The sequence below is a fragment of the Nuphar pumila genome, chromosome 10 (genome assembly GCF_984573655.1).
Source record: "Nuphar pumila chromosome 10, dmNupPumi1.hap1.1, whole genome shotgun sequence".
NCBI lineage: Eukaryota > Viridiplantae > Streptophyta > Magnoliopsida > Nymphaeales > Nymphaeaceae > Nuphar > Nuphar pumila.
In genome coordinates this window covers 107431293-107503381 of record NC_143258.1, presented here as the reverse complement: position 1 = coordinate 107503381, position 72089 = coordinate 107431293, and the positions used below count along the sequence as shown (strand labels likewise).

General features: G+C 37.2%; 2 protein-coding genes across 2 annotated transcripts; both read right to left on the bottom strand.

Moving 5' to 3' along the window:
- Positions 1 to 31893: 31893 nt before the first annotated feature.
- Positions 31894 to 36078, bottom strand: LOC149827825 (serine/threonine protein phosphatase 2A 57 kDa regulatory subunit B' beta isoform-like). The gene is made up of 3 exons (XM_090019666.1): positions 35844 to 36078; positions 34004 to 35370; positions 31894 to 32571 (listed from the first exon to the last, which is right to left on the bottom strand). The coding sequence occupies exons 2-3, from the start codon at positions 35198 to 35200 to the stop codon at positions 32242 to 32244; spliced, it is 1527 nt and encodes a 508-aa protein (XP_089875792.1). The 5' UTR covers positions 35201 to 35370; positions 35844 to 36078; the 3' UTR covers positions 31894 to 32241.
- A 31149-nt stretch (positions 36079 to 67227) lies between these two features.
- LOC149827824 (protein NUCLEAR FUSION DEFECTIVE 4-like) lies at positions 67228 to 69577 on the bottom strand. The gene is made up of 2 exons (XM_090019667.1): positions 68904 to 69577; positions 67228 to 68599 (listed from the first exon to the last, which is right to left on the bottom strand). Exons 1-2 carry the CDS (start codon positions 69510 to 69512, stop codon positions 67421 to 67423), a joined length of 1788 nt encoding a protein of 595 aa, XP_089875793.1. The 5' UTR covers positions 69513 to 69577; the 3' UTR covers positions 67228 to 67420.
- Between the last annotated feature and the right edge of the window lie 2512 nt (positions 69578 to 72089).

Sequence of the window (72089 nt, the reverse complement as noted above, 5' to 3'; positions counted from 1 at the left end):
CATCTGTTAGTTTCTCTCCTGTTTAGAACTCTCTGTTCTTACGTAACCAGTCTCTACTAGATCCCCAAAATCTTATAAGATGAAGAATATTCAAATTTTTATACTCCAAAATTTATAATTTTTTCCACTAAAAATAGAAACCACAGATTGTGAGAGGTTGAGTGTTTTCATATCATTCGACATCATGAATCACAAAAATGATTATCTCTTTGTACCAATTGATGATCTTCTGCTTCAGCTACGACCTTCACCACCACAGTGCCACACTCAACTTCACTGTCACTAAGCTCTAATACCAAAAATGTTAGAAGAATGATAGGAACACAAGCTCTACCATACACATACACACAAACATAAACACTAAAAATATTTCAATGCATTAACAAAAGAAGAGAACAAAAAAACAAAGAACACACACACACACACCTAACATTCACGACTAATGCCTTTTTATATAGGTATACAACCATTAAGACACCACCCACGTATTACACTAACCCACTAACACCACTAATATCACTAACACTACTAACAACACTAACATTTTATTGCAATAATTACACACTCACACGAGACACACTAACACATGCCCTTTCACCTTATATATAACACTCCAGAATTTCTAAATTATAAATTTTAGGAAAATTTTTAAATTTTGTACTTAATCCCTTTTCAGAGTGAAAACAATAGTTTAGTGGAATAGCAGTTTGAAAAATTCAAGTTAGCGAACCTTGAGTAGGTTACAGAAAAAATTTTCTGTAAATGGGTTGGGTCTCTAAATGTCTTAGATTTGGGCCCGCATTTTCATACAATCATTCAAAACTGAAGGTTTAAACCAAGGATTTATATAGAGATTGTTTTATACAAAAGTCTTTATACAAAATGTACTCAGAAGCAAACAATAGAGAGAAGGGACTTTTGATATTGTCGCATCATCATGTCATCGACTACAACAGCAGTCTACTCATAATTTAGATCCCATAAAATGGGTCAGACTCATGAAAGCCTAGTTGGTACAAAAATGTTACACAATTGTACAAGACTAATACACGTATTTATCATGGTTCAAAACATTGTATCAAATGCAATTGAACGAACCACGAATTTGTATAAGTAGATCATCATTTCTATTTTAATCAACAGTGTGAATATCAAGATTTTGTTTCGATATTTATCCTACATGCGGGTACTCACATGATAAAAATGTAAAGACAGACTGAGACCATTAAGGAGTTTATTATTCTATATATTTTGATACCCTGAATGACTAGATGAATCTGCTCCAAAGGAGATGGTGTAATAGCCAAGAGAAAATTTCCTAGAGGCTACTAGTTTGGATGTATCTTAACTTCTGCAGAAGTTATAAAATCTACCACTTAGGATATTTATTGGTAGCTCTGTCCCCTAACTTCGATGATTGGGGACGCCAAGTCATTGTCACTCAATAAGCATAGTTATTTGTCAACAATATCCATCAAAGTTTGTATCTCTTATCCTTTCCTGATAAGCCATAAATGTGAATAGGTTAATGAGTCCTCTGTTATTAAGGGGTTTTACTATATTTGCATATGTCTCACTTCTTTAGGCATCATCTACCCTTTTTGGGTAGGTTCTCATATTTATATTTTTATTTAACTCATTCACTATGCTCCGATCTTTTAGACTGATTGAGCATCTTGCCTGTGAAGGCGATCCCAAAATTTTGCATGTGTTTTTCCATCGTATGGTGCAATGTTGCACCCCGAGGTTTGCCATAAGCCTCCACTCATCCATAGCATAGTGCATTGTTGCACTGCAAAGTTTGCCATAAATGTAAGACCCATAATTTTTCAGTATAAGTTCTGAATGAAACTAAGAGATATTTTATGTAAAACTATCATATGAACCCGAAACACAAAATGAACAGATTTCAATGAACCAATTATACTTATGAAGTATATATCCTAAGAGATATATGCACAAATAGTCAGGGAGCTATAATTCTCTCCCTAAACAAAATTAGGAGATTTTAATAAGTCAACTCGCTTTGTTTTGTTGATACGAAGAAAATAGTGTATTCACATTTTTTATAAAAAATATCGATGAAACCCTTAAAATACGTCGGACCCACAAAAATATCCAGTAGACCCCACAAAAATATTTCACCAAAAATATTTTATGGACCCTACATAAATATCTCATGGAATCATGAGGTGGGCCTCATAGGGACATAGAAGTCTTTTTATTATTTCACCACTAAGTTTGGATCTTGAACCAAATGGGCATCTGGATTTGATCCAGACCCCATGGGGTCCAAGACCCAAATATTTGCCTATAAATAAGAGGTGACCCCCTCTTAGAAAATTGTCTAACCCACTCTCATTTTTCTCTCTCTAGCCACTCTCCCCTCTCTCCTCTCTCTTGGTTGTAGCCTAAACCAATCTCACTTGTAGTGAGCTTGGACCTGCCTAGCCTAGGTTAAGCCCAGTTGGTTAAGACCACTTAACCTACTAGGTTAGATTTTCTCTCTCTTTCCTTGTCTAGGTCTTAACCGAGGTCAAACCCACTTGACCTAGACTTAGCCTACTTGAGGTAAGCTTAGATTCACTTGACCTAGACCTAACTCAGTTGGGACAAATCTTTTTAGCCCTGACTACTTGACCTCCTCTACCGTTCCCTTGACTAGGTCCAACCCATCTGACCTAGCCTAGCCCAGTTGAGGTAGGTTTGAACCTAGGTGGACATAAACTAGGTCCAAACCAATATTTGATCTAGACCTTATCATATTGCTGCTTTGTTGAGATCTATGAGAGACACTCTTGGTTGTGACCGTACCAAACGTAAAGGACATGCCAACCATGACCTAGGAGTATTTCAACTACCTCGTTGGAACACCGCCGCCTAGCTTGGGTAGGTTTGCACACCAAACAGTGTCAAAGTTCTACTTTTCTCGATATATATGTATTTGCTTATGTTTTTGAGATTGTCATTGCGTAGAATGATGTCAAGACTCCTACTTTCTGTAATATATATATATATATATATATATATATATATATATATATATATTTGCTTATATTTTTGAGATGTTTATCGTGCCGAACGGTTTTATGGCTTCTGCTTTATGCAATATATATGTATTTGCTTATGCTTTTGAGTTTGTCGTCACGCTGAACGGTGCCAAGGCTCCTGCTTTCCACAAATATATGTATTTGCTTATTCACTTGAGATTGTCGTCATGTCAAACGGTGCTAAGGCTCTTACTTTCCAAAATATATATGTATTTGCTTATGCATTTGAGATTGTCGTTGCACCGAACAGTGCCAAGGTTCTTGCTTTTTGCAAATATATATGTATTTGCTTTCTGCAAGTTATTTAGTCTGGTTTCATCAACTGAACCTTACATATGCTTTACTTACGTCGTCACGCTATATCGTGTACAGGCTCTTACTTTTACTACATATAGTTGTGCATAAATAAGCATACAAATAGAAATCCACTCCTATAACCAAATGTGATTCCATATACTCATCCTCGATCAAGACTTTGTTTGGCGAAAGAAACCCCTATTGAAAAGGTTTTGCTCTTTGAGCAAAATTGTTTTTTCGTAAACATTTAAGTTACTTGCGTATAACCTAAACTAGGGTCTGGCTTTCAAATAAACCAAGGTAGATGCAAAGTACGTGCAACAATGCACATCTATCTTCGATTAAGTAGCGCTTTCTCCATCAAAGAGAGGAAGTGCTGCCAAATTTTTTGAAAAGATACTCACCGAGCTAAAAAGAGTGTAGCGATTTCTATGTCAAAGAGAGGAGGTGCTGCAAAATTTTCTGAAAGATGCTCACCGAGCTTAGAAAGAGCATAGCACTTTCTTCGTCAAATAAAGGAAGTGCTACCAAAATTTTGACAAAAAGATCGTCATACTTCTTCTATCAAACAGAGGAAGTGCTGACAAAATTTCTGACAAAATACTTGTCTGAGCTAGTTTGAATAGCACGATGATGCCTTTGTTGTCAAAACCTTGCCTGAATGGCTCGTTTCACTTCTGCCTGCAAGGGCACCATACTTGTAAGGGCTGATGCGACAGAGTAGTCATTGCGCCTTGACTAGGCCAGTGCTCGTTGTAGCTACATACGTCGAGCAGTCAATCCAAAGTGATCATTATCTATACATGCCCATGTGAAACACTGTTATATAATAAGACTCGTAAGGGCCATTGTGTCAGAGTTGGTTATCCACTCGAAAGGGGTGAAGTGCTCATGAAGGTCGTAGATGCCAAGAGCAGGGTCTTGCATGCATATAAATAAAAGATAACTGTAGTCTCTGAACCACACGGGCAGCTCGTGCTTCAAAATATTGAATGGGGTTATGGTACATATTTTCCTTAGTGTAGAATGCACTGGTTTGCCCAAGTGGCATTCAAAGTCCTATTAAGAAAGATTATGCCACTGAACCCCTTCAGGACTTATACTCATCATGGCAGACGGTGATGGTACAATTGTGAGTGACATGAATTACGTATGAACCAAAGATTTCAAGGGACCTCCCATCACTCGAGAGGTTCGGAGGTCGCGTTATTCTTAAAATATAGGGATTGAACTCCACTACTGCAGTAGAAGGATGCATTTGAATTGGCCTAGTGGGGTTATTTCGATATGAGCTCTAACTACCGCCCCACTATGGACGGGGTCATCAGGCCTCTAGGGTATATAAAATACATAGCATAATAAACCCTCAAAACATCGCGTTGAAGCCAAAGTTTATGCTTTTCCCGTGTACCAGGGGGTGAACGATTAATATCAAAATAATACATTAGTTATAGGTTCAACGATGAATGAATGAATGAATAAATATGCATTGTCCTTATGATTCATGCATAACCTAATGAAAGGTTTTGATATCGATACACTATTGGACCGATAGGGTAAAGTACCTATGTTGTACCCACACGGCTAAGCTAAAATTGAAGAGCTCTTGCTTTGATTTATGGGATACCGATATGCCAAGTCATGGAGACTTGAGCTATGATGTTCCAATTATGGCCTTGAAGAGACTTTTGTGTTATACGCTAAGTTGTGGAGACTTGAGCGACGCTGTTTTAAACTGGGTCCTTAAGTGGCTCCTTGTATTTTACAGTTTATACTTGCTTTAAATTCGAATGCTTTCCTACAAGACCAGTGATGATTCTGACCCTATTTTATGGAGAATACATGTAGTAAACCTAAGATGTGATGTGCGGAGCAGGGCAACATCAAGTTTCAGGGTTTCTCTAAACAATGTTGAATACTTTCATTTATAAAACCAAATTTATAGAATATTGATTTTCCAAGCAGCGATATTTTTAATAAACAATTCATTTTGATAAATAAAATACTTTGGTAGTCAATGAGTGCTTGGCCACATACATGTGACTTGCCCGACGTTTTCTAAAACTGACGACTCATTATCGTCTATTTCTGCTGCTAAAAAACTTTTCTATATTTCGCTGCAAAGAAAAAAAAAAGAAATTCATGAATTTTTGACCAAGTATTGTTTTGAAAATTCAGGGTGTTTCATTAAACCTCAACTCATTTATTAGTGTATGGGCATGTCTTGCATGTCTTATAGTATGACAATGATAATAAATCAACCCGATTTTCAGAAGAATCAATACTATTGTATTCTTGAAAACCAATTGGAGTATACGAGGAAATTATTGTTGTCAAAAGCAATTTCTCGAACCTCAAGTCGAGGTGAATCCAGGTTGCTCCCAGATGAAAAATCAGAGAACTTGATGTACGTGGGACCGAAGTCCACGTAATCGAAGTCTCACATATGTTTGATCACTATAGATTCATTTGCATATATCTAAATCGTTATTCATAATAGATTCAGTTACATATATCTGAATTATTGTTCACAATAGATTCAGTTGCATATATCTTAATTATATCAACCATTTATTCTTTAGAATAACTTTTTAAGTTCAAATCACATAGGGTTTATTGTTTCATAAAGTTTGATATTTAAAAAAATGTCAGATGCATGCAAATATAAATTATTGCACGCATGTGGATGTAAGTCCTTAGTTTATTTTGTGAAATATTAGATGCATGTGAACGTAAAAATTTACACACATCCATATCTAAAAACCATTTGATTATTTTGCAAAATATCATATGTGTGCAAGTGTAGGATCTCACACACATGCAAATGTAAATCTTTTGATTATTTTGCAAATTATCGAATGTGTGTAAGCATAGGATCTTGCACACATGTGAATGTAAATCTTTTAATGCATGAGAGCACAGGAGTCCTATTTTATTCATGGGATAGACATCACATGTGGATGTTAAATATCTCGTACATGTGAACGTAAAATATTTGTTTTATTCTGCCAAACATTGAAGACATGCAGACTTCAAAGTCTCGTATGTGAGTCTTTTTTAAAATTGAATCAAAGCAGAAGTACGTAAAACTATAAACTTTAAATAAATGCCCCTGTAATCTAAGGTAAGCAGAAGTACACAAAATTGCATAATCTAAATCAATCGTACATATATATGTATATATACATAACAAAGCAGCGTCTGTCAAAAAGGCCGTCATAAATAAAGCAAAAGTACGTAAAACTACATACTTTAAATAAATGCATGTGTAATGTAAATAGAGAAAAAATGCACAAAATTGTGTACTCTGAATAAATATATATGTATATATAATTACATGTATAACAAAGTATCATACACCAAAAGGCCATCGTAAATAAAGTAGCAGTATACAAAACTATATACTTGAAATAAATGCATAATTTAAATAAAGTCAAAGTACACAAAACTACATACATATGTATATATATATATATATATATATATAAATATAAAGTATAATAATAATACACTACAAGAAAAACTTTAATTAGCAATGGGCGTTTGCGACAGAAATAATTTGTTGCCAATTTGCAACAGATTAACTAGAGAAAATTATTCATCTCTAACATTTGCATAATTAGCGACGAAAAACTTCTATCGCTACTTTGTCGCTACTTAGCGATGAAGTAGCAACAGAAAAATTCGGTCTCATGTTCCGTCGCACTTTAGCGACGGATCATCGATAAAAAAATTTTGTGGCTACTCCATCGCCAAGTAGCAATGAAATTGTTTTGTTGCTAATTTCCCTCGTAAATCCCAAATGTGAGCCCCCTTTCTCTTTCTGTTTCATCTGTCGCCCGCCCGCCGCCCATCGACCTCCCATCTCCCGCTCGTCGCCCCCCTGTCGCCCGCCCGCCGACCGACGACCCTCTTCTCTTGTTGCTTTCCCTCTATTTTTTTTGGCGAGCCCCGTCCGATGACCTTCTCTTTTGTTCCCCTCTCGTTCCCTCTCTCATTTCTCCCCCTATGGTTGTCGGAGGGTCGGCGACCCCAGCCCGCCCGCAGGTAACCCTCCCTCTTTCCCCTATGCTGGAGCCTCCCCCTTCCCCCTATGGTTGTCAAAGGGCCAGCAGAGGCCCGACAGCCTCTACCGGGCCCTCCCCACCCGTTTGTAGTCGGTGGGGGCTGGCAAAGGCCCCGATCACCTCTGCCAGGCCCTCCCCTTGCCTCTATTTCCGGCAGGACAAGGGGCTTCACCTCTGTCCTTTCGAATGCCGACAGAGCCCCCCTTGTCCTCTTGACTTCTCCTGCAGTGGGGCTCCACTCCGCTGCCGAAGAATGATCGACAGGGGGAGAATCCCCCTGCCCTTTTGTTTTCTCTGGCAGGGGGTGGCTTTGCCCCCTTGTCCTCGATAATTTCGACAAGGGGCAAAGCCCCCATGCCCCTTGTTTGTTTTCCCGGCAGGGGGCAGATCCCCCTGCCGAGAAATTTTGCCTTGACAAGGGGCTAGACTCTCTTGCCTCATTTTTGATTCCCGACAGAGGGCTCAGTCCTTGCCTCCCGATGCTTCCCTTCGGGGGGGGGGGGGTCCCACCCTCTGCCTGCTATGAATGTTCTGGCAGGAGGTTTCGCTCCTTGCCTTGACCTTACTGCCGGTACGGGCAGCACCACTACCTGTCTCACTTTCAGCAGAGGGTTGCGTCTCTCTGTCCGGGCTTGTTTTCGATAGGGGCCTCATTATCCTTGTCATCAGGTAATAAACTTCATTTTAACACAGTGTCTCCTGCAGATTCCGCAACGGATCCCGCTTGTGCTCTGCGACACGTGGTAATTAAGTGACAAAAGCAATGCAAATCGGGTAAATACCCGTGGTGAGTAAGTGATACATGTGCATCACAGGTTATTTAATTTCTTGGATGCAACACTTTTCTGTTCACACACTCACTTAGTTGTGGATATCTAGAACTGCCTTGATGGAGTTTGAAGATCATGTTGAGCATGCTTTGAATGTATGAGAATAGAAGTGCTATTATTTTTTGTAGTTCGGATTCCATGCTAGTCATGGTAGTAGTTAGCGAGATATTAGAGTGTGTTCACTGCAGGTATATGTTTGACATTGTTATGATATGAATGATTGAATATATTGCAATATTTGACATGACTATCCATGCTTGCATGAAGTTATTTTTTATTTGATTATGCATTCCATGTAAAATTGTATCATGAAAACATACTTAAATTGAATGTATTATGTTATGAATGAGTTTGCACGTGAAAATGAATGATAAGTTATCAATGCTTCAAACATGCTTTAAATGAATGGTTTTGCACATGAAAATCTTAAGTTATCAATGCATGCATCATAGTTCTTATGATTGAATGACATTATATATATATATATATATACATATGTGTGTGTGTGTGATATATATCAAATCATTATATCTATCACGAATACATGATAAATTTGATATTTTCTTCATCATAGCATTCTGATGATTCTCTTTTAACTGGTTATGATAATATCTGTAACATCATAGGACAAAATGACTGCAAACCGTAAATGGATGTACCGTAGGATAGTTGACAATGAGGTATCGCTTAAATATATGGATGGTGTTGACAGTTTTATTGAATTTGCAACGACAAGTGTCAGTACAGTGAATCTCATCGGTCAGATTAGGTGTCTCTGCACGATGTGTAAGAATAATCGATTTGTAGAATCTCATCTCACTGATGCAGAAGTACAGAAAGAATGTGAAAATAAGTTTGTGGCATGGTTGAAAGAGTTGGTAAGGACGATGACATACATTCTTTCAGTGTAAACAATAATAAATTACTTAATTGGTCGTGATCACAGTCATTGTTTATGCTTGTAGGTCCGCCATGGTGATGTTAAAGATCAAGGAATATGTGATTTACAAAATGGTCCAACCAAAGTTGTGCAATGTTACAACGAGTATATCGTAAATGGTTATCGATTCCATACAAAAGACTACGGTGTAAATAAGTCAACAATGAATAGTAGTGTGTGTATCAAGGGTAGCAGCTACGGTGAAAATGAACATGACTACTACGGTGTTGTAGAAGAAATAATGGAGTTGACTTACTTAAGCATAAATAATATGATAACTTTATTCAAGTGTCATTGGTTTGATCCCAAAGCAACAAGAGTCGACAAAGTCTCAGGCATTGTAGAGGTGAATCATAAATCAAGGTTTGGAACATATGAACCATTCATATTAGCCTTGTAAGCTCAACAAGTTTACTATACTTCATATCCGAGTACAAGAAAGTAAGATAGAAATGAATGGTGGGCAGTTTGCAAGGTGAAGTCTAAACTATACTCCGAGTATGATCTATTACAGGAAGACAAGTTAACCAAAGAGAGTGATTACTATCAATCAGATGATATGTATGACTTCTCTTATGGTCACGATGTCGCACATAGTATGCATGTCATATCTCTATTGTCCGATGGCACATGCATGAAAGAATGTGATCCAAATGATATACCAAGTAGATGGGCGACCAATGAAGAAGAAGAAGAAGATGACGAAGAGGAGGAGACAAAAGAAGAAGAATATGAAAGTCAAACAAGTGATGAGGAAACATTCTCAAGCTAGTGAAATACATATTGTAATACATACCTGTATTTGATGTGAATGATTTGAATGTATACATCTAGTTAAATACATCTTATATTGCAAGTTAAGGATAAGTTATCCATGATTAGCAAGTGATGTCATATCTTATGTTTTAATGTATTACAATATTTGATGTGAATGATTTGAAAGTATTGCAATGTTTGAATGTATTGCATGAAGTTATTTTCGATTTGATTATGTATCTTTGATAGGTATAGAGTTATGATTTGAATATATTGCAATGATTTAAATGATTTGAATGTATTGCATGAAGTTATTTTCGATTTGATTATGTATCCATGATGAAGTTATTTTCGATTTGATTATGTATCCATGAAGATATAGAGTTGTGTAACTGATCTAATTGTATTGCAAGTTAAGGATAAGTTATCCATGATTAGCAAGTGATGTCATATCTTATATTTTAATATATTACAATATTTTATGTGAATGATTTGAATGTATTGAAATGTATTGCAATAATTTGAAGGTATTGCATTGTTTGAATGTATTGCATGATATTTTTTATTTATTAGAATATGGTACGTGGAGGTCACTGTGGTCGAGCACCTAGTGGTAGCCAGTCTCAACCTTTATTTTCACCGGCAACAGATGGTAGAGCAATATGGCAATGACTCCACTCGACATTTGACTTTTGATCCTGCAGCATAGGTGACTGCAACAGGTGAACCCAAAAAGGGTTGTGTGTTTGGGTTTGGGAGTAATATGAACACCTCACCATTCATTGCCTCCTTCAGTCACGACTCTCAGAGTTTTTCCGCCAGCATCAGCTGCAAGCATCTGACTGACCAGCCTAATTCTTGGGATGGTGTCCGCCAGCTTGTTAAGGACACAATGCGTGACTATTTACATGAAGTAATTTTTGACGTTGTCCATAATGAGTTGTGCCGCTTTTTTCGTGGCAGGGGAACTTCGTCTGCAGGTGCCTGTAAGGTATGAAAGTTTTATGTCGTTTGATTTCAAGCTAGTATATGCATGATTTCATCATTATGAAAGTTTTTGCCTGCCTTATAACACATATATGCATGATTTCATCACTATTAAAGTTTTTTTACTACATTAGAACACATATAAGCATGATTCCATCACTATGAAAGTTTTTTTCACTACCTTAGAACACATATATGCATGATTGAATCACTATGAGAGTGTTTTGACAACCTTAGAACACATATTTTCATGATTGAATCATTATGAATTTTTTCTATCAGCCTTAAAACACATCTAAATTCTGTTAATATTCTTGACTTTATTGCTAGTTAGACTATGTATAATTCACTCATGTTACTTTGATTGTCTTAGCTTAGGTACATTGCATATAATTTATTTCATTATATTTTGTTTATCAATACTAACCTTTCTTTTTTCTTGTAGGATGCTAAAGATAATCAGCATAGAAGAGCTGAAAGGGCAGATCGAGACAATGACAAAGATGATGCATAGAATCTTGGCGATGATTAGATTCATGTGTTGAATTTGTTGTACCTTCTTGTTGTTTCAAAAGAAACTATTTATAAATGTTCACTTATAAATAATTAGAACTTGCCGAGGATTATAGTGGAGTAATAAATTGTTTGTAATTGCTTTGTATATGTATTTTTTATGTGTACTTTATTTTTTATTCATAGGGTATATAAATTGTATCACGAGAATTTTTTCTCGATATTTATATTTTAAATAATTTTTTTAATTTTTTGCAATGGATTAGCGATGGATTTTATCCATTGCTAATTGGTATCGACCTCTAATTTAGCGACGGATCAGGGGTAGAGATTTAAACATCGCAAAACTGACTAGGCTAATGTTGTGCGATGAATTTTAATCCGTCACAAATTTGCTGCTATAATAGCAATAGAATTAGCAACAAATTCATATCTATCGCAAACCCAAATCTCTGCAGATTAACGACGATCTTGCGATGAATCATAGCATTCGCTACTTCGTCGCAATTTAGCGACGGAAGTAACAACATATATGTTCTGCGCTAATTAGCGACTAAAAATTTACGATGAAAGTTAGACATCGCTACTCCATCGCTAAACTCTACAGCGAGGGATTGCTGACAAATTACAGCCGTCGCTAATCCACAGATTTCTTGTCGTGATATACATACGGTTTTGCACCGTACTGCGCATCTATTAATCATGAAAACTGATCACACTGTGAAGGCGGTAGTGGTGCAGTTCCTTAAGCAGATGTGACTATGAGGCCCACCTGACCCGACGACTCGTGAAACAGTTGTGATCGCGAGGCCCACCTGACCCGGGGCAAGTTATATGTTCCCCCAGAAACACGCACTGTAGCTATAGTGCGTGTTCTTTGGTCCTCATTGAGCGCCGCGTGGTGCTCAGTGGGGTGTATGGGGCCATACACCGCCGTACATCCTACAGACTAATGTACGGCTCCCCCGTGCACCCCACTGAGTGCTACGCGGCGGTGACGACAATTTATGAGCTCTCCCTTCCTTTTTTTTCTTTCTCTGTTTCTTTCTTTCTCCCTTGCCTCTCACTGCAAGAGAATCCGAGTGAGGAGAAGTGAGGGTCGACCCCTCAGTGGTGCAGGGAACCATCACAATCCTTGTAGAAAAAGCAAAAAAGGGAAGAAGCAGAGGGAGTGACTCTTCCTCTTGGCCGAGAAAGAAGAAGAGGGATGAAGCTACGGGGGTGGTGGTCTGCGCACGATGGAAAAGGGAGAGAGGAAGGACAAGAGGGTTGTAGAGAGGAGTGGCCTTTAGTTGCCTCCAAACAGAGATGAAGAGAGAGTGGGAGGTGCAGAGGTGAGGCCGCAGGGGGACTCTGGCTGACAAGGAGGGCACACGAGGGTGGTGGCCCCATCGGGGTTGCCTCCGGTTGAGAGAGGAGGAGGCAACAAGCTAAAGGAGAAGAGGGTGAGAAACCACCGGTGGTGGTTTTCAGTGACCACCTAGAGAGAGAGAGAGAGAGGTAATGTTTTTAATAAAAAACCATGGAGGAGAGAGGTTTTAAATAGATGGTGAGGCAGTGGTGTCACGGTGGGTTGGTTTAAGGGGTTGGGTTGGGTTGGATCCAGGTGGATCCAACCCCAAACCCAAAGAATATAAGGGGGGTTTGTATATGGTGTTGGATTGGGTTGGGTCCATTTAGATCCAACTCTATTAATTATATATATACCATATATATAGTATGTGTGTGTGGTTTGGATTTGGATTTTTAAAAATCTAAATCCATTCCAAATCTTCTTTAAAGGTTAAATGCATTGGATCCGATTTGGATTCAATTCCAATTCAATGCAATAGTGTTGTATCCTAGATTTGGTTGGGTTCGAATAGACCCAAACCTAAAGTTATCCTATGTTAGACCCACTTTGGGTCTTGTTCGGATCTTGGATCCAACATAACCATTCATATATATATATATATATATATATATATATATATATAGGTCTTTACAAGTTTTGAGAATTGGTCCATATTTTTGGATCCAATTCTAGACCCATAGTGTTTATCAATATGGATCTCATTTGGATCCAACTTGTTTTGAGAGTGGATTCCTTCTAATCCAGTCTTATGTCTTAAGGGTTTTGAGTGATTGAAATCTCTTTCTAGATCTGGTTCTAAATTATTCTAAACCTGGATCATTGAATGGATTTGAGTCCTTGTTACGATGTTTCATATATTTGGATCATGCATTGGATCCAAACCCATTTAATTAGGAGATTCACTGTATGCTACACGTGTCAAATGTATGATTTGAACTAGGTTTCGTTGGGGGTTGATCCTCATGGATCTTTCATGGAGACCCAGATCCAAAGGTATTTAAAAAAGTTCATATAAGTTAAATAACTTGATAAACATCAAAAGTTCATCGATTATTAACTATCAATAAATTTCTCATTAAAATATCGAGAATAATCCCTTATTATTTATGAAAAATCCAAAAAAATTGTGGCCTTTACATTATATGACTTTTCAACTCGCCCACTATTTAACACACGATCTGTCCTCATAAAAAAAAGTTACAAAACCTATTAATTCTCATCAGTTAACAACATTAACTCTCTCATCAAGAGGACCTGATGGCAGTGAAAAATGAGAAGGAGAAAGAGTGTTTTTAAAAAATTAATTTGTTTGGGGCTGTCATTCTGGATGAAAGCTAGTCAACCCTAACAAACAGGGTCTGCCACCTTCACTCAGGAGGAGAACACATCTTCAATGGATATGGATCTGAACAATGCTCCCTCGCAAAGCTTTGAGTTCAAAGAGACTAATATAAGGGAAAGTGATTCAAATGGAAAGAGTTGGGCTAAGGAGAACAGAAAAAGAGGTGGTCGATTAGGGTGGAGGCAATGAGAGGGCTACAGGCAAGGACGGGGGGTGTAAGAAAGAATATCAGAGGAATAGGAGGATTCATAAGTGAATACTGATGAGGTTAACATTTCATGATATCTCCAATGGTCGTGAGCAAAAAAAAGGGAATCAAGGATAGTTAAGAAGAGATCCTTTAAGTGTGAAAATGCAACGGGGACCATAATAGGAAATATAAGAAGCTGCAGGGAGAAGGGGAACATCCTGCAGAGAACAGGGGCAAGGATTCAAATAATTCCCAATGAGGTGTCTCTCATGGAATGTGAGGGGGTTGGGGCGCAGGTGGGCTCAACGTAGGATTGCGGTGGAGCTGCGTAAATGGGCGGTGGATATAGCATTTTTGCTAGAAACCAAAGTAACAAACGATTATCTTCCCCAATTAGCTAAGGAATTTGCTGGCTTTTCTATGGCAGAAAACTTTGAGGCATCCGAACACAGTTATGAAATCTGATTATTGAATGAGAGTTCAGTGAAGGCAATCGATGCAGAGTATAATTGTTGATAGCGACAAGTCAAGAAATTTTGGTGGTTTCAGGAGTTTATTATGATCATAATCAATATATTGACAGAAGGGAGTTATGGAATATAATGAGGGGGCCATAATCTAGATGTGCCATGGCTGGTATTAGGTGATTGGAACGATCTGAGAAATATAAAGAATATGTGGGACGCAAGCTCAACTATGAACGCAGGTTATATGCCCCCCCCTCCCGCGCCGAACATGCAAGTGCATTTTCGGGGGTCCAAATGAGTGCCACGTATGTAAGCACGTGGGGCGTGTATCCCCGTGTGTGTTAGCATCAATTAGTATAAGAGTCTGGTGCGGTTGCAAAGACTTAAGTACCCTTTCTCGCCATTTCCGTCATGAAACAATGATTTTAGGAAAGAACAAAAATATCTTTCATCCAAAAAAGGGAGAATGATCATAACTCTTTAAAGTCAAAACGTTTTGTTTTCACCCTAAGCAGTAAACTCCTCTATTGTAACATGAGCTTCTCACAATATTTTACCCTAAACGTTCTGGATCACCCTTTGACAATGCATCATCTGCTGTAACAGGAGCTCTCTTTGACGACACACCATTTGCCGTCATCTGTTGCCGCCGGAGCACCCATTGCCGTCGTCTGCTGCTGAGAAATAGTTTAACTATCAGAGGAATCAACATTATGTCTATTTTTTATCATGATACTAAGGTGCAAGCGTCGAACTGAGTAGACAAAGAATATCGATTTACAAAAGAGATAATGATGGCAACGTTGAACTAAGTAGATAAAGAGCAACGATTTACAATAAAGATCAGATCAGAGAGTAACGATTTACAGTAGAAATCAGATCAGAGAGTAACGATTTATAATAGAAATGAGATCAAAGAGTAGCGATTTACAGTAGAAATCAGACCAGAGAGTGACGATTTACAGTAGAAATCGTTACTCTCTGATATGATTTATATTGTAAATCGCTACTCTCTGATATGATTTCCACTGTAAATTGTTATTCTCTGATCTGATCTCTACTGTAAATCGCTAGTCTTTGATCTGATTTTTACTGTAAATCGCAACTCTATGATCTCATTTCTACTGTAAATCGCTACTATCTGATCTGATTTTCACTGTAAATAACTACTCTTTGATTTGATTTTCACTGTAAATCACTACTCTCTGATTTGATTTTTACTGTAAATCGTCACTCTTTGATTTAATCTCTATTGTAAATCGCTACTTTTTTATCTGATTTTTACTATAAATTTCTACTCTCTGATCTGATTTCTACTGTAAATCGCTACTCTTTGATTTGATTTTTACTATAAATCGCTATTCTTTTATATAATCTCTGTTATAAATCGCTGCTCTTTATCTGCTCAGTTTGATGCTGCCACCATTATCTCTTCTGTAAATCGCTATTCTCTGTCTACTTAGTTCGACGCTTGCACTCTGGTATCATGATGAATAATAGACAGAATACAGATTTCTTTGATAGTTCAACTATTTTTCATGAGCAGACAACGATAAAAGGGTGCTCCGACGATAATAGACGACATCAAAAGGTGCCCCAATGGTAGCAAACGACGACAAAAGGTGCTCCGACGACAACAGACGATGACAAAGGGTGTCATCAAAGAGAGCTCCTATTATAGCAGATGGTGCGTTGTTAAAGGGTGATCCTGAATATTCATTGTTGAGTTCATTTCTTGCTGCAAAGCAATTCTATATGCAGCTGATGATACATTCTCTCCAAGCAAATGAGCTCATTAGTAATGGCAGCCCACTGCACCATTTTCTTCGAATTGAGGTGAATTCTTAGAGACTCTAGCAATGATGCACTCTTGAGAATATGCTTCACAAACTTCAGCTTGGGCATTGTCCCCTTGAAGGAGTTGATGGAGTCCGACTCAGGCAATGATAAGAGTCGCGGGAATGTGCAAAGCTATTTACGAAAGGATATTTCTATCAAACAGATATCTATTTTATGAAAGGACATTTTTGTCAAACGCATATCTACCTTTTTATATGTTATTTTATTATAAAATCGTCATGGGTAACATTGGCATATGAATTATTTCGGGTCCCAAGATATTCTTCCGCACACACCGGAACACACAAATTTATCTTCAGGGGAGAACACACAACACCCTTCCCTCAACTACAGTAGGAATGCAGGAATTTAACTAGATGTTGGATGACCGTGGGTTGATGGAGTTGATGAACGACAACCTTCGGTTTACTTGGAACAATAAGCAAATTGTTGAAGCTTTCAGAGCTAGTAAAATAGACTAGGCTTTTACAAATCATCACTGGTTATCCCGTTTTCCTCTTACGCGGCTGGACTACACCTCAAGGTTACTGTCTGACCATGTGGCACAGACTGTTAGCACTAAAAAAAAGACTCAAAGGCAGACATCATTCAGATACTTCTAGTTTTGGAAGATGAGAGAAGATTATGATGAGATGGTGCATCATGCGTGGAACTCCTCGGTGGAAGGGTGCCCTGTGATTCAGTTAATTCAGAGACTTCAAGCCGTAAAGAGGAGTCTACAACATTGGAATAAACATGTGGTGGGGAACCTTCCAAACCAAATTAGAGAGGTCACCATGCAACCAGAAGAGTTGCAAAAACATGGAAGGCATGATCACCACACCGTCATAGAAAGGGGAGAATGCCTTATCAGATGAGTTGTAACTATTATCATAAATGGTAAAGAAGTACTAGAGGCAAAAGTCTTGTTCCAGGTGGCTTAAAGAAGGTAATGAAAATACACAGTTTTTCCATGCTTTGGTGAACCAAAACATTTATAAAAGGCAACTCTTAACCCACCTGAATTCTTGAAGAGGGTTTTCTTGTAGTGGGCAAGGAAAGTTGAAAGCTTTTCACTTGTCTTTGTCTCCCTCTCCACGGTGATGAGAGGACAATGATTGCCCTTAGAGCATTTGATCAAGGCAATACTTCCCTCTCTTGTGTGCTAGATTGCATATTGTTAATAATCTCGTTATTTCTTTTGGGTTTTAAACATTTTTCGTGTATTTAATTTCATTTTCTCTTTTTGGTATTTGTTTATATTGTTGTTGTTTTTTACTTTTTGGAAATATTTACTCATGTTTTTTTTCTTCTCAATTTTAGATTCTTCTCTTTTGCCATTGAAATTGGCGCTTTATTCTTATTCTTCTCTCCTTCATTCTTAGCGTTTTTTTGCGGATGTGGGTTTCACGTATTATGGATCATTTTGTTTTGTTTTCTTTTTTTTGGATTTTTTTTGTTGTACCTTTGGAAATCTTCAGTGTCATTTTATTGCCTCCTAGAACTCTAATTTGTATGGTCCTAGCTACTTTCTTCACTTGATGTTACTCTCACGAGCTTGGTGGTTGCAGCTGTATTCGGTTTCCTGATGTGCCTTAACTATTTGAATAGAAACTAATGGATGAAGACATGCTAATGGTCAAGAGGACACCTTAGTGGATGAAACCAAGCATCCGTCTACACCTATTCATCATCATTGATGTTAGTTGAAGGGGCACATTAGGTTTTCTCCATTTTGCTTCGTGGAAATTTCTTTTCTCCCATAGTATTATTCTATCATCCCTTATTTTTCTTTGATTCTGTTTTTTAAATTACAGATATAGTTTTGAAAAGTGCTTGAAGGCCATAGCCAACACAGTCTTTATATGGTCTGCAAGGGAGGGGCACATTAGATTTTCTCTTATTGCTCCCCTTTGAACTTGAATCATTGCACCAAGGAGTGACATGTGTTCAATGAATGCCTATAGTAACCAATAACCTCTGAGAAAGAGAGAGAGAGAGTGAATACCATTGCCGATCTGATACTATATTTTTTTACCTAACTCACGAAAAGTGACAACCCAACCAACTAAATGCAAGCATTTTTTGTGGTGAACTAAAATTGGGTTATGTTCGTGATAATCAAGTGAGGTTCATAGGTTATATTTGCAAAGGTCGTAATGTATTTACAGATATTCGTAGAATCTACTTTTTAGTGAAGGGTTGCGAACTTACTACAACATACCTATATATCGCATGAACCAGGTTCGCATGTGTGAAGGATAAACATTTCTTTAAAAGTTGGGCTTCAATGATTTTGGACATGTGAGGGATTTTATCAATTGGGTAGATATTTCGGGAAGTGTGCCATTTTGCAAGGACAATATGATCATTTTTAGGTTATCCGTAGGGGTGGCAATCGGGTCGGGTTGGCGGGTTGGCGTGTCAGCATACCTCAACCCGAACCCGACCCGTTTATTAAACGGGTCGGCTGTGGCAAACACGAACCCGACCCGTTTAATAAACGGGTAACCCAACATGACCCGCCAACCCATTTAATAAATGGGTTGGGTCGGGTAAACGGGTTTTCAGGTTCACGGGTCAGGTTGGCGGGTTGACGGATCGGGTTGGCAGGTAGGCAGGTTGGCGGGTCGGGTTGACGGGTCGGGTTGGCGGGTTGACGGGTCGGGCAGACGGGTTGGCGGGTTGACCCACCCGCCTAACCCGTTTATTAAACGGGTCAGCCGGGTTGGCGGGTTGGCATACCCCCAACCCGAACCCGACCTGTTTAATAAACGGGTTACACGGCTCGACCCGTTTATTAAACGGGTTGGCTTAAGCCCAACCCGAACCCGCCTAAGAGGCGGGTTGGCGGGTCATGTCAGAAATTGCCACCCCTAGTTATCCGAACGCATTGTGATACACATGTGGTATTTGAACATTTGGAAGTGTGGACAAATTTCATAGGGAAAGTCTTGTTTGCATGAATGGGAAATTCAATTTGAAAATTTTGAGAAAATTACTTGTTTGAAAATCATGAGCAATTTTTTTCATGAAAAATATACATTTGTATAAAAATAAATAAGAAAACTTGATTGGATATTTCGTTATGCTTTATAATACAATATCTTTTTTTAGGTAAACTTTATAATATAATATCGTGTTGGATCTAGATAATCAATCCAGTGTCGACATAGGACCTCACACCGGAATATGACGAGCCACACAATGGTAGGCTAGTAACTCACGTAACGTGTGAGTTAAATATCGTATTGAATGAGATTAAAAACCTCATTCAATGCTGAAATAATGGCTACCCAGGGAAGGGTTATATATTCCCAGCCCTTGCACACTAAAGGTATAAACAGTGAAGGAACCACCCTGAAGCAGGTTGTTAATTAAAACCCTAATTCCTTTCTGCTCTGTCAACGGGGTGCTCACCTGCACTGCACACACCTCGATTCGAATCCCAATAGTGGTATTAGAGCAAGGTAGGTGCACGCAGAAGGAGGAGTCAACACATGGACTCGTTGTGCCAAGGCAGGGTCGTGCATTATGCAACAACAACATAGGGGTTCGGCCACAACCAGCAAAAAAGAAAAGAAAAAAAAAATCAAAGAAGAAAAAGGGCAGTTAAGGTTAGGGAAGAATCTAGAATCACCTCTCGATTTCTTTAGTTAAACATTTTTGAAGTGTTTTTACAAATCTGCCTCATATCTTTATAGTTTATTTTGCATGTGCCCCACTATTTTACAGAACAGAGACTTGTTCTTGAGAAATTCTAGGAACGAGCTTGCTCTCTAAAAAATATCAGTGATAGGGTTATAGTTTAAGAATTTCCTCAGGACTGGTTCTCAAATTGTTTTGAAATTATAAAAAAACACCTAGATTTTTCTGTTTAACTAAAAAAAATTTATATATTCTGTTTCAGGATTCACGTTTGTTGTTTTTACCTAGAACTACCTTCTGACTTTTCTGATTTTTGTAGAAAAGTGTCTCTGGCTTGCATAATGCCTCCCAGAGCTTTATCTAGACTGGTTTGGATAGATCAAGTTGATAAAGGTAGTTTTTTATAAGTTGGATCCGATAAAAATCTTTTGGACACAGTTATGATTTGCTCTTGATCTCTACCCTGATATGGAAGAGAAATTTTTAGCTTGGATATATTTTTGGATCCTGAAATATTGTATGTAATTGCATAGTGTTTTTAATATGCTATATATTTTATTCATTTTTGGATCTTATTAAATGTGGATCTGGATTTGGTATGACTTAGTATTTATTAAGTTTAATCGGACTAGGATCTATTAGATCTGACATTTAGATCAATATTGGATCAAATGTTTGGTTCTAGTAAGGCGACATAGACCTTTGTTTGATCCAATAAAATATTTTGGATCAGGTTAAACTAGTATGGATCTGGATAGATCCAATTGAATGAGTTTAGATTCAGTTGAATTAGTTTGGACCTAAGCAATGCTATTGAATTTTGTTGAACTAGAATGAATCTAAATATATCCAGTTAATAAGTTTTGGATCTAGAAAACACCATTGAATATAACTGAGCTATTATTATATCAGAATGGGTCATTTTATGAGTGTTTTAAACTTATTTGGATGTTAAGCAAATAACTCAACATGGATCAAGTATTCAAATCCAGTTTGGAATTTGTTTTTTACTCAAAGCTCACAGTATGATGCGAACCCAATTATGGTTTGATGCATGGATAGTCTCTTATTGAATGGATCTAGATTTGATCTAGGTTTTGTGATGGATCCGAAAAAGTATAATGCCCGGATATGGGATATGGATCCAGATTTGATTCAAAGTTTATGGTGGATCTGGATAGAACAAGCAAGATATTTGGACCTAATAATAACATATTCTGTATGGGTCCTAGGTTGATTGAATAGATCTAGATAAGTATAATGTTGGATGTATGGTGTGAATCCATTTAAATCTTAATATAGATCGTGTTGGACGTAATAAATAATATCTTAAGTCAGATTTAGATATGGACTCAAACAAATTCAAATAGATTGGGATCTAGATTTTTTGAGTGAATTCAATATAGCTTATCATGTTTGGCATATCCAAATGGCAATGGCATAATTTCAATTGGATATGGATCTGGTGAATATTCAACTTATATTTGGATATGAGAACTTAAGTTTATGATGCCTTAATGCACATATTGATTAAATGCAATGCATTAAAAAAGTGAGAGCTGAATCATAATTTTACACATGCATGTGTGGATATTTATTTGTATATAATAATAAATAATCATCATAAATAATTATGTCTCTGGTATGCATGTATGGATGCATGAAGGGATATTTTTTATGCATTTGAAACTTATGCATGGTATGCAACATTGTGATATTCATATGATATGATTATTTGGTTCTGGATATACTGATCCAAAATTATCATGTGGTGATTAACCTAATGAGAATTTAAGCATGTCTTAACCTTTGAAAATTATCATAATGTACCAAGCAACTCCGCCTGTGTATAACTGTTTAGTTATACACTGCCGGTCCCAAGCCCGGATAAAGGTGGAGGGTTGCGGCCAGTGACAGCCAACATAAAAACTTAGTCATACCCTATGAATATGAACCAATATGAGAATTTCGTTGGGGCGTTCCCTACTGAGCGACACACTGTACTCTATAGGCCCGGAGGCAGTGATAAATGGGCAAGGGTTGCTAGGTCGTCGCCCAGAAGCGACGTGTCATACTGACGCTCGGGTGTGGTGTCAAATAGGCAAGGGTTCCCTCACTTTGTTGGACGAGTGGGGGTAAAGAAGTTAGTCCAAGACCATAAAATTAGGTTAGCCACTTGGAACATAGGGTCTTTAACTGGTAAGTTGGTAAAGTTAATAGATGTCATGTGTAGGAGAAAGATTGATATTTTATGTCTACAAGAGACCAAATGGGTAGGTGAGAAAGCAAAAGTGATAGAACCTTGGGGATATAAGATTTGGTATACAGGAATAAATAGGAGTAGGAATGGAGTAGGGATTGTTATGAGTCGTGAGTTTATAGATAATGTAGTTGAGGTCCGTAGGAAGGGTGATAGGATTTTACTTATTAAATTAGTATTAGGTACATATATTATTAATATTATTAGTGTTTATGCACCTCAAGTAGGTTTAGATGATTCCATTAAGCATCAATTTTGGGAAGATTTAGATGGAGTAGTACAAGGGATATCTTATGGAGAAAAACTTTTCATCGGCGGTGACCTTAATGGACATGTAGGCATTAGTAGGGATGGATTTGAAAGTATCCATGGAGGCTATGGTATAGGAGAAAGAAACGAAAGTGGAGAAAGGATTTTAGATTTTGGTTTGTCCTATGATATGATCTTAGCAAACATGGTTTAGGAAGAGGGAGTCTCACCTAGTAACATTTAAAAGTGGGGTTTATATGAGTCAGATAGATTTTTTCCTACTTAGAAAGAGAGATAGGGGTTGTTGCATCGATTGTAAGGTTATACCGGGAGAAAGTGTAGCTACACAACATAGAGTCTTAATTTTAGATCTTAGAATTAGACAATGCCGCAAAAGGGATAGACATATGATAGATCCTAGAATTAAGTGGTGGGCACTGAAAGGAGCTAAACAAGGAATGTTTGTAGAGCAGGTAGTTAAGGAAGGTGATTGGTGTCTCAAGGATGATTCAGAATCAATGTGGAATAAGATAGCGGGTGACATGAGAAAGGTGGCTAAGGAGGTATTGGGTGAGTCTAAAGGTGGTGCACCGCTAGGTAAGGATACATCATAGTGGAACGAGGATGTCAAATTAGCTATTAAGGTTAAAAGAGAGTGTTATAAAAATCTAAGTAAGAGTCGTGATAATGAGAATTTGGAGAAGTATATGATAACAAAGAAGGAAGCTAAAAAAGTAGTTCGAAATGCGAGGGATAAGGTATATAAGGAGGTTTATGACAAGTTGGATACCAAAGAGGGCGAGAAGGATATTTATAGGCTTGCAAAGATGAGAGATAGTAAATCGAGGGATCTGGGTATGGTTAGATGTATCAAAAATAAATCACAAAGGGTTTTAGTCAAAGATGAGGAGATTAAGGAGAGATGAAAAGATTATTTCGATAAGCTATTTAATGGAAGTCATGCTCAGGATCTTGGAGACTTCTCCATTCCTTTTCATGAGATGAATCGTGACTTCATGCGTAAGATTCAAAAGAAAGAAATTGCAGAGGCTTTGAAGAAAATGAAATCAAGAAGGGCAGTTGGCCCAGATGGTATACCTATCGAGGCTTGAAAATGCTTGGGAGAGAAAGGTTTAGAATGATTGACAAATCTTTTTAACAAGATTTGACAGACAAATAAGATGCCTAATGAGTGGAGGAAGAGTACTTTGGTGCCTCTATATAAGAATAAGGGTGATATACAAGATTGCACAAACTATCATGGTATAAAACTCATGAGTCATACTATGAAACTTTGGGAGAGGGTGATTGAGTGTAGGTTGAAGAAGGTTGTCATGATATCGAAGAATCAATTTGGTTTTATGCCTGAAAGATCAACTATGAAAGCTATACATCTTCTTAGACAACTTATTGAGAGATATAGAGAGAAGAACAAAGATTTGCATATGTTTTTTATTGATTTGGAGAAGACATATGATAGAGTACCTAGGGATGTTCTCTGGTGGACAATGATGAAGAAAGGTGTTTCTCTCAAGTACATTAGTATAATTAAAGATATGTATGAAGGAGTAGTAACCAATGTCCGCACTTGTGGAGGGGTGACAACCAATTTTCCTATAACGGTTGGGTTACATCAAAGATCTGCTTTAAGCCCTTTCCTATTTGCTATAGTGATGGATGAGCTTACGAGATCAATTCAAGAAAATGTGTCATGGTGTATGTTGTTTGCTGATGATATTGTTTTAATTGATGAGTCTAGAGCTGAGGTTAATGCTAAGTTAGAATTATGGAGACAGACATTGGAAGCAAGAGGTTTTAAGTTGAGTAAGAGTAAGACAGAATATATGGAATGTCGGTTTAGTAAGCAACAAAGTAGTGATGGGAGTGTAGTAAAGCTTGGTGAGCAAGAAATACCGGTGTATGATTATTTCAAATATTTGGGATCTATCATTCAAAAGTATGGAGAAATTGATGGAGATGTAAATCATAAGATAAAGGTTGGGTGGATGAAATGGAAAAGTGCAACTGGAGTGTTGTGCGATCGTAGAATGCCATTGCGGTTGAAGGAAAAGTTTTATAGGACGACTATTAGACCCGCTTTACTATATGGTACGGAATGTTGGGCTGACAAGAGACATCATATTAAAAAAATGAGTGTAGCTGAGATGCGTATGCTTAGATGGATGTGTGGAAATACAATAAAAGATAAGATTCGGAACGAGAAGATACGTAAGAAGGTAGGCGTTGCACCCATTGAAAATAAGATGAGAGAGAATCGTTTACGGTGGTTTGGACATATTCGGCGAAGGCCTAATGATGCTCCAGTTAGAAGGATGGAGAAATGAAAAAATATATTAGTTAAAAGAGGTCGGGGTAGGCCTAGGAAGACTTGGATGAAGATGATAGGAAAGGATATGAATGCTTTGAACCTCACCGAGGACATGACATTGGATAGAAATGATTGGAGGAGAAGGATTCATGTGGAAGACCCAGAATGATTTTCTTTTTTGGTTCATATCGCTGACCCTAATTGTTTTGGGATGAAGGCGTAGTTGTTGTTGTTGTATCCTAATGTACCAAGCATATCTGGCATTGTGTCCTGATCCTACATCCATATCCATGTGACATGGTTTCTCCTTACATGTTTCTCTATATGGAATTATTCGAGAGATATGTCCCATCAGAATAAATATTAGATCAAAGTTACAGTCATCCTACTCTTTAAATACAATAGCAAATTAAATGGTGTACATAGAAACATAGTCACAGATATCAGCAATATTTTCAAAATGTCATGATATTATTGCGGTATTTTTAGCGAAAGATATTAAAGGTACAATATGTCAGTATTTTGAAAATATCGCCAATTTAACTATATTGTGATATTACAACGAGAATCTCATGATATTCTCGTGATAATTCATGATAGTATTACTTGTTTTTAACTTTTTATTTATTTTCTACATCTTTTTACTTATTTCATTTATTATATATGTATTTTATTGCCTGAACATGATATTTTCTTATTTTTGTTATTTTTATATGTTTTTTAAAAATTTTGTAAGCCTCGAGATTTTTCTAAGATTTATCAACCTAAACTATAATCTCGCAAGAAATTGCCTCACCGAGATATAGCGCCGAGACTGATATTTGTGGCTATGCATAGAAACAAAGGCGAAACAGTAGTGAATAAAAAGGATACCATTTGGGAGTGAAAAAGGAGGATCTATGTGACAGAAAAGATGAATAGCCACTTTCTAGTGGAGAGAGAGAGAGAGAGAGGGAGACATCAGTTTTCCACATTTGCATAAACGAGCTCCTTCATGCATTTCAGCATCACAGGTCTCAAAATCTAAAAGATTTGCAAAGTCAATTAAAGCTAAACCAGCACCATGCTGTTCATAGAAATTATAAAGTGCATAAAAAAGTTTGGGTCAAGGTTTTAGGCCTGGGTTCGTTAGTTTACCAGGCTGAAACCCGGCCCGTTATATACGTGAGTTGGGTTGGGATCCACCCTCGAGCTATCGGGCCAGCCCGATAGTTTTGAGCTATTATTATTTACCTAATTAGTTGCATTACTTTTATGAAAACTAAAAAGATAATTAGTTGGGTACATGAGAACTTGTTAATTATTTATTATTTATCTAATTAGTTGGGTTTGGGCCCAGCCCGACTTCACATTGGGCCAATGGGCTGGGTCATGGGCTGCTCTTTAAACCCAAGCTCGTTAAGAACCGGGCCTAAACCTGAGCTCGTTAAGAACCGGGCCAAAACCCAACTCATTAGTAAAGGGTTGGGCCATCTCTGGTCTGGACTGCATTTAAAGCCTGGTGGACCAAGCTCTAAATGGGCCCAGGCCAGCCCGATGCCCACCTCTACACACAAGTGCTCTGCACACTTGGCTGCATGTACTTTTCTAAGATAGAGAACTATGATAGACAACACATTAGGGTTATGACAAAAATTAAGATGCAGCCAATTTATTTGATCAATCTCTTAAAGGACTGGATAGATCTAGTTCCATGCTGATACCATGTCAAGTATGGGAAGAATGAAAGAATCGTGACGTTCGGAGAGAGAGAAAAAAAACAGACGGGTGCGGTAACGAAGGCTCACACTTTCTTATTATTAACACGGTTAAGGCAAGGAGGGGTTAGTCCGACCCCTACCAGTTATACAACTATACCATTGGGTTTTGAACCTGCAAAGCCCCCAACACAAGGCGACATTACTAGCTGCTCTTACCAGAAAAGAGGAGCCCCCGTCGGTGGTGCGCTACATATGGAAGTACAAAGACGGGAAATTACTGCCCTAAAAGGGAATCGTGTTGATTTTGGTAATCACATATTAGTGGTGTCTAACGGATTGGATTGTATCTTATATCTGAACAAATCCGACTCAGTTGAGTCGTAAGCCAAAAACCACATCAAATTATGATCAAACACAAATATGGTTTTGAACTTTTGCTATCAAACTGATGGATATCTGGATTCAATGGATATCCGAATATGATTACATGTAAAAAAACAGATTTGGTGCGAGCTTTTCCATATTCCAATCTGAATCTGAATCGAATCCATTTCGCAAATTTTCGATAAGTCAAATGACTCAGTTCTGGTATTGACCACATCTGACCTGAATTCAAATCCAAACGGTTTTTGGATCCATGTCTAGAACCTTATTATCAAATATAGACCTTAAACCCACATTTGGAAGTGGGAGAAAATAAGAAAATTTCATTAGGAGTGAAAAATTGAATCTCTCCATGCCATTCTAAACAAAAGGAACTTTTATATATGAAAGTTTTTCTAAATGACCCATTTTTCATATGAAAAAATTTCCACTTGAGGAGGTAGAAAGATACTTTCACATGAAAAAATTTCATACCACAACATTTTACCAATCTCCAACTCCCTGCCACCTCCCTCTTCACAGCTGCTCTTAGATTCACTCCACCAATTAGGATCTATTTTGAAGTGGGTGTTGGGAGGGAGATGGAAAGGGTTCTGGGAGGAGATTTGTCAACTACATTATCACAAGGATGTAGTTGAAATGGGGAGATGGGAGGCCAAATCTCCTCCCATAAAATTCGGTTCCCAAACAGAACCTTATTGCACCATCTTGGCAGGTTTATATTTAACCTTGTGAGCTTGGACCTCACTCGGTTGAGCCTCAAGTTGAGTGAGCTCAGTCATTTTATGTTTGGACTGAAATTTGGGCTAGACTGGGACAATATATTTCAAATGGTTTAGCAAGTTGGTCCTTGAAAAAACCAAAGTTTTCATGGTTCAAATGACTCGTCCAGGTTTATGTACAGGTTGATGCTGTCCATGCATAGGGCTCTACTATGTCATACATTGGTTGAAGTAGATCTAGTCAAGCATCACATGAACCAAAAGGTTATGAACACCTTGAGATGGATTCATGGTCAATTCTGTCTGGTTAAGGGCCACCCTAATGAGGCCAAAGATTTTGTGTTCTTGTAATGGTGATCTTTTGGAGGCATTCACTCATTTTTGATAAGTGGGTGAGGAGTGATATGTTGGGTTTCGGATTGGGGTGTGTGCAGATTGAAGTTTTAATTAACGACCTACTTTAAGGGAGTTCCTTCTCCTGCAATGCGCAGTGGTTGAAAATATATAATCTTCTCCTAGGTAGCCGTTATCTCAGCCTTTAATGGGGTTTTTTAATCGCATTTAATATGATATTTAACTCACATTATGTGAGTTACCATCCTTCCATTGTGTGGCTATTCGGATTTTAGTGTGAGACCCAACATCTCCCACTTGGTTATATAGGGTGGACACTCACATTGTATCATATTTGATGCATTATGTATCACATATAGTACTTCATGCATCAAATAATATAATTTATTCAGTTATATCAATAATATTTTTCTCACATAATCATGTAAATTTTTTCATCATATACGAGGTTTTTACACATGCTATGATAGTCACGTGGATTTTCTTCATCATTATATTTAAGTACGAAGTTTTTTACATATGCTATGAGTTATTTTTCATAGTCATATGGTTTTTTTCAATGTTATGGGTTATCTATCTCTCACATAGTCATGTAGTTTTTCATCATATGAACCATGATACTTTTCATGTATAGTATGGATTTTAACCATAAAATCATCCTTTCGTACAACTACATGAGTTTCTTATCATATTAAAATTTTCATCATAACCCTTAATGTCCATGTAATCTACACTTCTAGAAGAAAATATATACATCATAATGTGGTCTCACAGTCATGGAGTTTCAAAATTATTCTTTCGTTACCATACCATAGGACATTCTAATGTGCTAATAACCTTTCACAAAGTCCACATGCACAATAGTGGAATCTCTACTTTTGTCATCTAAATGTGTACAATTTATGATAATATATGCTTCACATCTTGTTTTTCAATTTAGTTTGTGAATTTGTTCTATGCTTCATGGCTGCATCTGATGAACTTTTTTCTGCCTTGAAGTAGTTCCAGGTGATATATATATATTCTTTTTCAGTTCATGGATTCAGAATTCGACCTTATGAAAGCTTCGTTTTCAGACCATTAAGTACTTTCTTTCTGTTTTCTTCAGTGGTGTATATACAGATATGTGCATAGGTTGCATGGGTAGAAAATTAAGCTCCAGTGCAAGCATAGTCTGTAAAGCAGAGTTCTGACTTTTACTTTGTGATTAACATTTTGGAGAAACCAAAAGTGAATGATTTGCTATAACCAATAGATGCGCACGTGCAGGCATTTTTATTAAAAAACTCTCTTATCTGGACAGTGAACCTTCTTAGGGACGTGGGTCACTTGATGGGCCAAACTGTTTGGTGAAAACGATGAGTTACATCCTTGCAGCAGTGAGGTTCTATTCGCCATCTAAAAAAAATAAACCTTTTTTTTTTATCATATCCAAGTCCATACAAGGAATAGCTAGAGGTTATCTAGCTAGAATTGCTGACAGGTTGATCTTCGTCGACAGGGGATTTTTAGGTTTTTCTTTTGTTTGTTTTTTGTGTGGCTAGGCTAAGGGAAAACTGGCTGGCCTCTGGTTGGTGAAACTCTTGAGGTCATCCCTGCCCACTTGGAAATACACCCGGCTTCGACCTTGCAGTGCATGCGGGATGCCTTCTGTGGGTTTCCAACTCGCGACATTTCACTAACTTGGTGTTCACATAGTTGTCCCTAGCATATGAGTGTAGTCTGTGTGGGCTTTTTCCCTTTTTCTTTTTTTATAGAAACATTAAGACAACCCAAAACTTGCTAGGCTCGAGAGAACTGAAAATAAACCAATTACTGAGATCACCCAACCTGCATTCCAGCATGTTCGAACCCACAGAGACATATCTTCTAGAAAATATAGTACAAGGATACAAACTAAACCAAATTTGTCATATTGGAAAAGATAGTGCATGTAATGATGCAAACTAAAAAAACATATGATTCTTTATAACAAGTATCTTTTTATGAGCATTTCACATTAAAATCACAAAATGCATAACAAAAAACAACAGGTATGTGGATCGGTGGTCCTGAATCGATGATCCCAGTTGAGGTCCGATCCGGGTTGACTCAGGCGATTCCCGAGTTGACTCGCCCGGTTTGCTAACTATGACTTTAGGGCTGCAAATGTGGGATCTTGATAGCCAATTCACATTTTCCAAATTTATATTCGCTTAGCAGCTCATCTTTTTTTTTTATGCTTTTTGAGACAATTCTTTTAAAAATGTTTCCACGGAGAGCAAAAGGAGAATACTGCAAGAGACACTAGTGAATGGTGACTCATAAGTATCTAGTTCATTCCATAGATACCTGTGTGGTGCTTTCATCTTCGGTGAAGCACCTAGTTGCCTAGATGGAGGGAGGTGCCCCAACTTGCACCGCTATAACAGCTATCACTGCTTTGTCCACTTCAGCCTTACTTCCTTTCCATTTTGCAACTAGCATCAAGGTGTCGAGTCCTTGACACTGCCAGGCATCACTAGATGAGTGTGAGTAGACTAGTATGGTATGAATCAAATCAACTTAGACGGTTAGACCTAATCTGGCTTGGACTATATCGGGCATGACTTGAGTGGTCAATCTGAGTCAAACCACCCAAACAAGGCTTCTGTTATCCTTTTCTAAGGAGAACCAAAGGCTCAATAATGAGTGATAGGATATCTGCCCATACAAAATTGATAGCAGCTTTCAAGAATATTATAAACGGTCAAAGCTAATCAACAGAAAGTTAGCAAATCCTTTAAAATTTGAGGTTTACGATGCTAAAATATTTAGAACTCAATTCATGACAATGTAGGAAAATGCACGGTTTGTGCTGCAAATTCCTCATTCCCAAAAGTCCAGAATGACAATTTTTCTTAAATACCAAGAAAATGGAGAAGAAAAAGGCAAAAAATGAAATTACCTCTTCAGCACAAGAAACCACTTGCATGGGCAGTCCTTTGGAATGTGTTCTGTCAATGTTGGATCTGCATCAATACTATCAGATCAAGACTACATCTCAGGCCAAAAAACCCCGTAAAATCCAAAAGATGTAAGTAGAAGAAAAAGAAACTGATACCTTCATGCATGGCAGCAAACAGTTGGTGAGGCCTACTTTTCAAACTTAAAACCACTTACCAAGATAACTTTTCACAGAGCAATAGTAGCAGTGGAACAGTAGTAGTGGGTGGGAGGAAACAAAGTGAGAACCCTATATTATATAAATAAGGACAAATATCAAGGATAAAGCTTAATCATCTTGAAATAACAGAAACAAGGAAGCAAAGCATCGTCTTAAGGAAGATGCAGCACTCCAAAATGACTGTGGTCAGTGTCTGAAGCCTTTTTTGTCAGTTTGTGGCAAACCTCATTGGGGTTGGCCTACAGTACAAAGGTTTCTGCACGTTTAATCACACAAGGTTTATACATTTTTGCCATGTAACCAATTCACTTTTTATTTTCTAAAATTTGTTTCCTATTCAGGTTGGAGTTGCAGCATCCATATTTACAATATGTAATTTAGTATTCTACATGTTATTTGCTTCAACTCCTATGAAAAATATGAAATCTGATTTAAACCTCCCTCCACTTCATGTGGACTCTACTAGTGTATTTCTTTCTGTTCAAGAAATAACCAAAATGTATTTAAAGGCATGATGTTACAAAGAGAGAAAAAGGGAAAACACTCTACAGCTCCCATGAGGAACAGATTGGTTGCATCCATTGGGCCTTCCCAATCAATAACTAACATTAGCGTTGTCAGGCATTGCATTTGGTTTGCATGTAAAAGCCTTCAGGTAGAAGACAAGAAAAAAGGAAAAATCCATAATCTGCAGACCATCACCGACCCGTGAAACAATTAAAACCACACTCTCAAACTTTCAATAGCTACCAGTCCATACATTAATCTGTCCTTCCAATAATCCAGGAGCAACATGGTAGTCAAGAAACTTAAGTTCCTTAAGTTACCAGCACCATTTCCTCATTCCTCGCCTTGGCAGCCACCTCAGCTTCCAGTCTCTTCCATATCAATTGACGATGTTCTTCCAACTCCTTTGCATTGACCTCTTTCTCCTGATACTGATGTTGGCATTCAAGGAATAGGTCGTTATCCATCTCCAGGAACATCTTCCGAACATTCATGGTCAGACCATGAACTGCTTGATTCCAGTGAGACTGTATGTTCTTCTCTAGTGACTCGAAAATGATCGGGAAAATCACATTACGATTCTGAGCTATCAAACTGACAATGTGATCATTGTTCCACAGGAAAAGGGCACGTTCTGCTACCTGCACAAATGGTATCAACACAAGAGTATACAAGTTATAAAACATCTATATAAAAAATACAAATTAATATTCACAATAAGACAAATGATAAGCATCAGAAATCTTTTAATGCTCAAATGTACATTTGCCTTTGTAATTAAAAGCTCCAACTGTCCATATCCCCTTGAATACAAATTATAAATTTCAAGAGCATATCTATTGGATAAACTTGGCATAGGAATCTAGAAAGTTGGCATAGTATCCTCTGAGAATTCAAGAAAATACTGAAAAGTTGAATGTTTGGTGTCACATTCCACTGACTAGGTAATTTCAGGTGCTTCATCATTGTCAACCTAGGTATTCCAGGTGTCACTCCCACACAAGCTCATGCCACCAAAATGTGGGCATGCCTACTCTAACCATCTTAATGCTGCTAATAGGAGAAATGTTTGCACTCATCAAGAAAGATCAGGGGTTCTTTAAATAAGGAAAATAATAGAAAGAAGAAAGATACCACCTGGCTTCGCATGGCATTGCCTACAAGGCAGATCTCTCCTGTCCATCTTGGACACTGATGCAAGATAGATCAAAGATAGATCAATGGCCACAAAGTGTTATGTCAACTGACCTACTTGCCATCTGGACAATATCTTGGATACAAGTGAAGACAATCTTAATAAACTTTGAGGCATCAAAATGCATCTTCTTAATTGGATCGCACTGTATAGTTGAACCAATGTATCTTAAATATTTAACATTTGCCAGCCGAAAATCATCACACTTTTGCTTGCAAAGAGACCCAAGAACTATGTCACATAGGTGCGGGTGCGGGTGCGGATGCGGCGATGCAGCACTTTAAAAAAAACTTGGGTGTGGGGGTGCGAAGAGGGTATATATATATATATAATATATATATATATATATATAATTTTTAACAGTTTCAAGTTAACATTAGGTGTATGTGTGTGCATTTATGTATTTATATATATAATATAGATAAAAATAGACTTGATTAGGGTTAACTGAATCTACTTTTGGATAGAAATGGACCTCAGTGTGGTTGACTTCACCTAACACAAAGGAAGTTGTGTCCAAGTGTCGCACCCGCCTGGGTGCGACACGGGTGCGGTGCCCTGTTAGAAAAGTCTGTATTACATAGCCCAAGAATCATGTTACCTGGCCCATATCTCAACCATCTTTACAATATTATACAAACATCTATTTTTATGATAAATTAAAAAGAAAAACTATTTTGAAATAAAAAGGGCATCAACTTATCACAATCAATTGAAGACATGAAATTTCTCCTTTTCTTTTGTTCTATCATGCAGTCAGTCATCCAAATGCTACAATTCCATGAAAAAATAGGGAAGAGAATACATGTAGATATAATATGTAAATGCGGAAACAAATGCCATCAACTATAAAACCAGAATATAAATAATAAATATACCTGGAAATGTGAACTATTCAAGCAGCGGCCTATTTGTCTAAAGAGTGGGACCATACAACGTTGGAATTCTGCTGACTGTGTTGCCTCAAGAACTTCCTCCAACTCGTTCAGAAAAAGGACCTCCTTCTGACAGTTAGTAACAGGCCAATACTTTAACAGTCCTCTTATCACTACATCTGCAAGCTTATAATCTTTCTCGACGAATTGGGTTATGCAATAAGATAGTTGTTGATGATACACTGAAACAGATTTTGGCTTGTGAAGTGGGATAAGAGCACGAACAAGGAACAACTTATGTTCCTCTTTCATTGGCAATGCAAACCCATTTATTATGCTTCCCAAAATCTCCAAGAGCTCACCAATGCCACTGTGTCTCTCTGTCTCGAGTATGAATCTATAAAAGATATTGTTGATTGCTTTCCTTATGAAGGGGCGGTGGACCATGAACTTTCCATATATGCGGTGAAGAATGGTTTTCAAATAGTCCCTTTCACGAAGATCCTCTGAATCAAACAACTCAAGCAATTTCAGAACGAAAGAGTGATCAATATACCTCTTAGCGATCTTAGTATCAGTATCTGAAGAAACAACATATCGTAAAAGAAGCTCATAAACAATCTGTAAATGTAACCATGCTGGTTCAAGAAAAGATTCTTCATCCTCATCCGCACCCTCTGACCCAGTGCTCTCAGAAGAAGGAGGCAAGCAGCGGAAGATGTTGACAGAAATCATCCTTATCAGCTCTTCCTGCACGGGTTCTGTGAGCTTCCCTGAACCAGATTGAATGAAATCGACGAGCTCAAGCAATGTCTGCCTTTTAGTCTCCTTCTCTCTAGCGAATTTGAAACTATCCGAGAAGTCAAAAACTATAGAACAAATCTTAAGTTTTCTAATGAACAGGTTCTGCCGTTCAGAGACGGGAACATCTCTGAAGAGTGGAAGCAATTCGATGGCTCCTGCAGTGGAAGGCGTGGTGGCCAGAGATCTATCTGCAACCGGTTGCGGAACGCCATTGTTTCTAATCACATTGTTATTCACAGTGACATTAGATGTCGAAATACTGGTTGGATTGGAAACAGAAGCTGAATTGACAAGGCCGGACGAAGAATTCGCAGACAGATGAAACACCGCCGGCTCGTTTACATCAGATTTGGAAGACCTGCGGCTTCCCCGCTTGCCAATGATCTTGGTGAACATCCCGATCGAGCCCTAGAAAAGGCTAAAAGGTGCCAATTTTAGCTTCGATGGAAGCTGCAATGGATCGATCACGAAATTCAAATAAAACCCATCAAATCTGATTAACTCTAGGGCTCATGAATCGGTCTCGGAAGGCGCGAACAATTGCTGGACGCACGTTCTTGCGAGCCCTAATGCAGAAAACCAAAAAAACAAACATAAAGCACCAAATCCTCAGAAATTCTAATCAATCCAAATCCGCGAACAAGAACACAGTTCATAATAAAATCTATGACAGTCAGCAGAAAAAACAACGAAATGGAAACCAAATCACCCATATTCCGAAACCCCAAAGCACAAAAGATGCCCTGATAAGAGGCAAGAAACCCTCAAAACGACCGGAATCGTGATTTAATGAGAACAGAATCACGAACCAAACAAAACCCACAAATTTAAACACATGATGAGTCCATCTGACCACCACCCACAAGCCCTAACGGGTGCAAAATCGAGAACCAGAAAACCCTAGAGAAAAAAAAGGGAAAAGAGACCCTAATTTTTACGCAAGAATTAGGGTATGGATGTCAACAGCGCCCACCAACAAGCCTGATCCTGATGGATCTATCAGGAATACAGAGGAAGAGGAGAAAGAAGGAGAAAATACCGTTTTCAAATCGGCTCATGGCCGGTTAGATGCAAGGCTGGAACCACCTTGCGGTAATTCCAGAAACTCGGATTCGGATGTTGGCAATTAATGAGAAATTTTCACAGCAGAATCCTTTTGTAGGTTTGATGAATATAGGAAATCTTTTTACAGGAGGGAGGCGTGAAAATCAAATTTTAAATTTTTTTTTGTGGCGTTCTCGGTGGATTATATGCACGAAAGAGAGAGAGAGAGAACACCGAAACCGAAGCACGGAGATACGCACTTTTAAATGCAAAAGGACTTTTCTTATGCAAATAGCAAAGTAATAAATTAATAAATAATATATAAAGATAATTTAGGGATGTAAACGGTTTAACTAGGGGTGTCAACGGGTCACGTTTGGTTAGGACCTAGGTGAGACCAAACTCAGATCTGACTTAAAATGCTTGTAGCGGGTCTGAAGCCGGATTCAATCGGATCTATCATAAAAAAATCATATCCGAATCCTATGAGGATTACGTTAACTAGACTCGAACCATACCCAGCAAAAAATCATATCCGAAAATTTTAGGATCTTAGTCGGAACTAGAGTCGAGCCCATGTCTGGCATGAATTTTATGTGAAAATTGAGGGCTTCACACCTTGTAATTTTCAAACTATGGAAATAATCACCTTGTATTTCATATCCAAGGAATCATAATGTGAGCTAATCCAAACACTCTCGAGATACATTGTAAACGTATATTCACTAGGGGGTGTCAACGGGGGTAGGGTTTAGCCGGACCCAACCTGTACCAAACCTTATAGGATCCGGGTTTTGCGATAAATATGAAGACCCAGGTTCAGACCCAAAGGATCCGATTAATATATAGAGTTGGGTATAGTTTGTAAAATTTTATACCAGACCCGGGTCTGACTGAAGTTCCGATTAAGACCCATAATTTTTCAATGTAAAATGATAAAAAAATATTATTTTATCGGGAATGGTTCATGTAGATTTTATCGGGTCCGGATATAGTTTCTCTTATTGTGGGTCTGACTAGAACCGGGTCTGGACCTGATATCATACCCAAAAATTAGATCCAGGTCTGGTTCCACCTGGGCCCGAACCAAACCCAACCCGTTGACACCCCTAATGTTCATGGACCTCTTGCCCGACCTAGGTGGGTCAGGCTAGATCAGGTACATGAATATTTTTTTTTTTGAGATAACAGAGATACATCAATCTTAAATACATGGTTCTCAAATCTAGTTCAATTCATTGGATTTGAGAGCTGAGACTTTCAAGAACACAAATATATTAAAATATGCCAACTAATTTTTTATGATAAAGACAAATGTGGCCTTGTTTCGATATCCACAGTTAGGGATGGCAGTGGACCGGGGGAAAGCGGGGCCCCGACCCACCTCGCCCCGTTTGGACCGGGGATGAAGGGTATGAAACGGGGATGGAGGCGGGGGTGGGGGATAAAATCCATCCCCGCCGCGGAGGCGGGGTGGGGGTGGACGTGCACTTTTCCCCGCCCCGCCCCGTCCCCGCCACGATCCCCGCCCCAACCCCGCCCCGACCACTTTTCCCCGCAATATCCCCGCCCTGCCTCATCCCCGTTTGGACCGGGGATGAAGGGTATGAAACGGGGGTGGAGGATAAAATCCATCCCCTACGCGGGGGTGGAGGATAAAATTTTGAGGCGGGGCGGGGGTGGAAACCTTGTCCCCCGCCCCGCCCCGCCTCATCCCCGTTTGGATCGGGGATGAAACAGGGGTGGAGGATAAAATCCATCCCCACCGCGGAGGCGGGGCGGGGGTGGAGGATAAAATTTTGAGGCGGGGCGGGGGTGGAAACCTTGTCCCCCGCCCCGCCCCGCCCCACTGCCATCCCTATCCACAGTATAAAACTCCAAAGTGTTTCTGCCCATCAATGATAGTTTCTTGTTGGCTGACTTTGAATAAAGGCACACACTCCATGTATCAAACTTGCAACTATAGTGACCAAACATTTTTTTATTTAAATATCAACAGCTAAATTCTGATGATATTTAAAAAAAATATATGTAGGAAATGTATTTGGTACACTCGTTGGTAAGGAAAAGTATTTAAATATCAACATTTTTTTATATATCTTATAATTCTAGCTGATATTTATATTTTTATTGGTTGGGCAGTATCTCACTTTTGTTACATGTTTCTTTAGAAAAAGACGCCAATATTTTGTCAGTATGCTTATGAAATCCATCAACTTGAATGCCCTTTTAGCCAAATGGGTCATGAAGCCTCTTTGAGTGATGAAATATGCCAACATATATGCTAGAATCTGAAAAATCCTATCCTTTTTCAATGGTGGCCCAATCCAAAACAAACCAAAATAAGATCATTTTGAACCACCCAATCTTCAACGCATCAAAATCATCTAAATAGACCCATGATTAATATGCAAGAGATGCATTTTCTGACAATCTTGTTCTCACAACAATGAATTTACAATTTCCAATTTCCAATTTCTGACCTTATATATGCTTGAGAGAGAGAGAGTTTGGGTGTATCCTAGTAAGGCCATCAATGGGGATGGTGGATGGGCACTGGGTCAGGCTGAATCGAACCCATTAGGACCATGTAGGCCTGACTATAGATGGCCGTTCAACCTAACTGTTAGCCACACTAATATATGCCGCTAAACTGTTGGTAAAAGCCACTGTCTGTCAATGCCATAGCGTATAGGCCACTGTGCTCAGCATTAATATCTGATAATCTTTTGCCACTAAAGACGACAAATAACGGTGGTAATATTTTAATGCTGCTATTGATTGCTTACTTTTCAGACCCTATGTCAGTCATTCAAAAGTTAAGTTTTAGTGACAGTAGTCAGTTTTTGCTTGTAAAAATCATGATTGGTAGCGACAAATCCAGTAATGACACTCTACCAGGCCGATTTGCTAGCTTTTTTTGTTGCATTCAATGTAGAATTAACACTAAAATGAATACTGATAGTGCATTCTGCCACAAAAGAGGTTGAACACTTTCACCTATACCAGCAGTTCCTATTGCTGGTATCTTAAATAACTTTTTTTTTTAAAGTGGCACAACATCGAAACAAAATACCAATTCTGTAACGCCCCGAATTTTTAAAACAAAGCTAAGTTAAAATTTTCATGATTTTTTTTCTTTGCAGCGAAACTTAGAAAAGCTTTTAGCAGCGGAAACAGACGATAATGAGTCGTCAGTTTTAGAAAACTTCTGGCACATTACAGGTATGTGACCAAACAACTCATTGACCACCAAAGTGTTCCATTTTATCGAAAACCACAAGTTTATTACAACATTACTGCTTGAAAAAACAGTATAGGTTCAATAAAATGAAGCAAAACAACTTTGTCTAGAAAAACCCTTGAACTCGATGTCGCCTTGCTTCGCATATCGCAACGTAGGTTCGCCACCTGAAATCTCCATTAAACGAGATCAGAACCACTGATGTTCAGGTAAGCAAACAATCACACATCCATTCAACTCAAGTACATACGATGACCACTCAGGGTCACAGTTCGCAATAACGACGCTCAAACCTTCAAGACTTAGTGTATATCGGAAGAGTCTCCTCAGGGCTATGAGTTGAACATCCGCTCAAGTCTTCATGACCTAGCGCAAGCCTCTTCAGGGTTCTGATTTGAATAACCGCTCAAGTCTCCATGACTTAGCCTTGACCTCTTCTGGGTCGAATATTGTGCTCAAGTCTTCATACTTGACACATCTGTATCCCACACATCTAAGAACAACTCCTCAAGCTTCGCTTAGTCGTGCAGCTACAACAGGGGTCTTTGCCCAGTCGGTCCAATCGTATACTGATCATGACACCTTTACAAAGGTTATGCAGGACTGACTCAACAACGTTCATCCACTTATACATTCAAGCATCGCTGAACCTAAGCTAATGCTTTATTTCGATAATTAACCCATCTCTCTGAGCTTAAGGGAGGTATATCTAAGTACCAACACGACGATCTGAGGGTTGATTATTCTATGTATTTTTAGATACCCCAGAGGCCTGTTGACCTCATCCCTCTAGTAGGATGATACAATCATACCGGAAGAAGTCTCTACTAGGTATTCGAATGCATTCTGCTACTGCAGTAGTTGGGTTCAATCCTTAGAATTTAAGGATAATCACGACCTCCATACCTCGAAGTGACGGAGGCTATCATGAACTCTATCAGGTTCAAAGGTAATATAAGTCACTCAAGGCTGCACCATCACCGTCTTTCTCGGTGAGAAATTCTGAAGGGGTCTGCTGGTCTGACAAGCTAATTAATGCATGCCTATAGGGCAGCCGTTAAAGAGTGTGTACCTGACTCCGTTCAGTGTGCCCTTAACACGATCATCAACCGCGGGGTCTTTTCATTTTATTCATATGCATGCTTGACTCTTCTCTTGACATTACGACCATCATGAGCATCTCACCTCTTTTAGGTGGACAACGTACTCTAGCTCTGCGACCCTTACGAGTCTAGTTGTGTATCAGTTTCTCGATGAGCATGCATATGACACGATCATAATGAAACGGTTGCTCAGTGCATTTTTACGCAATAAGCCCAAACCTAGACAAGGTGCAACCTCTACTCTGGCTCAGCGACCCTTACGAGCAAGGTGCCCTTACAAGTATTTGGGAGATGAGTCATTCTGGCATCGTTCCAACAACGAACATCATTATGTCGTTCAATCGGTTTCGACAGCTCTTCTGCCAACCATTTTGCCAGAAACTCCTCTGCTCCAAAGGTAGGAGTGTGACGATCCTTTCTACATCGTAGAAAGTGTTCCATGGACTGGGTAGCACTCTGTCATATGACAGAGTATCTTGCTACGTTCTTTCTGAGCTATTTCTAGCTTTTTTCAGAAATTTCTGCAGCACTTCCTTTCTTTGATGGAGAAAGCATGTGTTTCTTTTATCTATTTCAGCGACATCTCCCCTTTTTGGCGGAAAATCGCTACGCTTAACTTAGGAAATGGATGTGCACCGTTGTGCGTACCTTGCATCCATCAAGGTCGTTTGGAACCTTGGACTATAGCCAGGTCACACGTAAATGACTTAGTATTTACGAAAAAAGTATTTTGCCGAAAAGCGAAGTCTTTCCAATAGGGGCTTCATTCGTCAAGCAGAATCTTGAACGAGAAGCGGTAAGGGAATTACATTGGCGATTTGCAGTTAATCTCCATTTGAACGCTCATTTATGCGCCATATATGTAATATAAGCAGAAGCATGTGCTTTTATATGACGGCGGCGTAAATAAAATGCATATACATATTGTTCAGGGTGTGTAACTGAACGAAATATTCTACATATATATTTGCAGAAAGTAGGAGCCTTGACGTCTTTCAACGAGACGACGTAATGTAAATGCATAATTAGAAGTGCATAATCGAAAATTATAGAAAGCAGGGAGCCTTGGCATCATACGACGCGACGACAAAGGTAAATTACAAAGCCTTGGCGATATATGATGCGATGGTAGTCACCAGACGATATACATAAAGTTTGGTATCCAACGAGAGTTACGAAGCGACGGGTGAACATCGAAGTGTCTCGAAGGGCTCAACCAAGAACTAGGATAAGATACCATTTTTAAGAACGCATATACTGCGTATTCAATATATATATCCGATGATAGTTACGAGGCGAGCGGTTGAACACCGAAGTGTTCCAAAGGGCTCAACCAATAACTAGGGTCAGATACTACTTCAGAAAGTATATGCTGTATACAAACAAGTAAATACATGAAAGAGATAGATCAACGAAGCGAGCTTACTTGTTGATTTGCGAAGAACGACTCTGAACTGCGTCTTCTACTTCAAACCTTCCTTTGATAGGTTAGATGAGGTCGACCTAGTTGAGAAAGAGGTAAAGCAGGTCAAGCTGCTCAACCCAAGGGGTTTGAACCAAACTGGGTTCGGTCCAAGTCAACTGGGTTCAACAGTTTCGAACTTAGCCTAAGTAGGTTGAGTCTGGTTCAGAAAACCAAACCAGAATCTGGGATAAAAAGGAACCTTGACTTTGACTTTAAACCAAACCAGGTTCAAGTCAAGTCAACTAGGTTTGAACCAGGTCAAGTGATTTCAGACCAGGTCAAGCAGGCTAGGTCCAGATCAGGTAGGCTCAAGCCAGGTCAGGCAGACTCAGACTAAGTGGGCTAGGTAGGAGAGATTTTAGGAAGGAGGAGAGAGAGAGAAGGCTAGAAAGGGGGGGACAATTTTTCTAAAGGGGGGTACACCTCTATTTATAGAAAATATTACTTGGCCCTCAAGTAATCCCCTTTACTACTATGCCCTTGGCTTCTTTTTAATTCCAAGAGGTTCATTGGTGTGGGCCCCACATGGAAATTCCATGGGATATTTTTGTGGGTCCCATCGGATATTTTCTGAGGAATATTTCTGTGGGTCCTGCAAAAATTTTGGGTTTTCGGCGATTTTTTTCTGAAAAATTCTGAGTACGTCATTCCCTTCATATTGACGTAACTAAGAAAGTTGGCTCGAGGAAATCTCTTGATTTCGTCTATGTAGGAAGTTATGACTTCCAGAGTGTTTGAGCATATATACGCAAAGTGATAAATATCATAAGCATAACTGACTCACAGGAATCGATTAGATTCACTTTACAGTGAAAATGATATTTTTCACTTGAAAATGCCTCAAGAATTTATTCAGAGTTTGAACTGAAAAATTGAGGGTCTTACAATATCTGAAACCAAATGGCGTTGAAACAATATGTTGCTAAGAAACGAACACATAATTATGTTATTAACAAAAATTATACTCAAGTTTATTAACAAAAAATACACTAAAGTTTAGTACATCATATTAATTTGTTTAAAAGCATTGATCTTTCAATAAGAATGGTTTGCTTTAGCACACTTTGTAGTCTCCATCCAACAACAACTATAGTTTAACATTTCTAGAACTCATACCAGCGTGTTTTTTATTCATCTTTGGAGTAACTTAACTTGCCCCCCCATGCCCACATCTTTGGAGTAACCTTTGAGATACCTCTCTATACTTATCAACAAGGATAATTTTCATCATAAGATAAGACATGAATAATGACGTGTGGCTGGGTCTAGGTTAAGGATTTGAGGGCTTAGGTAGGCTCGATTAGGTCTAGGGTTAGGTCAAAGTCAAAGTTAGGTGACATGGTTTTGTTTTTTCTTGACAGGTTCTGGTAAAAAATTCACTACAAATTTTGGTTCTTTTTCACCCCCAATCACTCATCCAAATGGCATCACAAAAAATCTTGAATTTTAGAAAAAGTTTTCATACACTTGGGACTAGCTCACGATAAAGTTTTAGGGCCAGAGGGTTTATATTATGGGAGATATGATTGGGTCAAGTTACAGGTTTTTCAGGGTTTTCTGCAGGCTGGACTGGGTTTAGTGCAAAGAGACCTGGTTTGAAAAATTAATATCTCAGAATTGAGATATGACAAAATTAAGATTTTTTAAGGGTTTAAACTAGATATATCCTAAGGAAGACTGGGTCAAAATTTCAGACCCAAAGGCTCTATGGTTTAGGTTCGGCAACTTTGCGAAGTCTGATGAAAAGCTAGTTACGTCATAAATCTGGTTTTAGGTAAAATTAGGTTTAGGAGTTTATAAACTTGGTTTGGGGTTAAGGCATGGTCTGGAACAACTTATTGAGGTCGGGTAGACTAGTTGAGGGTCTGATACAATCTTGGTTCAGCTAGGAAAGGTTAGGGTTATTAAGTGTCGTGATAATGGGTTGGATCAGTTTGGTTCTGATCCAGACCCAAATCATGTATTGCGTGATTGACATGTTTATTGGGGTATACTTGTAATATTGTTTTTGTTATAGGACTGTTATATCCATGAAAATCATTGTACCTTATGTATAAATGAGAAAAGATAGGTCACACATGTATTGAGAAAGACATAACCTATTCAGCCCCAACAACTCTGTGACTTCTTCTTCCTCTTGCAGATCATTTCTGGTGATATCTTTAGATCTAACATGGTATCAGAGCAAGGTTGGATATAAAGTTTTGGTATTGTCTCCAAAAGGTATGACCATAGAGATTAATATCTGATTCCAGTCAGGAAATATTCCCTTCTCTAAATCCGTTTTCTCGGTTCTTCTTCTCTTTCTTGAAATTTATTTTCTTTTATTCTCATATGAAATACGATTCTTAATCATTTCTCGGTATCTTGATCGTATTCGCATCTTAAATACGATTCTCTTAACATCTATTTTCTCGCATTCCATCGTATTTTTTAAAATTTGTTCTCTTGTATTTCTATCATATCTCTTAAAATCAGTTTTCTCGTATTTCATCTGAAATACAATTTCTAATCGTTTCTTGGTATTGAAATCATGATCATATTCATGTCCAAAATATGATTCTCTTAAAGTCTGTTTTCTCATATTCTCATATGAAATTCGATCCTTGATTCATCCAAAATACGATTCTTGTAGTAATTTGGTATAAATATTCATTTTCTTTAAGTTTATTAACGTCGATCAAACGCTACATATTGAAGTGATTTAATTTATACATATTGAAGTGATAACCTGCATAGTCACGTGATTTGATTTTTGTCTCTTAAAAAAAAGGACCGACTGACTACAGTTGCAGATCTGAATCCAGTTGTGATAGGTTAACTATCTTCTTGGACTAAATCTAAACAATCATATTAAGCCAACGTTTGATCAACCACTTACTTGCTTTTCTTCTTCGCCTTTCTTCTTTGAGTATTTTTATTTTATATTTTCTTACTTTGTGACCATAGACTCTTCTTCAACTCAATCCGGACTGTCATCAAACTTCCTTAGTCAGCTTGTTTCTAAAAAAATGATTAATTCAAATTTCCTAACTTGGAAAGGACAAATAGTTCATTTTATTAGGAACCAAGATCTCTTTGGTCATCTGAATGGATCAATTCCAGCCCCACCAGAATTTATTGCAAAGGAGGAAACAAACGCACAAGGGGCTGCATCTTCCAAGATTATTCAAAATTCAGAATATGTTTCTTGGATGAAGAAAGATCAAGCACTGATTGCCTACATTACTTCTACCTTATCACATGATGTGTTGATTGTCATTCCTGTAGTTAAAAGCTTAAGACTAAGTAATAATGATTGTCTAAAAGATGAATAAGAGATATTAGATATTTTTTTATGCTCAGGCAATTAAAAGTCTGATTTATTATATGCTTTGCACTAGACTTGATCTAAGTTTTGTTGTGAGTCTAGTAACTAGATACCAAAGTAATTTTGAACTCCCTCATTAAAAAGCAGTAAAAAGAATATTTTAGTATCTAAAAGAAACTAAGGAACTTAAATTATGCTATTAAGAAGATAGGCTAAGGCTTATGGGTTATTCTAATTCAAATTTTGTTGGTGATAGAGATAAAGCAAAATTCACCTCTAGTTATGTATTTATTTTAAGAGGTGGTGCAATTTCATGGTCATGCAAGAAGCAAGGGTGTGTGATATAATTTACTCAGGAAGCTAAATATATAGCTTAGAACATGGCAATCACTTTCGGTGTTTGGATAAATTACTTTTTAAATGATTTGAAATTAGATATTTCAAGAGATCTAATTCAAATTTATTGTGATAAAAAAATTAGTATACATTTAATTCATACAAGAGCATATAGCTCTCATAGTAAGCATATTGAAGTCAAATATCAATATATACATGATTTTCTTATGAAAAAATAAATATAATTGAGTATGCTCCTTCAAGTGACATGGTGACAGATTCATTAAACAAGACAGACACTTAGGAAGTTTTCACTAGATAAGTGAGATGGGACTCAAGTATATCTAAGTGGTGAGTATATAAGTTCATGGAGAATGTGTGAAGAAAGTAGTACTAAAAAATATATATGCCAATGCATAACTCTTGGCAATACAAGTTATACCTTATGATTAATTGGGAGATGTAAGAAAATATGATCATAAGACAACTTTTGAAATGGGATTCCAACGATTGTGTGCTGTCATGTTATTGGCCAACATACCTATAACAGTTAATTACCAAAACATTAGTAAAACATAGATAAATAACGTATATGAAAATACACGTTACAAAATCTGCTCAATGGGTGCAACCCTTGGGGTGAAGGAACATTTCTCCATTGAACATGACCCTAATCTAATCCCTTTTCAGTGTGATAAAATGGCCTTTGAGGTCGGATTCAGGAGCATCAGGAGCAGTGCAAACTGTGAATAGTGTTAACAAGTATTGCACAAGATATATATACAGTGTTATACTTGTGATACAATGATATACAAAAATCTAAAAGGTTGAGAAGCTGCTATTTAAAGCCTACTGTTCCTGCATACGCCCAAAACCCTGGGTTTGCGTATTTGCATCCTCGCATATTATTGCTTCCGCACTTACATGGGCATCCTCCTACCGTTAGGAGGAACCAACTAAAGCATTCCACAGGTAAACATGCTTCTTTACGCCCCCATTTTTATCTAAGAGTCCGAAACAAAAAAAGTTGATAAAGAAAAAAAGAAATGATGGTTTACTGGTTGACAAAGCATCAACCAAAATTACAAAAGCAACTGAAATTTGTTGCGAAGTGTGATTTTTTTTAGCAAAGCTTCACCCGGTCAGCATGAACTTCAAGATCCCAAAGTTGGTTCAGGTTTCGTCAAATCCAGATCTCCAAGGAAATATGAGCAAATGTGATGGATCTGGTTTAGAGTCTCGACATATGAATCCAGAAAAGAATTGGATTGAGTTGCATTAGAAACCTACCTACTACAGTCAAACTCTATGCAATAAGGCAAATATTAGCTAATTCAAAATGGCCCTAGTGAAGCCAGTGGCCGCTCGTTCAACAGCTCCATGTGGTTATGTGTGATTTTGATAATTAGGCTCATGTAGAATGCAAATCCATCCTGTTCAGATCTTTTTTTTTTTTGCGTAGGTAGAACCATAGTGACAAACGTTTTTATTGGCAAAATCTCTTTTTTCAAAAACTCGTGAGAAATTAATTTTTTTTCATAAATCTCACATTTTTTTGGCGGCAATAAATAAATAAATTGTTTTATAAGAAAATATTAATAAAATTTATTTAAAAATAAAAAAAAACACAAAATTTTCACGATAAATAGCTGTTAAAAACATAAATATCGCATTTAAATCGCGGTATTTATGTTTTTTCAAAAATCTCATGATATTTTGAAAATCTCGGGAGAAATTGCTTTTTTAAACATTCAGGCAATTTCTCGCGATATTATTGCGAGATTTTCATAGATCTCGCGATATCTATCACTATGGGTAGAACTAGGGCTGGGCTGGATCTTTTGGGGATGGGGTTATGGTCCAAATCGGAAATAGGTTGTGCTTTCTTGGTATGCTTTAGGATATAAGGAAAATATAGGCTACACTCCTGAGTTCTGAATGCCTGATGAAGGAGAGCGACCTGAGTTCATTGGATCATTTTGGATCCATCTATTTTTAGTTTGTATTTTTCTTTATTTGGATCTTTGTAATGGATAACGAATCATTGTGTCTGATCCACATCTGTAGATAAGCTTGATATGTTTAGATTCTTTAGAAATTATCGAAATAGGTAGAAATGATCGAACCTGGGCCTTCAGCTTGGCACAGGACTCCGCTTACCACATGGGATACCACCTCGGTGGTTACCTTTTGCATTGGATTGGTGAGAGCAAAATTGGTTGTTTTGGATGGCTCTCTGAGAATGCTAGATGAGTTATTTGCTGGACTGATTGTATTTTCCCGCGTACTTTTTCATTGTAACAGTAACAGGAAATTGGTGACTTCTCGTCACCTATCCTACTTCCCTTATAGTATCTTCAATAAATTATACTTTCTGTAAAAAAAAAAAAAAACCTTGTTGCTAGGGGTGTCAACGGGTCGGGTTTACCTAGACCAAACCCTATATATGGGGTTCGGGTATGACGATAAAAAAGAAGACCCAATTAAAACTTGGGTCCAGACCTGAAGGTCCGATTAATACATGGATCCGGGTATAGTTTGTAAAATTTTATACCAAACCCAGGCCCGACCCGAGTTCCGATTAAGACCCTCAAATTTTTAATGTAAAAATGATAAAAAATATTATTTTACAGGGTTTGATTCATGTAGTTCTTATTAGGTCCGAGTATGGTTTTTCTTATACTAGACCCGATTAGACTCGGGTCTAGACCTGAAACCATACTGGAAAATTGGGTCCAAGCCAAATTCCACCTGGGTCTGAACCAGCATTGAGGCGTAGCGAGGTGCTTCACCAAAATCTGAGGCGAGGCATAAGTTTCGAAGCGTAAAGCGTAAGCCTCAAATTTTTTTTTTTAAAAATTAAAAAAGATTATAAAAAATATCTAAAATTATAAATAAATAAAAATTGCTTTATTGATGAAACAACAACCAACAAGAAATAAAAAAATCTCAAATAAATACTGAAAAAATATGAGATTAACATGTAAAAGTAACATTAATGCAGCAACTTGATCTACGTAAGTATCTAAAAAATAAAATATGCGCATTCATTCAATAAAAAATTAACAACGAAATGCATATTAGCATTAACAACATCATATCGACATAATTAAAAAATGCATGTTAGCATTAACAACTAATCAATTCAATGGATTCAACATATGTTTTGATTTTTTTTTCTTCCTCAACCGACTGTAGCAAGTTGTGCACGGCTTGCCAAATCAATTCAATGACTGACAACTTATAAATCTTTTTTTCTGTCACCACAATAACGTGCTCAACTGACTACTAAAAGAGATAAAACCATTAAGAATTGATTTAGGATGATGACCAGCCGGAAGACCCACTAAGTTTTTTTTTGTTATGAGAAGCACCCTTGACAAAATGGTCTGAACCAAAGGTCCGCTGTAGTAAATCAAAAGAAAATCCCAATTTAAGTAATTTAAGCTAATAAACTAGAATAAATCAAACAAAAAATAATTAATGTTAAAAACCTAAGAGGATTCTTGAAGCTTCAGTAACAAAGTCTCATAATCAACACTCAAAAGAAGTAGGGCACTTATCCCACACCTTAAAGAAACCTAAAAAGATGACCAGAAAATCACAATCTATATAGGAGATTTCGAACAGAGGGTTGCAGTCCATTCATCCTTTGCAAATCAAAAGATGGAAAGATAAGTCGAAGAAAAAATAGAAAATACAAACCGAGAACAAGAATGGGGAAAAAGCGAAACTTACCCAAAATGTACAAACTGTGTGTTTCAAATGAACGAACTTGTCTCCTCCTTTCTCTCTGACAACAAACCCTAATACACCCAAACACATTTGTGGCCCCCGAACTCATCTACTCCTAACTCGTCTCGTCGGTTCTCTGTTTTTTAGAAAACAACAGGCCCCCATCTGCGTGTTTCTCAAAAAATATAACATTAGGGTCAGGGGGGACTGTTATTTAAAACCTAATTTTTGGTTAAATGAGGGCTTTGACCCTCATTTGATAAAAAATCTAAGGCGTATACGCCTCACCTTGAGGCATGCGCCTCACCTTGAGGCATGCGCCTCAAGGCGTATGAGGCGCACGCCTTGGGGCATTTGCGCTTTATACCTGCGCCTCAAGGCACAAAGGCCCTCACCTTGAGGCGAGGTGCGCTTTTTGTGCCTTGAGGCACGCTTTTAATAACACTGCTAATGACCTTTACCAAATCATATGCAATATCTATCATGGTTGAAAAGACCTTCCTTTCACATTGTGAAAAGAAGTATGCAATTACAGAGAAAACCTTCCAATTACAAAGAAAACAACACGAGGAACACTCACTTTTTAAAGAATGGCTTTTGTTGCTGAGGTCTTTCAGATTCAAAATACTCAAACAGCAGCTCTTAACCATGAGAACAAGTTGCATAGAACATGTTTCCAGATGAAACATTGTGTCCTTCAAAAATGCTATATGTGTTAGAAAAGTTTTAAAATTAAAATCTTGGTGATTTTGTTTACTACCAAAAATGCCTTGAAAAAGTTTAATCCCATATCTAAGAGAGAAAAGTTTTCCAAGAGGTTTAAATAGAGAGTTTGTTATCTATTCTTTACTTTGGTAAGTCTTCAGTCTTTAGGTGGTTTGCGGACATTGTTGTGCATCGTGCAACAACGGACGTGTCGTTCGTGCACACACGCGCGCATGTGTGCGCAAGGGCGCTTGAGGCGCAATGTGGCATTTTGATGGCGCACTTTGCACTTCGCACGCTCGCAGCGGTGCAAGGTGCATATGAGGAGTAAATGTTCGTTTTGATTTTTCAGTTTTGAGATATCTGGCCGTTTGAAAGGTTTTAATAGCATTTATATTGAGTTTATGGTGCTTTGTAGCTGTTGGACGGTTTTGAAGGCCTTTGATTATCAGTCAAAGGTGGGTGACCGTTCAAGGACTTTTTCATCTTATTTTCAAACCGTCAGAATTATGGCCATTAATCTCTTTTATCTCAAAATGTTTTGGCATGGCTAGTCTATAAATCTCTTCCTTTTTCGTTTTTTGGATCATCAGAATTTCTGACTCTCCAGTTTTCTCCTTTCTTTCTTCGCAGTTTGGCTTGCAGAGTTCATGTGTGAGAGAGGTCATCTGTTCTTGCGAAGCAGTGACTCTCTTGAGGTTCAAGCCTAGTTGTACCCTGGGAACTTAGTCGTAACAAAATCCTTTTTCACATCTTCAGAATTCCCGGAGTGGGGTGATTGAAGTTCTAAAGATAGCGATCTTAAGAACGTGCCTCTAGGCTTGAGATCTCTTTTCTGAAATCCATTTTATCACAAGGTTGGAATAACATAATGTGGATGAGTTAGACACACATGGAAATCTTGTATGCAGCAATGCATCACCATCATCAGCCATGAGAAAAAAAATTGGATGTAGCATGCGTTCACTCAATAAATAAAAAGGTATGGATTAAAATGTTATAACAGTAATAGAGCATCAATAGTATGAGATATAATAGTAAACACAATGATAGAAACACAGATTCCATGAAAAAGTATGCCACATAAGCAATCATATTCGGAAATGTGACATACATAAATGATATATGTGAATTAGTTGTTAATGCTAACATGCATTTTTTAATTATGTCCATATGATGTTGTTAATGCTAATATGCATTTCGTTGTTAATTTTTTATTGAATGAATGCACATATTTTATTTCTTAGTTACTTATGTAGATCAAGTTGTTGCACTAATGTTACTTTTACATGTTAATCTCATATTTTTTTAGTATTTATTTGAGATTTTTTATTTCTTGTTGGTTGTTGTTTCATCAATAAAGCATTTTTTATTTATTTATAATTTTAGTTATTTTTTATAATCTTTTTTAAGTTTTAAATTATTTTTTTTTAGGCTTACGCTTTATGCCTCGAGGCTTACACCTCGTCTCAGATTTTGGTGAAGCACCTCGCTACGCCTCAACGCTTTTCACAACACTGATGTAAGTGAAAAATATAAGGGAAAAAATATTAGAGAAAAAACCAGAAAACAATTAATTTATAATAAATTATAAGTGGAAATTATCAAAACTATATTGTCAAGCATAGAATCTGAAAAAGCTAACAAGGACCTGGCAGCTGTATTGAAGAAAAATTGTTCACTTATGACATTAACTATCGCACATTAGCTAATTGGTTTATGAAGGTCATTTAATACAGCAACACTATAACCCTCTCCTTGTGTGTACGGAGAATGTCTTAGATATGCATTTCTATATTTTTATTCTTCTAATGAGAATGATGTTGAAGACCAGCAGCATTGCAGCAACCATGTGAATTTTTGTTACTTGAAGTATACAGGGCCCCTGATAGGAGGATCTGATCATTGAACTTTTGTAAAACCCTTTCAATGAAATTGAGAATGGATGAAATCCACAACTTTTTATTAGCTACAATATTTCAGTTCAAAAGGATTTTTGTTTTACAAGGTCTATAACATAGACCCTGAAGTCATTGAAGCCATAACAATCACAACTATCATATTTAGGTGTGTTTTATTCTTATTTCCTATTCTATGCATACATATTCATGCACATGAATACCTTGACTATTTGAGCTGCAGCAGTCATGATTGTCCTCCCAGTTGCAGTACTTCCAGTGAAGGCAATCTTACATGCAACCATGAGAAAATAAGTACAGTATTGAGATATGGGAAATGAAATTAATTTTGATTCTTCAGAAAGGTAGCCCTAAATCAATGAAAGTAGGGGCAGTGGGACACTGAAACATAGAATGTTAAATGCTAAACCTTTTCTACTTGAGGATGAGATGCCAATGGAGCACCAGCTTCTGGGCCAGTCACAATGTTTAAAACACCAGGGGGAAGCCCAACTTCTCTGCATATATCAGCCAACTCCAAACAAGTCCGGCACTGATGTAATATAAGAAGACAGAAGCTATATCTAGTCATTGAAGTCACACAAACAAAACATTTTCTGTGCATTTAATAGAGATAAAGCCAATGAAATAAGAAACCTAAAAGTCCAAATATAAGAGAGACGCGGGAACCTTCTTTTTAATTAAAACAAAACATTTTACTGGCGCGATATTTTTCGCGTCAGTAAAGATTTTAAATCTTTACTGACAGTTACATATTTAGCGCCCGAAACGATGTTTACACTACTGGCAAACGCACTTCTTTACTGGCGCGCGTGTAATAACATTGCACAAGAGACACGCCAGTAAAAAAGTAATTTCTTATAGTGTCAAGGTTTGTTTTTTTATCAAGTCTAAAGATGGACATGAACCTGATTCAATTTAATTCAAGTATTCAGTTTGTTTTAATTCAACAATCAACAAACCTTAATCACATTGGAATTTCTATGGTCTTGCCCGAAAGATATGTTTGAATATATCCAAGTATAAATTGGGATAGTGATACAACAAATCTATTCCTTCATTGAGTTGAATATCATCCTTTATTTGGATCATATATTAACAAGCTCTAAATACTTGGTAATTGAAATACTGCAAAAATTAGTATGGTATAGTATACCAAACATTTAGCCATGAGAAAAAACATTAGGGGTTTAGATCTATTCCAGTGATCTAGTGATGGGAATAATTGGTAGGGGTTTGGGTTCGTTAAAGTTTTAGTTTCATATGAGGCGAGTTGGGTAGAACCAAAGTTTGATTTCAGGACCTTCAGGTATAAATTGCATAAAACCATTTGAGCCTAGCATATAAAAACAGGTTGAATGCAAACTAATCGGAGTCTATACTTTTCTATTTTCCAGAACCAGACCTGTTTTTACAATAGTTCGATTTCAGACCTATGCATGCGTCAATTAAGATCAAGCTGAACTGGGTCTATGTGGTATTCAATATACTCGAATGCTATCAGAATCGTATCGGACCAAGAATCAATTTTCAAAATGATTAAGCCAAATTTTAATTAGCAGATGATAAATATCATTAAATATTAAAATAATATTAAAATTTTAAATAAATATTTTAAACTTTTTTAAAAAATACTTAAAAAATAAACCGAAACATCTATTTTTTGTCGATTTTGGGCCGATACTATGCAAAGCGGCCGATTCGCAACGATAGTGGCAACAATGGCCACAACGTAGAGCGTAGAGTGGTGGGGATAAGTGTCAGCACACCATATTGGACCCGACAAACCCTAATTATGGAAGGAGTAGTAACCAATGTCCGCACTTGTGGAGGGGTGACAACCAATTTTCCGATAACGGTTGGGTTACATCAAGGATCTGCTTTAAGTCCTTTACTATTTGCGATAGTGATGGATGAGCTTACGAGATCAATTCAAGAAAATGTACCGTGGTGTATGTTGTTTGTTGATGATATTGTTTTGATTGATGAGTCTAGAGCTGGGGTTAATGCTAAGTTAGAATTCTTGGACAAGCCACCCTTGAACCACTCTCATTCCTTGTTTAGGACTAAAGCTACCTCAATTGTGTAGCTGAATATAGTAGGACAGTTAGTCATTATACAAACCTGCAACATATCCTTGAGTCATCACACGTACTTTGATGCCCTTGCCTTATCATCAGCAAATAGGTCAGGGCAGTAATATTTGAGACTTCAAAACTTGGTGGTATAGTTCACCAGACTCATGTTTTACTAAGGCAACTCGAAGAACTCCTATTGCATCATCTATAGCAAACAAGAGAAAGTAAGCCTCTAAGAAAGCTTTTCAGAAAGTCTTCTAAGATATGGATTCCACCTAGACAAACTTAACTTTTTGAACTCTGTCCCACCACTTCTTGGCATCACATTTCAGAAGGTAAGTGCCAAAAATAGTTTGTATATCTTTTAGCATGGGTAGGATGTGAAAACACACTCTATCTCCTCGACCCAACTCTCAGCGGATTCAAGGTCACTATTTCCAAAAAAAGTTGGCGGATCCAACTTCAGAAACTTCTCATATGTTGCTACACCAGGGTTAGGGGTCGCAATTGATATGGCCTGAGCAGTCTGTGACTGAATATGGTTAGATATTGTCTCGGTCAGACTATTGAGGGCATTTGTCAGGAAGTCTCTATGTTCCTGCTAGTTTTTAAGAGTGTTTGCTCAGGCATGAGTATACATCTAAAAATTAATTCAAACCAAATTTGTTATTAAACTATGCCCATAAATCAAACCTATCCCTTAGGCTCGATCACGATAACGAAACATAATCATGCCAACCATATAAATTTAATCATCTTACATTAATTAACTATAATAGTTCACAATGCATAATGACAATTTTCATAATTGCAAGAAAAGTAATGAAACAAAATTTGCAAAATATTTCTTACTAGTGATGCAGAGACTACTTTTGGAGTGCGAGTTTATGATTTATGGTATTGATTCTGACTAGCTCTAATACCAACTCTGTAACGACCCCAATCTGACCCTAAAAAATTTTATGATTTTTTTAAATGAATAAATGATTTTAAAATAATACAAAAAGATATCCCAAGGACCCGTGGCACATTACAGATTTAATATACACAACCCAACATACATTCCAAACTTAAAATAAATCAAACCATGAATTGACTTTAATTAAAAAGTCCTTATTTAGAGTTCAACAAGTTCTCCAAAATAAAACCCCACAAAACACTCAGAATTTGGGCTACCAAAAGCATAATCCTTTATCCTTTCAGCTAGTTGGCCCCTCTATCATTGTGCCTCAGTACCTGAAAAAGGTTTTTTAAAAAAAAGTAAGAACTGAAGTTCTCGTATGAGACCCTCTCAAAATTCAACAATAAGGAAATTAACATAAATAAAATCAAACATAATTTTAAGAGGGCTTTACAAATATCACATATTCAAGACAAGCTTGCAATATAGGCGATTCATAAAAACAACCAACAAACTCATGCTAAATTAAACATTTAGGGTTAAATAAACCAATGCAACATGTATGAATGTTTTTTTTAACTTTAATTATCAGCATCACTTTTGAATGCATGCCCTTTCTTAATGCAAACAATTTAATCTCTCACTTGTATAATACCCGTGGATACTCAAAACAGGCCAAATTTTTGAGGTCCAAGGTAGTTCTCAGTGCTATCTTATCACACAATTTGTATTTTATTAACTGAGTCCTACACATACCCCTTAATCGACATTAGAAATCAATACCTTCAATTAAAATATTAGGAATCAACACCTAATGCCAGGACAATAAGAAAATCAATATCTATTAATACAACTTTCTTGGTATACCAATAACTGTAGCTGAGTTTAACAACACCACCTCAAGACATAATGGTTGGAGTTTCCTACAACCATGACTGGGAACATGAACTACACATCGGGTTCTTGGAGAAAATAATGCACACGACGTTTAGTATCCTCACAATCTCTAATGACTGCCATCCAAGGTTTTTACCCTTTTAAAGGATCACCAAGGAAGAAAAATTATTAACCACGTTGTTTACTGCTTGATCTCTTTTATCATTTTTAATCAATTAAGAGTTCTTTATACTAGAACAATTATGTAAATCAATATGCACACTTTTGAGCCTTTACCCTATCAATCTCCATATTGTAATTAGATCAAGAGCATTATAAAACAATTTAGCAATGCATTTAAAACTTGTTATTTCAAGAGCAACACTTGCACTTGGCCTCTGAAGGCCTATCAATGATTCACACATAACCACCACACAATTTGATGAAATTGAAATGGCATTGCATATTTTGGTAAACAACAATCACACATAGATATACAAGTTTGTGTTCACGGTACAACATCAATGCATATTCATAACACATGAATGAATGCATATTATTACAAACAATTCAAATTTATCATATTATTTAAAAATCTAATTTTTTCTAACCGACCAAATTTAGCACCTATAGATTTCAAATTTGGCTAAATATTCAAACAGAGCAACATTGAACACTTTTGAATGGAAATCAAATTTTGGACAACATAAGAAAATTTCATATTTTCAAACCAATTTCTAAATCTGATTTTTAATACATTTAACAAATCATATTTAAAAAATAAATGAATGTAAAACCTGATCCCTGCCAATTGAAATAGGGTTCACCCAATTGATTCAATAGTGCCTAATAAAAAACAAGTTTATCACACACACACATGCACATGCACACACACGCACACATGCACATGCATAATGCACACACACACGTACATGCACATGCATAATGCACGCGCACACACACACAGGCATGCACAAGCACAAGCACACACACACATGCACACACACACACACATATTATGGTGTGTTATCAGAACTAGGGGACCATTCAAGTTTTCACTTTTGCATTGAAAAATCAAGTGTAAAATCAGTTACATAACATCGATCATAAACTGTTTACACATTCAGTTTTGTTCTTTTTTTTAATACTAGGCCTTGATGTAGGCATCATTGTCCTACCAGTCAATAAATCAAAATATGACAACAAAACAAAATTTGTATAAAAAATTCAGATCCAACATAAACCAAGAAATATTTATATTTGTTCTTGTTAGCTATAAAATTTTCAAAGTAATATACATATCATAGTTTCAAATCAATGAAAAATGCATATTAAAGATGGACCAAATAAATTGAACTCAACATAAACAGATTCTGATTAGAGCCCAACATGAAACCTAGTTCAAGAACAGATACACAGACCCATATATGTGTATATCCAGTTTACAATCCTAAACAAAATTGATCTCGACAAAAAAAAACTAGATCTTTCAAGTTCATAAAAACTCAAATTGAGAAACTGTTACCCAAATCAATAAGGACAGTCATGGGGTTAAAAGAATCAAACACCTTAAATTTGTACACAGATTCACAATTTCAACGCTATCCTTAAACCCATGCCAATTTGATTTAAACCAAGTCCCTTACCTATTGAATCCCAAGAGGAAAAGACTCGTACCTTGGTGAGCTATTGTGGATTGAACCATGAATAAAGAAGAAGGTGATGGCGCTGTGGAAGAAAGAACGCTGCAACCTTCCCCACACTCAATACAACCCTCTCCCTTTCTTTCTCTCTCTGCACCCTCTCTTCTCCCCTTTCACGATTTTAGCCCTCTGCATCTTTCTCTTAAAGTCAATATTGGGAGAGAGCGCTCTCACCAATTTTATAAAAATAAGAGGACTCCTCTTCTAAAGGGGATGTCTCTATCAAATCTGGAAAGTCTTTTATTTTCTTATGGAAATAAGGAAATAAAAGTCTTTTTTAAACAAATTCTTAATTAAATATTCATAATACACACACATACCTTCTAAGTAAATCAGTTAGATGTTCATGATACACATCAATCATAATACATATGAGTGATATATTCAAACGAGAGAGTCATAATGCAATCATTTGTAATAAAACTATGTAAGAATGATGTATCATTCACCTAATAAGTCAACATAGTCATTTGTAACCATGATGTGTCATTTACTTATACGCTAACATAAGCATCACAATCATAACCTCATATAAAGATCTAAAATTAATAAGGATCAAATTTTCACATCTAAGTTTAGCATATAATCATGCTACAACAGAAAGGCCAAATCTATATAATCATAATTGATGATCTCAGACAATTCAGAAGATCATCACAATTCATCATAACATTTTATTTAATCATATAAATATTTACAAGATCCACGATAAATCGCCTAATATGGAAAATGTACAACCTCACAAGGAATTACCATCCTAGACGGATGGTCTGCTTGGTCCTGGACAATATATTTCCTCATAGGAATATACCGTCTTCGCGGGTTTCCCACTCTTGGACAATGCAGTTTCTCACAGAGACTTACCATCTAGCCGAATTACCTGATTTGATCATGCATACCCTCACAAAAAATCTTTTGAGAGCAGTTTCTCAATGTGTACCATATTCAGTGAAAACTATTGTGATATATACATCAATACAATTGACCACTCTTAGGGTCTGTAGCCACCAACACGAATACAAGCGTGTATACAATCAAAACACATCGCATCATACATAACTTCATATGACATTTAAATTATAAAATCACACATTTAACCAATAAGGTTCCATGAACCATAATTCATAATTGAACTTAAACATTTATTGCATGCATTCAAAATTTCACATCACGTGGCATTTAAATCATATCATACATAAGTATATTATCCTACACATCATATTATCGTTACAAGGAACATTGCATTTCATAAATTGAACCTCAAAACATGCGTAAACAAAATATGAGTTATATGCATACATACGTGAACATGCACATTTCATAATACAAATTAACTAAACCTCAACATATGTAACTTGTACGAAGTTCAAGTTATGTATGCATGATTCAAGTCATATATACATTTTTCACCACATAAATCAATATATCACCATACATATAATTACATAAGAGAGGTATGTCAAAATTTCATTGATCATCCCACCATACATCATATGCACATGTTTCTCAAGCAAACAAGACATATAAGTTCAAAACAATTTATAACATTCGCATGCATTTTTCTATACAAGAATAAATGATTCTATCATATGACAAGATAATATATATAACATTCATAGTATGCACCGAACATAACTTACACGTATCCATAGTAATTATATGTGTACCATATATCAAATTTATACAAACACACAAAACAATATAGTATGTGCAATTCAAAGTATGATGGTACACATTGCTACATATTATACATTCATAAGTGCACGAGCATTCAAACCCACACACAGGTGTGTCTACAACAAACACACTCTATATTTCGCTAATAACAATCATGACACGCATGATCTCCGAACTATAATCACAAGAGTCCTAAATATCCATAAATAAGCAAAGTGTATGAGCATGAAGAAGTTGCATACAATAAAAATAAATTATCATGAGATGCATTTGCATCACATATACTCACCATGATCATTTACCCGATTTGCATTTTGCATTGCATTAAATTTAATGCACATTGGCTTATAGTCGTTTCGATAATTAGAATAAGTATCATCTTTTTTTTTCGTATTTCCTGCACTCAAATTAGTTAAACATATAAGAAACCATAACATTTCAGAATATTCACAACTAAGTGTGTGTGGGAACGTAATGAGGTTGAAACAAAAATATAAGCAGTGTTTATACATAATAACCTTAGATATCCACAACTATGTGGTGTGTGTGTGCATAACTTGTATTTATAATTCAGTTAATTATTTGGCACCACACATTATGCTTACAAGATTAATGCATAAACATGCTCTCTATAAGTTCAGTTAAGGTATCTTATCTTAATAATGTGAAGAATGACAAATCAAAATCCAAAAGATTGAGAAATTTTAGAATCCACAAAGATCTCCCAAGCAATGATGCACCGAACACTTGGTGCACAAACAAAAATGCCAAAAGCTGGTTAAGAATACTATGAATTGCGTCAATCAATAACTTTTCTCCTCCCGTTGACCTTATTTTGTGTATAAAAACTCCATAGCTGCTTTCCCAACCTTGAAATCATTATAGAGATTCATGTCGCTAGATGAAACAAACAAACTCAACCCATTGTGCTAAAAATCATATACGAAGATTTCAAGAACAGTCATGTAGATGTAATAAAAAAAGTGAAGGTGTATGATAAGATTTAAAATTGGTGGTTGGAATTACAATAAACTGTGATAATTTTAAAATCAAATTTCTGAAGTAAAATCTACTGCTGCAAAAGAAAATTTTATTTGGGGTTGGAATCAAACTCCAAACATAGATTTTTCATGGAAAACTTAAAATCTGATGGGGTTCAAAATCGAACTCCAAAACTGATTCATGCTAAAACAGATTTTTGTACTATGACTAAAAATCAAAACCACACAAAGATTCCAGCTGTGATTCAAGATTTAACTCGATAGAAAATCAAGTGCCAAACGATTTTTTTTTCAAACCAAAACAGATTTGTTTGCCGTGAAAAGAATCAGACTATTGTGATTTTAAAATAAACCACAGTGATTAGAATCAATTTATAGTGGTAAAAATCAAACTCTTGTTTATTAAAATTGATTACTAAGATTAAAATCAAGGGTTGTGATTAACCCAACTGTAGTCATAAAAATCAAATGGTTCGGGTTAAAACGCATTTGCTGTAGTTGAAATTTAACTGCTGGGAATACAAAATTTCAGTAATTTAAATCATGGACGGTTAAAAAAAGACAAGTCACAAATCTACAGTTATACTAAGAAGAAACGTTCATTTTAATAAGCAAAGGTAAACGGAAATCCAATCATAGACCCAGCGAACGAGAGGTTCCTGGTGCTCAAATTAGTTTATGAAGCTAGAAAATCAAAGTAGAATAGTCCAGACATCTAGTAATATATAGTACAGGTTACAGTTCTAGGTGAGCACAAATCCAGTTTTCAAGTATGTGGTAGCTACGTGAGGAGAAGGCTACCACAATCCTAGTCCTGGGTTTTAAACTCGTGCATGTAACTAAGAAGCATTGCACTGATGCATTGACCAATCTGAGCATATGAGAAACAAATTTTTTTTGGACATACGTCTCATTAGATTTTATCAAACGATGAACATATAAAACACAATATAAGTTGCACACTAATTAATCTTTACCCACAGTATAGTGATCACTTTTCCAGCAGAAAGAAAATGAGAACAGCCATCTAAGTAACAAATAAGTTCAATGAACAATTATGCGCACTTCATCAAGAATTAACACTCTGCATCATAACCCCATCGTCTAAAAACATGAAAAAGAAAGGAGAGAAGAAACGACTGCCAAGAAATCAAGTGTGTGCCCACAAAAATATGTACACGCTTCCATGAGAAACACTAGTTCATTGAACTGAACATCCAAACGAATAAGTAAAACTGTCAAAGAACTAAAAAGATTGAAGACCACCCAACAACACACAACCAATCTGGGCAAATAATTCAGCACCAAGAATCTCGCTAAAAATCAACGAGGCAAATAAAAAAAATCCATAAAATCAAAAGCTAAAACAAGAGCTCGCTTAATTCAGAAAAGCACACCCACTTTCCCATTCGAAACGTCTTTCTTCTTCTTAACAAGACTGGATTTGGGATCAACAGGTTTCTAGACCCACCTTAAAAGATACACAGGGCATATGATTTATGAAACCGGAGAATTGGGGAATGAAGGAGAGAGAGGGAAGAGGGGAAGGGGAACGAGAGGGGGAAGGAGGAGAGAATGGGGTCGGTTGAGAGTAAAGAAGGAAAAGAGAGGGGAGGAAGGTCTAGTGCCCCAGTGGGCACCACCTGACCTCTCTTTACAACCCTAGTGCACCCAATCTCAACGGGTTCTTATTTGGATCCATTTTAGATTGGATCCAAATAACCCTATATATATATATATATATATATATATATATATATATATATATATATATATATATATATATATATATATATATATATATATATCTTCTAAAATTTTAAAACAAAAATTTCATAGCTTAATTATCGTTTTATTTATAATTCAAAAGTCCATAAAATTCTAGGTTTGGATCGATCCATTTGGGTCTAAACCATATGGACTCTGGGTCCATCTTAAAATCCATAATCTTTTCTAAAAGTTATTTTTCTTATCTTCTTAACACCAAAGTAAATATACTAATTATCAATAGTTCATAGTTTTGGTACTTTTTAAAATCATAATTTATTGATTAAAATAATTTCTATAAATTATTTTATGACCAAAACACCGTTCATTAAAATTTCTTTCGAAAACCACCAAAATGGATCTAGTTAAGTTTAAAGCACCTCAAAAACACCTAGATGAGTTTGTGACTCACTAAAACAATTAGTTTCCATGATAATTTAAATATTTAATAATATTTTGTTCGAAATAATTTTAAAATGACTATTTTACCTTTATTGGCCATAAAATGATAATTGAGCGTATAAAATGCTCATAATTGACATTTAAAAGATAGAAACATATTTCTAACTCGAAAATAAAGTTAATTTCTTTATTTATTAATAATACTTAAAATTTACAGGTTTTACATTCTACTCTCCTTTAAAAAAAAATTGTCCTTAAAACTTATACAATCATTCAAACAGGTGAGAGTATTCATGAAGTCATTGACCTTTTTTGCCCAAGCCATCTGGCCCAAAAAAAGATCAAACAATAAATATAAGTTTTAATCATGTTTCTAGGTTGACATCAACAACATTTCAAACATCACACGTTTTACAAGTTTTTCATATTTAATATTAATACATTTCATATATGTACATCAACAAGATTTACAAACGTATATCATACCAATGAAGGTTGTCTTACTCGCATGTCGTGGCCACTGTTACCAAACCGTTCTGATACCAACTGTAACGCCTCCAAAATTTTAACCTTAATTATTTTTTCAATATTGAAATTTCAAGACTTTTTTTTATATAAGTAAATCAGATCTTATAACACGAAAATAATTTTAAAAATGGTCTAGACTTTGGGCGGGCTTACACTAAAGATAACAATCAAATCAAAATATACGGGATATACACATTTCAAATCACGTATAATATAAAACTGAAATATGAAGAGTTTTAATTCTATTTCAAATCAGTGTATAAAAACAATGTGAATCTTAGTTAAAGGAACTTCACATATTATCTACACAAAGGTCATGATGTCCACAAATGTGTGAAGCGAACCTGAAATCACTAAACATGCAAAGGTAAGGATATTCTCAACACATATTTACGAATGTCATAAAGACATTTGTGAACCTACATCCTAACTTTAGGCGAGCTTTTAATTAAAGGAGGTCCACATGACTTCTATGCGAATGTCAAGACTTTTGCAAATGTATGGTGTGAACATGCCAAACTTAAACTTTTAAATTCTAGAAGTTTTGCAGCAGGGTCACAAATCTCAAAAGATCCATACATTTCAAATGTGAATCCCTTGTATTGGGAATCAAGTTAGTCAGGTTCTCAATTTTTTTATGTGAATTTCATCAGGTCCGTGAAATGTCTATACAAATCTTCTTTTTATTGAGATGTTGTGACCTTCGAATGGCATACATATTTATCACGTGAACATCAAGTTTACTTCTACGGAGGATATAAATATCTTAAAAAAGTTAAGAACTAAAATTTTGAGTATGAGAAAGATTTTAACAAATTGTGAGGCATTTTTGAAATCACACTATTCTACAAGGACAATATGGTTATTTTTTGTTGATTTTTTTGTTTAATCCAAGAGAAAAACACTCTCATCACCCTCTGCATATTGGCCAGCCTCCCCTTGGTTGAGGTCCCCTGCCCACTGGAGAGTACACCCAGCATTGACCTTGCGGCAAGGGATGCCGCCTGTGGCTTTCCAACTTGTCATGTTTCGTCAACTTGGTGACCGGTTCTCACACAGAGAATTGATCATGGGATGTCAAGAGTGTAAGACAACTTTATATGGCCGTAGGCATGTGAGAGGGCCCGTGGTGGACTTCTTGACCGTTGAACTTAATAGCAGCACTTTTGTAAGTGATGTGTACCTGCTTTTCTTGCAAGACCATTAAATGTGGGAACTTAAATGCATCCAGTTTCGGATATCAGACTGTCCACTTCATGGAGCTTTGTGGTCCTTGGCTGATAACGAGAGCCATACAAGCATCACATAAATTTCCTGACATTTAGCAGAGATCCAGATCCACTTTGGGATGATTTGATGTGGGACCTGCTTTGAATTTCCAAACTTTTGTTGGTATTGATTGGTAGGCTTGCTAGAAATCAGGCTCACTTCAAAGTCATCGGGTCGGGTTAAGGTTGATCCAGATTTATCAACAAAGGATGCTGATCTGACGCAACATGGAACCATTAGGACATAACCCTTGGATTTAGAATGTCTGGTTTAGGATTTTCCTCCACTTATTGAGAGGGATGTTTGGATGCATCTACTTATCTAGAAATTGTGTTGAGATATTGCATTGATAAGATGGATGTTTGAATGCACCCACTTAACCACATTAGTAATATAAGGATTGAAATTGCAATATGGAGTGCAGTTGCAAGCTTCCAATCAATCCCCTTTTAATAACCCTAAGTATCCTCTTGGGAACTTAATGAATGAGAAATATAGCCCAGCAGGGGTTGCTCATGTGGTTAGGGGACATGTGTAGAGACAGAGACATCCCCACAACTCGTGTTCGAAAGACCAACAATGCAAGGCCATTTTGGCCCACATCCAAGAAAAAAGGTGTTCACACCATTTGGGCTATGCTGATGGATAACAATCCAAGCCACCTTGGGTGGTGGTCTACATCATAGGAACATATTTTCGACAGAGAAAGCTAGGGTTAGGCAGACCCTTAACAGTTATGCAACCATACCATTGGGATTCTAACTCGAAACGTCCCAACATAAGGTGACGTGCACTAACTGCTCCTACCAGACAACCGGAGCCCCCCGTTGATCTATGTCGTAGACACATGCCATTTTAGCAGTTGGTCCTTAAAGGACATGAACCATACATGTTATGACGTGCTGACCCGACCCGATCCGAAAATGTATATGTATTACTTTAATATTTTAATAATCTTTAATTATATCTTGAAGAAAACACTCACATTGAAGGCAATCTTCCTAACCGTTTTTTATATATTACAATAAAAAAATGTTTTTTTTATTAAAATAAAAATAAAAATTGTATCTTTGTCTTATTTTTCAAAAATTTTATTCTCTCACTTCTGAAAATAGTGTCATGCATCGAGTCGTACCTATATCTTTGTGACATAGGTGGTAGCAGTCTCTTTTGAAGAAACTCCAACCTCATCAACTCCCAGTCATGGATCACGGGCTGACTTTGCTGCCTTTTCTCTTTTTGATGAATGATTGGAAAGAGGAAGAGAAGACAAAAAAATATGCCAGCCATGGTCTCATTTCTGTCCAAAAGGTGACAAAGAACTCTACAAAGTAGTTTAGTTAAAGCAAACTTGTCATCGTAATACTTTTCAATGCATGGTCATTTAGATACTTACACTGAGAAACCACCCTTATGATCAGAGACCTAACCCTGCTTGGCTTTGCCTGTCATAGTTTCGGTCACTGTCCTGACAGTGTAAAACTCTATCGGCTTACCTCTTGCCCTCAGAGAGTTGTCACGCTTTGGCTTGCCCAAGAGGTGATGCCCATAAGATTTGAACCTAGACCACCTGCTAGCGGCCTAGTTCCCATCCCACTACGTCAAATCCCTTTGGGGCTTGTTTCTAAGTTTGCTTCTGGTAACAGCAGTAATAACAACAATAATTGTCGCTTTGTGTCACAAGATTATGTGAGTTTTTTGCCCTATTATTTTATCTTTTGTCCTGTCTTTCAAAGCCAATTTTTCGATGGAGACCTTTAAAAAAAAAATCATGGAGAATTTCTATTACGGAGGAAAAAACTTTCATGGGATTTATACTCTCTAGAGTCACCCAAGAGAGCAAAGCACTCTATGGAGCTTGTCAGTCAACTAGACTTTGGAGTTGGACTTGGATTTTTCTTTAGCTTTGGATTTGGATTCCACTCGGTGCGGTTTGGATTTTTCTTTAGCTTGTCAGTCAACTATTATTTATCTGCATATTCTTTACTTTAGAGGATCATTATTTTCTTTCAATGACTTATTTTATAATAATTAATAATAATTAATCATCATTATCATCACCATAATAATAATAATAGGAAAGCTACACTAGCTTTTTAGTCAAGATAGGCGTCTTATATCCTCGTGAGTGAACACTCCATCTGCATTTTGTGGTCAAGGAAACTGTCAGTTGCTTGCTTATCTTTCAAACTAATTAATACTAATTAGTCATACTTTTCTATACAAAAGATGGTGTGGTGTCATGCCGTTCATAGTATCTCAATCAGATTGAATTCATATGGAGCATCACCACATGGAGTAAACTTTTGTTCAGACAGCACATATGACAGGTTTGTCCCACAGAAATGATTTACTCAACCCCTTCAGACCATGTGCCATACCTTTTATATATTTTATATATATATAATAACTAGAATATGAGAACTGGAAATATGAGAACTAATTGTGAACCACTATTTTCATGTTTTTTTTTTTGTCATTTTCTCTTGAATCTATCTGTACGGGTATGATCAACATGCTTGAATTTATAAGAACCTGCTCTTGAATTGATGTATAAACATATTTTTTTTAAGGTTTTAAAATCAATGGCTCATAATCTTCATAAATATTCAAGCATTCAAAAATCACATTTGTCATCTAAAATACATGATTCAATGGTTGATTCCTAGCAAATTCAGGTATTTTCAATTCTTTTTTTTGCAAATCCAACATGTGGATGTGCTTGGCAGGGTGAATTTGCTAGGAAACAAACATTGGATCGCGTATTATCAATGAAAAAATGAGATTTTTTAATGCTTGAATATTTATGAAAATTATGAGCCATTGATTTTAAAGCCTTTTAAAAAATATCGTTTATGCATCAAAATCAGAGGAATAAAACCAAGCATGCAGATCACATATGTATGTTTAGATTCAAGAGAAACGAACAAAAAATCTATGAAAATCACGGTTAACACTTAGTTCTCATATTCCAGTGATTGATATATATGATATATAGAGAGAAAGAGAGAGTACCAGTATCATACAATGGTACACGCTTGTTTGCGTGAATCCAGAAACCAAATATCAGATACCTACATACATGTTTTTAACATGGTTTTGTTTAGTATGTCAGGAGGTTTTTCCATGTCTAATATATCATAAGATTTTATTTTTGAGATAGTAAAAATTTGACGGTTCATAAATCATGAAAATAAGGATGGTTTAAAGATGCACTAAAACATCATATCGGAGTCAACTTTGACAGTAGTAAATTAAACACATTATAAACATGTTCCAAAGGTTAGATTTTGCTTTTTCAGAACAGAATTATGTAAATTAAGTGTCTACAATCTGAAGTTATGGTGGTTCAGTACCATGACAGAAAAGAAAAGAGTGTATATATATATATATCATTTTGTGGAGCCTAGTGTATAGGCTGTTTCCAAGAATACGAAACCACAGGGAACAATATATAAGAACACCCATGACCACATTGGATATACATGTGAATATATCTTGTCCTTTACCTCGACCTACAAATCAATAATTGTTACAATGTAAAATTACAAAACTACTCCTTATAGGCGATCGCTTGGGTTTTTTGGTCTTTGTCTTGGGCAGTGCCACTGGCGGTTCCTGTGGGCACGTCGTGGCTAGAGCCAACCATCTCAACATTGTTGGCCTGTCTGAACTTGGCATATATGTCACATTTGTAGAACTTCCTAGTCCTCTTAACCAAAATCAGAGAGACCAAGAAGCCTAAGAAGGTTGCCGCTGCAACTATGATGAAGGATAGCGTGTAGCACTGTACCCCAATGCAGGTCAGCTCCCCAGTCCTCGGCAACCCTCCCTTGTGCTTTAGGGCTTCTTTGTCATAGAGGTACCCTGCCACCCTCACATTCAAAATGTAGGTCCCTACAGGTGATGCCACTGCCGCAAAGTTAAATAAGGTAGAGTAGTATTTGAGCCCAAAGATTTCAGAAATGATGGCAAACAACAGAGGCCATTGTGCCCCAAAACATAGGCCAATTATTATGGAGGCAACGTATAGACACCCTGGAATTCCAAAGGCAATGAGGAGGTGTCCTACACAAGAGAGTAGCAGGACACCACTTAGCATTAGGGGGCGCGGGAACTTGTACTTTGCTAGGAAAATTTCCGACGCGAAGCCGGCGAGCACCCTGCCACCGAAGTTCCAAATGCTGATTAACGAGACGAACGTCCCGATACTCTGCTTCGGGTACCCGAGCGACTGACCGATCTGACCCAAGTTGTCAATAGCTGTTAAGGTACCCCCTATGCCACATATGGTTGCAAAGAAGAGAATTAGCATGTCAATGCTCACTAGTGCTTGTATGATGGTGTAGTCCTCCCCTCTATCAGGTGACCTCAACATGTTCTTGAGGCAAGCAATTGCTCCAGTGGATGTTGGTGCATTATTTGATGCCGCCGCCGGCGGTGATGGTGCCGGCTTCGGCATGGCTTCTTCTTGTTTTTCTGCTTCTTTAGGTTGGTTGGTTATGTAAGAAGGAATTGGGGACTGTCTGATTTTGGAGACCTCTTGGCGCACAATAATCACGAGTGGGAGCAGCAGCAGCAAGACAATAACAACGGCACCGCTTTTGTAAGCAGCAGCCGTGTAGTGGACCTTTCGCTGAATGATGATGACTACCATGAGGTAGGCCGCGATGGCAAGTGCGATGTAGAGGATTGAGTAGAATGCTTTCAGCTCATCCTGTTGGCCTTCCGCCTATCAAAAAATAAAAAGAAAGTGAATGTCAGATCATTTAATAAGATTGATTGAAACTACTCTCACTCAAAGCGTGCTTAACTATTTATTTTAAATGCAAAGTTACTGTTTAATTGGATTCCATTTTCTTTTCACTTTTGAGTTTTGGGGATTCATTGCTTTTTCTTTTTCTTTTTTTGTGGAAATTGAGAGGTGTATAACACAATGAATTTTATATGAGATGGTCACCATGGTACTACTCTCATCCAAGCACACTTAACTTTTAAATTTCATTAAAAAAATCTAGTTCAAAGGGAATCCTTACCTTCATAACTCGGATCGTAGGGAGAAACACGTATGAGATGAGAGAAGGGAGCCAAGCAATGAGAAGGATGAGGCCTTCAGGGCTTTGCCCATAAATTGCATAGTACAGCTGGGTGAAGATGGCTCCACTTAACCCGGTGAAGCCCTTGAGCAAGCCAAGCACGATCCCGCGACTCTCCGGAAAGTTCTTAACACAAGTGACCAGCGACCCGGTGTTGGCAAACGTCTGTGAATTGGCTCCGATGCATATGTATAGGCACATCTGCCACAGCTTGGGCGGAGCGATGCGCTTGGTGACCGCGAGCCATATCATGAAGTAGCCACCAAAGTTGAGGGTAGATCCCAAAGCCAGCACAAACCATGGAGGTGTGACCTCACCGATAAGGCCGGAGATCACGCCAACGTTCGCGCCGAGGTCCTTGAAGAAGCTGATGGTGTTGAGTGTCTGCTGGTCATAGCCGAGCGCCGTCTTCATTTGGGGTGAGTAGATGCCAAACATGTAAGTTGCACCAGCTGAAGACATGATGAGGCATGAAGCAAAGATCATGAACCATCGCCCGCGGAGGACTTGTATCGCCAAGTTAACTGTTTTCATGGCAGAATTCGCCATGGCAACAACTCTCTCTCTCTCTCTCTCAAATATGTGTATATAATATCAGTGTCTCTTCACCCTTCTCTACAAACCACTCTTTTGAGGGGATTATATAAGCATAAGGGCCTGTTGGAGAAGACCAAAAAGGAAGTTCTTGACTTGGACTTAAGAGTTTGTGGGTTGGTAGAGGGAAGAAAAAGAGAGATGGATGGGTTTGGCTAAAAAGGATCTTATCTACTGACTGTCATGTGAGAGAGGATCCCATGTTGATCCTAACCGTCCAGTTTTGATGCATCTAGGTGCTGCCCAGGTTTTAATCCACATCCAGGTGAAGTTGTGGACTCGTTGGTTGGACAGCTAGAATAGAATTAACGAATATGGTGAGGTCCCGTTCCTCGAGTTTGACCCATTAGAAAAAGAGAAGCAAATATTAGAAAACCAAGGTATAATAGGAATTGCCCCATTTGTAAGCCCCCATTTGCTATTATTTTACCTGCCTCAGTTTGGTTAGAGGGTGATGCTTTTGTAAGGTAGTGCATTCTAACCAACAGGTCAAGGGGTTGTGAATTGTAGTGTTTTGGATAACTAAATTAATGGGCAATGTTATCTTGTTTGGTCCCATCAGAACCGTCCATCATCAATAATAAGATCACTTCTTTTGGGGATCAGTGATTGATTCTTCTAGATGATGCAGACACTTCGGGTTTTCTATGGGTCGGGTCCAATGAGGCTGGACTCCATATTGTTTGAACTTTGAACCGTTCACTAAATTACTTTGAGCATTGAAGCATTCTGGATCTTTTATGGACCTTTGGCTGCAATGTTATTAAAATCGGTTAACCTATAAAATTGGTCCAAACAGAACCATTTTTTAATTGGGTCATTTCAAACATTATATTATAATAGTTATATTTTTTTATAAATATCTTTTAAAGCATGTAAATATAGCGCTTTTTATGGCCCTTCTCAAGGAAGTAGGCACGTGTCAAAGTGAAGAAACCTCTAGACATTAAGGATCTAGGAAATTCTAAATTTTGCTACAACAAACACAACTTAGAGATTGATATATCTTAAACTTTGGAACATGCAGATTGCCCATAATCATGATTTGTTGTTAAGAAGAGCATGTGAGGATAAAATGAAAACTATATGTCTTTCTATTACATGAATATATATTTACAATTTACAATTTACAATTTTTGGATCGTTGAATTTAGGGATTATATAAGGTATCCAAAGATTGTAAATTTTAGACATATATTCATTGTAATGAAAGACAGTTTTCATTATATCCATTCATGCTCTTCTTAACACGGTATTAGAGTATGCATGGATAGAATAAAAAGAAAAACTCAAAAACTATCTCTGCCTTTCTGATACATGAATATATATCTATAGTTTACTCCTCTCAATATAAATATATAGTTTACAACATTGAATCCCTAAATTTAGGGATAATATAAAGTATTTTTACACAGTTTACAAACAAAGTGATTATCATAATGAGCTGGGATCTCTATGCATGTAATTTTTTTTAGTGAGTGGTATATTTTCACAGGATTGACAGCTTGCTAAGTCAGATTTCCCAATATAAGCTGGCACTCTTTCTCAACTTTTACACCGTGTGAAACCTCTTTCCCAATATTCATATCATGATTGAATCCTCTTTGATGGGCAGTCTAGGTTTAAATGCCATGGGGTAAGCTCTTAAAGTTTTACTTAGACATGAGCAGAGATCGTAAGTACGGCAGGCTTAGCTAGCGCGGTTGAAAGCAGATCAGGTCATGCTGAACATGAGTGTTTTTGCTCATGCTGACATCGTGGCCGTCTGTTTGCATTTTGGATGAATGCCACGTGGTTTTGTTAACTTTTGAGCTTTTAAAATGCAAATCGGACGGCCACGATGTCGGCATGAGAAAAAACGCTCATGTTCAGCATGACCTGATCTGCTTCCAGCGCGGTTAGGTCTTTGCACCTAGAGTGGATTTTCCAAGTAAAAAAAAAAATAAAATAATTGAAACCTCTTTAGATATATTTGATTGAATCTTCTCAATAAAGAAAACTAATCCTTGTAAATTTTAAAATTGTCGCTAGCGCTTGGAGAACTCTGTCGACTGTGGGGATCGCAGGTCCAGGTGAAATCACATTGCACACTTTAGTTTGCCTTCTGTTGGGCCCCACAGCCGACAGAATGTATCCCAGAGATGGAAGGCGATCAGGTGCAGCGGCACACTCAAAGTGTGCAATGTGATTGCACCTGATCCGCCCCGGAACTTGTGTGGTCTACGAGAGTTCCCACCAACAACAGATTGTCGCCGTCCATCACTAAATCTAAAGCCCACGTGTTGTCTCGGATGTGGAGAGAGAATGGGGGAGTCAAAGGGAGGCAGCTATTATATATACGGCACAGGTGTGAAAGCGAGATGCCATTGGCTGGCTTTTTACAGTGTAGTACGCGCACCCGCGTGTCGAGCAACAGCTGGCTTTGTTACGACGTGCAACTCGGTGATTACGCGTGGGCCCCACGCTCAATTTAGAAAAAGAACAAAAAAGAATGAAGTAGAAATTGCAAGAATCTGACACGAAGGCCCCTTT

Bases quoted from the DNA above. Each gene is read 5' to 3' on its own strand.
- LOC149827824 (XM_090019667.1), bottom strand. From the start codon at position 69,512: ATGGCGAATTCTGCCATGAAAACAGTTAACTTGGCGATACAAGTCCTC. The intron at 68,600-68,903 runs GTAAGGATTCCC...ATTTTTTGATAG, and splicing joins CTACGATCCGAGTTATGAAG to GCGGAAGGCCAACAGGATGA.
- LOC149827825 (XM_090019666.1), bottom strand. From the start codon at position 35,200: ATGTTCACCAAGATCATTGGCAAGCGGGGAAGCCGCAGGTCTTCCAAA. The intron at 32,572-34,003 runs GTATATTTATTA...CCATTTGTGCAG, and splicing joins TGAATAGTTCACATTTCCAG to GTAGCAGAACGTGCCCTTTT.